The 64,243-nt window shown below is 34.5% G+C and overlaps 1 pseudogene across 1 annotated transcript; it reads right to left on the bottom strand.

Moving 5' to 3' along the window:
• Window positions 1-18,196: 18,196 nt before the first annotated feature.
• On the bottom strand, window positions 18,197-52,072 carry LOC143245261 (flotillin-1-like; annotated as a pseudogene). The gene is made up of 12 exons (XR_013025542.1): window positions 51,729-52,072; window positions 39,815-39,890; window positions 38,688-38,778; window positions 35,600-35,743; window positions 33,072-33,191; window positions 27,702-27,796; window positions 27,008-27,127; window positions 24,942-25,156; window positions 24,218-24,263; window positions 21,330-21,467; window positions 19,576-19,740; window positions 18,197-18,747 (listed from the first exon to the last, which is right to left on the bottom strand). The product of XR_013025542.1 is annotated as a flotillin-1-like (transcript).
• Window positions 52,073-64,243: the final 12,171 nt, after the last annotated feature.

Below are 64,243 nucleotides of genomic sequence, written 5' to 3' on the forward strand. Positions count from 1 at the left end.
GAAAACCACGCCCTAAATTTGAGGTTATCTTATTTTACCATTTGAGAGTATGGCAGGTTTAGAGTAGGCTGTTATCTTCTGCATACAGCGCAATCTCACACGGATGGTAGGTAATACTTTCCGAACAACTTTGATTTGCCAAGTTTTAATGATGGAGTTAACCACTAATTTTGCTAGAAATTAGTCCTCATGGAGCAGTTGCATAACTTATATGTGGCCACTTTTATAATTCTAAATCATAGAATCATGAAGAGATTTCTTGCCATAGTTTAAAAACAATGTCTGAGAAAGCTTATAAAATATGACAATTTTAATCGCTTAACTTTTTATTTAAAACCAAAACGATTGTAATATTCGCGTAACAAAAAAACGAGAAACAAATTTTCAAAATGATTTTATAAATATTGAAATCGTCATAAATTTTAATAACAAAAGGCCAAAACTCTAAAGTTCGACTCGTAATCTGAGGGTCGCGGGTTCGAATCACTGTTACACCAAACATTCCCACCCTTTCAGCCGTGGGAGCGTTATAATGTGACGGTCAATCCCACTATTCATTGGTAAAAGAGTAGCCCAAGAGTTGGCGGTAGGTGGTGATGACTAGCTGCCTTTCATCTAGTCTTACACTGCTAAATTAGGAAGGCTAGCGCAGATAGCCCTCGAGTGGCTTTGCGCGAAATTCAAAACAAATCAACTTTCATCACATGACCTTTAAAAAAACGCCGAAACAAATTGTGTAAAAAAGGGGTGTATCCCCTACCAATATCTGATTTTTAGTTTTTGTTGTTTTGTGAAATTTATAATGCATACTGGAGAGATTTACACATTGTGATAAAACTTTAGAAAAACAACAACAATGAAACCTTTATACTCCACATACGTATAGAATATTTTTATTTTATTTTAATAAACGTTTCGTGTTTGCTTCTTATTTGTTCGTGGTTAGTATGCGCAACTGTCTGATATATAAATACTCGTTAAATTATTTCTCGAGTCTCGAAACGTGCGTTTAACAATGTGTAAAATATTATTTTTTTTCATTATTGTTCTAATGTTTTGGTATAAGCTTGAAGCAAATAAACTAGGTCTTATGTAGTGATGGAATGTAAGCAGTGTTGTTTGGTTCTGATGTATAGAAATTTATACATACATTTATACAGCGATAATAACATTCAATCAAAATATCTGTTTCAATACCCGTGGTGGGCAGAGTACAGATCGCCCATTGTGTAGCTTTGTGCTTAATTCTAAAGAAGCAAACAGCTAAAAAGCGGGTTTCAATACCCGTGGTGGGCAGAGTACAGATGGCCCACTGTGTAGCTTTGTGCTTAATTCTAAAGAAACAAACAGCTAAAAAGCGGGTTTCAATACCCGTGGTGGGCAGAGTACAGATGGCCCATTGTGTAGCTTTGTACTTAATTCTAAAGAAACAAACAGCTAAAAAGCGGGTTTCAATACCCGTGGTGGGCAGAGTACAGATGGCCCATTGTGTAGCTTTGTACTTAATTCTAAAGAAACAAACAGCTAAAAGCGGGTTTCAATACCCGTGGTGGGCAGAGTACAGATGGCCCATTGTGTAGCTTTGTACTTAATTCTAAAGAAACAAACAGCTAAAAAGCGGGTTTCAATACCCGTGGTGGGCAGAGTACAGATGGCCCATTGTGTAGCTTTGTACTTAATTCTAAAGAAACAAACAGCTAAAAAGCGGGTTTCAATACCCGTGGTGGGCAGAGTACAGATGGCCCATTGTGTAGCTTTGTACTTAATTCTAAAGAAACAAAGAGCTAAAAAGCGGGTTTCAATACCCTTGGTTGGCAGAGTACAGATGGCCTACTGTGTAGCTTTGTACTTAATTCTAAAGAAACAAACAGCTAAAAAGCGGGTTTCAATACCCGTGGTGGGCAGAGTACAGATGGCCTACTGTGTAGCTTTGTACTTAATTCTAAAGAAACAAACAGCTAAAAAGCGGGTTTCAATACCCGTGGTGGGCAGAGTACAGATGGCCCATTGTGTAGCTTTGTACTTAATTCTAAAGAAACAAACAGCTAAAAAGCGGGTTTCAATACCCGTGGTGGGCAGAGTACAGATGACCCATTGTGTAGCTTTGTACTTAATTCTAAAGAAACAAAGAGCTAAAAAGCGGGTTTCAATACCCTTGGTTGGCAGAGTACAGATGGCCCACTGTGTAGCTTTGTACTTAATTCTAAAGAAACAAACAGCTAAAAGCGGGTTTCAATACCCGTGGTGGGCAGAGTACAGATGGCCTACTGTGTAGCTTTGTACTTAATTCTAAAGAAACAAACAGCTAAAAAGCGGGTTTCAATACCCGTGGTGGGCAGAGTACAGATGGCCCATTGTGTAGCTTTGTACTTAATTCTAAAGAAGCAAACAGCTAAAAAGCGGGTTTCAATACCCGTGGTGGGCAGAGTACAGATGGCCCACTGTGTAGCTTTGTGCTTAATTCTAAAGAAACAAACAGCTAAAAGCGGGTTTCAATACCCGTGGTGGGCAGAGTACAGATGGCCCATTGTGTAGCTTTGTACTTAATTCTAAAGAAACAAACAGCTAAAAGCGGGTTTCAATACCCGTGGTGGGCAGAGTACAGATGGCCCATTGTGTAGCTTTGTACTTAATTCTAAAGAAACAAACAGCTAAAAGCGGGTTTCAATACCCGTGGTGGGCAGAGTACAGATGGCCCATTGTGTAGCTTTGTACTTAATTCTAAAGAAACAAACAGCTAAAAAAGCGGGTTTCAATACCCGTGGTGGGCAGAGTACAGATGGCCCATTGTGTAGCTTTGTACTTAATTCTAAAGAAACAAAGAGCTAAAAGCGGGTTTCAATACCCGTGGTGGGCAGAGTACAGATGGCCCATTGTGTAGCTTTGTACTTAATTCTAAAGAAACAAACAGCTAAAAAGCGGGTTTCAATACCCGTGGTGGGCAGAGTACAGATGGCCCATTGTGTAGCTTTGTACTTAATTCTAAAGAAACAAACAGCTAAAAGCGGGTTTCAATACCCGTGGTGGGCAGAGTACAGATGGCCCATTGTGTAGCTTTGTACTTAATTCTAAAGAAACAAACAGCTAAAAAGCGGGTTTCAATACCCGTGGTGGGCAGAGTACAGATGGCCCATTGTGTAGCTTTGTACTTAATTCTAAAGAAACAAAGAGCTAAAAGCGGGTTTCAATACCCTTGGTTGGCAGAGTACAGATGGCCTACTGTGTAGCTTTGTACTTAATTCTAAAGAAACAAACAGCTAAAAAAGCGGGTTTCAATACCCGTGGTGGGCAGAGTACAGATGGCCTACTGTGTAGCTTTGTACTTAATTCTAAAGAAACAAACAGCTAAAAGCGGGTTTCAATACCCGTGGTGGGCAGAGTACAGATGGCCCATTGTGTAGCTTTGTACTTAATTCTAAAGAAACAAACAGCTAAAAAAGCGGGTTTCAATACCCGTGGTGGGCAGAGTACAGATGACCCATTGTGTAGCTTTGTACTTAATTCTAAAGAAACAAAGAGCTAAAAGCGGGTTTCAATACCCTTGGTTGGCAGAGTACAGATGGCCCACTGTGTAGCTTTGTACTTAATTCTAAAGAAACAAACAGCTAAAAGCGGGTTTCAATACCCGTGGTGGGCAGAGTACAGATGGCCTACTGTGTGGCTTTGTACTTAATTCTAAAGAAACAAACAGCTAAAAGCGGGTTTCAATACCCGTGGTGGGCAGAGTACAGATGGCCCATTGTGTAGCTTTGTACTTAATTCTAAAGAAACAAACAGCTAAAAGCGGGTTTCAATACCCGTGGTGGGCAGAGTACAGATGGCCCACTGTGTAGCTTTGTAGCTTAATTCTAAAGAAACAAACAGCTAAAAGCGGGTTTCAATACCCGTGGTGGGCAGAGTACAGATGGCCCATTGTGTAGCTTTGTGCTTAATTCTAAAGAAACAAACAGCTAAAAGCGGGTTTCAATACCCGTGGTGGGCAGAGTACAGATGGCCCATTGTGTAGCTTTTGTACTTAATTCTAAAGAAACAAACAGCTAAAAGCGGGTTTCAATACCCGTGGTGGGCAGAGTACAGATGGCCCATTGTGTAGCTTTGTACTTAATTCTAAAGAAACAAACAGCTAAAAGCGGGTTTCAATACCCGTGGTGGGCAGAGTACAGATGGCCCATTGTGTAGCTTTGTACTTAATTCTAAAGAAACAAAGAGCTAAAAAGCGGGTTTCAATACCCGTGGTGGGCAGAGTACAGATGGCCCATTGTGTAGCTTTGTACTTAATTCTAAAGAAACAAAGAGCTAAAAGCGGGTTTCAATACCCTTGGTTGGCAGAGTACAGATGGCCCACTGTGTAGCTTTGTACTTAATTCTAAAGAAACAAACAGCTAAAAAGCGGGTTTCAATACCCGTGGTGGGCAGAGTACAGATGGCCTACTGTGTAGCTTTGTACTTAATTCTAAAGAAACAAACAGCTAAAAAGCGGGTTTCAATACCCGTGGTGGGCAGAGTACAGATGGCCCATTATGTAGCTTTGTACTTAATTCTAAAGAAACAAACAGCTAAAAAGCGGGTTTCAATACCCGTGGTGGGCAGAGTACAGATGGCCCATTGTGTAGCTTTGTACTTAATTCTAAAGAAACAAACAGCTAAAAAGCGGGTTTCAATACCCGTGGTGGGCAGAGTACAGATGGCCCATCGTGTAGCTTTGTACTTAATTCTAAAGAAACAAACAGCTAAAAATCGGGTTTCAATACCCGTGGTGGGCAGAGTACAGATGGCCCATTGTGTAGCTTTGTGCTTAATTCTAAAGAAGCAAACCTTTAATAACGAACCACAACTTGTTAAGGAAAAATAAACTGCTGAAAATAATTCAGTATACTGTGCTATGGACGTGAGTATCAGGTGACATTTTCTGTCGTTACACAAGAGCCAGAAGACGGTTTCTTTACTGATGTTCGTAGTGGCAATCTGGTTCTATACTCTTCCTCGCCTCTCATTTTTTGGTTTTATTAGCTATAGATCATTTTCCATCAGCCTCGTTCCTTCTGAATGTTCAAAGAGAGGTAGTTGCTGCTCTCACAGGAGGTTGATAGTATATCATTACAGCTACGTATATTGAATTTGATAAAGGAACTTTTTTGTGAGCTTATCACATTCAGCATATGATGGTTTTACTATACAGTTGCTTTGCTTTATGCGACCAACTGCTTTGAGTTTTAGGCATTACTGTTCATGAGTCATTCGCAGATATTATGTTAGTAACATTGTCTACATATTGTCTGTTACTTTTAAAAATCCGATCTTGCTTTGTGTGGTTTTCAACCACATCCTTGTGGGAGGATGTAATGCTCCACCAGCTTTGTGTAGAATATTATTTTTAGACAAAACTATGAATCTCCAACTAATTCTCTTGATAACTATGGTGTAGCAACAAGCTGTTGCTATGATGAGAGGTAACTGTCCATCACGAGTTTTAAAATAGGTGCTGACAGGATTCTTTCTGCTTTATATTTTGCCCAATCTCTATATTTTGTTGTTTAAGCTGCCTTATACAGGTTTTATTGACGTCAGATATTTATTACACGTGGGTACATCTGAGGTCTGGTGGAGATGAATTATCCTACTCATGACTGTACAGCACCAATCCACTCATGAGGTGCCTTTTATATAATCTGCTTGGCTGACAACTGGATCGTTGTAGACCTGAAATATCTCAATTAATGGAATGCATGATATTTACCCTCCAAAAATTTGTGGACAATTTTTGCTATTCACGTTTTTGAGGGCTTTGGTTGAGGTACTTCTCGTGACCAGTCTTAAACAAGTATCTCTTCAACCTTATCTCGTTTTGCAACATTTGTATTGAGCACTGACGTTCATTATCCAGGAGTTTGTGGAAAATAGTTTGTAGATCATAAGCAGGTTGTTTTCTTCAGCTATTGTTTCATGATACAACTTTCAATGCATTAATCCTTTGGTATTTCAGATTATTATGGTGTCAATGTAAGTGACGAAATTCATTTGCTTGTCAAAGTCTACCCAAATACTTCAATGTTTCTTACAGAAGGATAGTTGTGTTTGCAAAGGATTGTGATGGTTTGTTGTCATCAGCATGTCGATTGTTGAGTGTGGAAAGCTTAATTGTGGCTTAGACAGGAATGACTATCACTTCTATTTCATTGAACTAATTGCTTACTCTGCGAATAGTTGATTGCATCTTCTTTCAGCTTCAACTTTTCTATACACCAGAATGTCATCAGCAAATATTAGCACTAGACATCTGGTTGAACTTACAAGACAATCTAAGTCCATGTTGAAGATGGCTGACAAGAAAAATAATCCTTCAGACAGACCAATTTTTGTGGTGGTTCAGTTTGATTGACAGCGTTCGTGCTTCATAGTGCATTTTATGGTAGTTATTACAGTTATAACCTATGCTAAGCAGATGTCTATTTCTAAGATATTTTTATCAGCAAGAATGGGCAGATGGATTACATTGTAGGATATCTTCTAGATCTAAAATTACTGCTAAGGCATTCTGACCAGCTTCAAAGCCTTACCATGTATCAGCTGCCAACTTAGCAATGCTCATCAAGATTTTCCTTTCATTAATCACCTGATGATGGTGTTAATACTGGTTCAATGTGATGGTGTTAATACTGGTTTAATGTGATGCTGTTAGTACTGGTTCAATGTGATGGTGTTAATACTGGTTCAATGTGATGGTGTTAATACTGGTTCAATGTGATGCTGTTAATACTGGTTCAATGTGATGCTGTTAATACTGGTTCAATGTGATGGTGTTAATACTGGTTCAATGTGATGCTGTTAGTACTGGTTCAATGTGATGGTGTTAATACTGGTTCAATGTGATGCTGTTAGTACTGGTTCAATGTGATGGTGTTAATACTGGTTTAATATGATGGTGTTAATACTGGTTCAATGTGATAGAAAAGCCTTCAAGCTACAACACTCTCTGAGATCTTGCAAATGATAATTTGTAGGATGATGATTCGATGGTCTTTGAAGAAAGAAAAAGATCTTTCATGGATTTCTATAAGGGTTTCATAAAATTACAAGTCCATATTTCTAGTACTTGCTTCCAGTTGTCCATCTACATTGATATTCCAACACTGTTTTCATCAGCTTGGCTTTATATGATTCATTAAGACATAGATTCATACACCATTCAGACCTGGAGCACCATCTACAGATATATCTATGGAACTGTGTATTTTGTAAAATATTCTTCCATATCCATAATTTATATAACGATTTATGTAACTTGAGTCTCTTCTGTTTTGATCTGGTGTATGGAGTGGAATGCCATCATTATTGTGATAGCCTTACTATTCGGTTTGTTTCGTGATTTGGAGTCTGACTGCCTCTGCAATCTCTTATTTCATCTACACAGGCTGCCTCATGCTATGATGGCACAAATTTAGCTTGAAGTTGACTTCATGCTTTCAAGGCTTTATCAGTATCACAGTTACATTAGTATTGGATAAACTGTTGTACAAATTGTTTTACTTTGTTGGTGGAGAGATGCTAAAGAGTGCAAACATTGCCAAGAAAGTTTAACATGAAGTGACCACTGCAGGGATTATGCCCCTTATGATCAGTAGAGACGACACTCAGGGTAGAGTTAGCAAAAGTAAGGTCTACACAGCAGCTGCTGGTATCTTGATATTAAGTAATTTTTTATGGTTCACTCAAGTCTAGTAGTATATGAAATTGATGGCTGTACTGTGGAGAGCAAAACGTTTTCACCAGCATCCGAGGAGGTGGTGACTGGTATTGAAGTTACCTACGACATAAGGCTGTTGTCAGATAGGAACCCACAATCTTCAGTATGTTATGCTGTGTAATCTTTCACAAAGATGCTTGCTATTTGAACTTTTTTTGAGTAACTTTAGTTGGGCCATCTGTATGATTTGTGATCTGCGGTGTTAAATTTACCACTAAGAACTGCTATAATGCTCTTAATAGATCTATACGTTATGCATTAAATATTATATTATTATTGTAACGTTACCTTTTGTACATGAATACAAAAATTAAGTATGTCCATTGCATAAAATAACTATGATACATTAGAGTTAGAAGCACAAAACGTAATCACAGTGCAAGGCTCCATTAGATGTTTGTTTGTTTTTGAATTTTCGCGCATAGCTACTCTAAGGCTCCATCTGGGCTAGCTGTCCCTAATTTAACAGTGTAAGACTAGAAGGAAAGCAGCTGGTCATCACCACTCACCGCCAACTCTTGGGCTACTCTTTTACCAACGAATAGTGGGATTGACTGTCACATTATAACGTCTCCACGGCTGAAAGGGCATGTTCTGTGTGACGAGTCGAGCGCCCTAACCACATTAGACCAAACTGTATTTACAGTTATGATAAGCCTAGAAACCTAAAACCATGAAATGTCTTCCAGATATTGCAAATTACCTATTCCACATTTAAGTGATAAATAAAATATTTCTTTGGGATTTCGCACAAAGCTACCAGAGGGCTATCGACTGTAGTCACCTCTACTTTAAAGACGATAGAATAGAGGAAAAGCAAATAGTCAACACTATTAACTTATTAAGAACTCTGAAAGGGAATAATTAAAATAGATACCAATGAACATTTTTATATTTAATTTTCTTATATAACAACTGTTGTATTTTTGATTTCCAGGATTTATGTTATTGGCCCGGCATGGTCAGGTGGGTTAAGACATTCGACTCTTAATCTGAGGGTCGCGGGTTCGAATCCCCGTCCCACCAAACATGCTCGCCCTTTCAGTCGTGGGGGCGTTATAATGTTACGGTCAATCCCACTATTCGTTGATGGGTGGTGTTGACTAGCTGCCTTCCCCCTGGTCTTACACTGCTAAAGTAGGGACGGCTAGCGCAGATAGCCCTTATGTAGCTTTCCGCGAAATTCAAAAAAGAAACAAACTTATATTATTATCTCCGTGTAGAGTTTTGACTTTGTGGAAATCAAAGGAATTTTTGGTTTTATACATATGTTCATATGCGTGAGAATGAGTGTTAACTATTTTTCCAAACAAATGCCTTTTAATTTCTCCAGTATACGAGTTTTTATAATATGCATATTCAGTTTCATGCATAGTTTTTGAGTGCGTGTCTTTTTCTTATAGCAGAGCTACCTTGGTCTATCCCCTCTGTCCACTGAGGTTAATCAAACCACCGATGCTATCATTGTCAGTCCGAAGACTTACTATCTATCATTGTTGCTATAATATGTTCAGAGAGGATCTGGCGTAATCATTTTACTGGTTAGAAATGTTAAATAGACATGCCAGGTCGATGTTTAACATCTGTTTTTAAATCAGATGCAAGAAGCCCGGGAAACTTTAAGTACAATAATAATATATTTTTCGGTTATCTTCAAATCTAGACTGATATTAATGTAATATACAATTTTATTTTAAATTCAAGCTTCAACATTGAGACTCTGGTCCAGTTGAAATGCTGTTTAGAAGCTTCACGTTATTGTGAATTGTCTTATCACTTACATTTCACTTTTTGGACAGGCCTCCATGTTAGGCCTAATAGGTGAATGCACTGAACTTTTAACTTGTAGGTTTTAGTCTCAGAATTATTTGTTTTAATAATATTTTTAAAATTCAGACTGAGCATATTTTGCGTATAATTCACACACATGAACTTGTATTACACTTAATTCGTTCCAGGCTTACAGGGTTAACATTTAACTATTAACATACTACCTGTTTTGGGGCGGGGAACATGAATACTAGAGTAAGGAATGTTAGAATACCATAAGATGTTATTTATTCATTTTATAATTAGCACTGGCAAGGATAAATAGACCTTTACGGAGAATACATAGATTATCTTATACACGTATTAATACATGTTCTGGCGAACAGGATAAGCCTAGTTCTATTCCCCCCATCAACCTTCATCCTTCCTCAAATATTAACATTCGAAAGGTAAATGTCTGTATACTGTTATGTTGAATTTGCTTTAATGTAAGTTTAATATATTCTTTTTTATGAATATGGTACTGTGTTCACGTTATGATATTGATGTATGAAACATACCGTAAACACAAAGCAATATTGTACTTTATAATGTTGCAAAAGAAAAAAAAAATCCACTTCCACGAAATAAACCACACCAGGAAAAAAAAACCACAAAAACTGTACAATAAAATACATTCGCTGACTTGACTTTAACGTCATTTTACACAATAAGTATTATAATACAAGGCTTACTGTTTTTACGTAGTCTATTTGATGGTAGACACCATAATTTTATTTTATAATTTAGACCTAGTGTTTGCTTTTTCACACGCGTTCCAATTCTGCGTACATTTCTTTTGAGTGTGAGGTTTAATATATTATGTATTAGTAGATGTATTGTTAATGACCTATGATTAAATAGGCCTATAATGCTGTTTCTTTTAAATAAATGTTAACTCAAACTTACCAAAAATGTCGTGTCTCTTTAGTATTTATTCATTTAATATATATGTTAACGATAAAATTACCGGTTCTACTAGCAGACGATAGACGCTTATATCAACAAAAAAACTGTCGTTTTGCGCACTTTCACGAGTTGGGGAGTGTAATTTGCACAGTTAACGTGGCAAACAGACAAGTAAGCAAACGGAGATTTTGACATATATGTATCATTAAACATGCTATGATAGGTAATTCACAACAACACATGGAGATTGAAACAGATGAGTTTTAGCTATTTTGGTCTTGTAGTCAAGACGCTCGACTTGCAATCTCCAGGTTTTGGATTATAATTTTCTTCAGGAAATATACTCAACATTTTAGCCCTGGGTAATTGGTTAAAAAAAGAGCTGTTTCATATTCGAACCCAATAAAACAGTTATTTCAGATCCTTTTTATACGTTATACCAACAATGTTAAATCCGAAACTGTGCATGCAAATGAATGCACAGATAGTAAAAGTTCATATATTGGAAAAAGAATAGATTTTATTAGTTTTCAAAAATATTTTGAACCGTCTTACCATGACATGAACAACCGTAACAATGCAAAAATTTATTTGATTTCTGAAAGTTAAAATTCTAAGCAGAGATATTAATATAAAACATAAAAGTCTGGCGATCAAAAATTGTTTGTTTGTTTTTGAATTTCGCACAAAGCTACTAGAGGGCTATCTGTGCTAGCCGTCCCTAATTTAGCAGTGTCAGACTAGAGGGAAGGCAGCTAGTCATCACCACCCACCGCCAACTCTTGGGCTACTCTTTTACCAACGAATAGTGGGATTTACCGTAACATTATAACGCCCATACGGCTGAAAGGGCGAGCATGTTTGGCGCGACGGGGATGCGAACCCGCGACCCTCAGATTACGAGTCGCACGCCTTAACACGCTTGGCCACGCCGGGCCCACGCGATCAAAAATATACCAGATGTCTAAAATAAAGTTGATCAATAGTGGTACGTTTTCATTATTCTCCTCTGGACGTCTTTATGAATCATTTCACACCTACTTGTACTTCTGGCCAGGTAATTAAGGCACTCAACTCAACATGCTCGCCCTTTCAGCCGTTGGGGTGTTATAATATGATGGTTGGTAAAAAAAGTAGCCCAAGAGTTGGCTGTGAGTGGTGATGACTAGCTGTAGCCTTAAAGTGTTAAATTCGGGACGACTCGTGGAGATAGCCCGCGTGAAGCTTTGCGCGAAATTCAAAAACAATCAAGCTTGCACCACTGCACGTTTCTTACGTTTTATGTAGTTCATTAGTGACTTCATTATATATTATTAAAATTCTTATTTATTCACGTATATTTAAAAATACTTCAAAATACGTTGTACCATTGAAACATTTTATTTAAATACTGTCGTTTGTTAGAATTAATAAACCAACTCTAATTCTCATTTTCAGTTATGTGAAAAAGTTAGGACACCCTATGTACTTTTGTAACATTTTTGGATATATAGATATTTACTCTCAATTTCAACAATACTGAGAGATTATAGGAATATAACTAAACAATTAAAACTGAAGAAAAGACTTTTCAAGATCTTCTGTAAATGTAATTCTACAAAAATGCATATTCTCACCGAGGAAAAAGTTAGGACACCCTTCCCCCTAATAGCTAGTGTTACCCCTTTTGCTGAAATAACTTCAGTAAGACGCTTCTTGTAGCCATCTACCAGTCTCTGACATCGGTCTGAAGAAAGTTTGCCCCACTCCTCAATGCAGAATTCTTTCAGATGTGAGATGTTTGAGGGGTTTCTTGCATGTACAGCCCGTTTCAAGTCACCCCACAGAATCTCAATGGGATTAGATCTGGGTTTTGACTCGGCCATTCCTAGACTCTCCATTTCTTAGTTCTCAGCCAGGCCTTCGTGGATTTACTGGTATGTTTTGAGTCATTGTCGTGTTGCAGGGTCCAGTTCCGCTTTAACTTTAATTTTCATACAGATGGATTCACATGATCCTCAATCACCATCTGATACACACTAGAATTCATGGTAGATTCTATGATTGTGAGCTGTCCAGGTCCTGCTGCAGCAAAGCAGCCCCAAACCATGACACTTCCACCTCCATGCTTCACAGTTGGTATGAGGTTCTTTTCCTGGAATGCTGTATTTGGTTTATGCCAAACACGTCCTCTGTTCTTGTGTCCAAATAATTCAATTTTGGACTCCTCTGCCCAAAGAACATTATTCCAGAAGTCCTGGTCTTTGTCTACATTCTCTGTGGCAAATTTCAGTCTGGACTTGGTGTTTCTCTTAGAGAGGAAATGTTTCCTCCTTGCACGCCTCCCATGCAAGTTAAACTTGTGCAGTCTCTTTCTGATTGTAGAGGCATGCACTTTCACATCATCAGTAACCAGAGTCTGCTGTAGTCCTGTGATGACATGTTAGGGTATTTGGAGACCTCTTTTAGCATCTTGTAGTCTGGTCTCGGGGTGAACTTGCTTGGACAACCAAATCTGGGCATGTTGGCAGTTGTTTTGAAAGCCCTTCACTTGTTGACTATTTTCCGGGCAGTGAAATGGCTGATTTCAAAATCTTTTGAGATCTTTTTAAATCCCTTACCAGACTCATAAGCTGCTACAATTTTCTTTCTGAAGGCCTCAGACAGCTCTTTTGCTCTCACCATGGTGCTCACTCTCACTTCAACAGTCAGGAGCACACCAAACTAAATGTCTGAGGTTTAAATATGGCAAGCCTCATTCAAAATACTGAGTAACAATCTAATCATGTGCACCTGGTGTGATACACCTGTGTGAGAGTTGAGCCATTTTAAGTGGGAATAAATGTGGGGTGTCCTAACTTTTTCCTCAGTTAGAATATGCATTTTTGTAGAATTACATTTACAGAAGATCTTGAAAAGTCTTTTCTTCAGTTTTAATTGTTTAGTTATATTCCTATAATCTCTCAATATTGTTAAAATTGAGATTAAATATCTATATATTCAAAAATGTTACAAAAATGCACAGGCTTTCATAGGGTGTCCTAACTTTTTCATTACTGTAATTCTCTTCACTTCAAATTATGCTATGTAAATGAACTGATGGTACCCGATTAACCTGGTAAAAACCTTGTGAAGTGAAAACAAACATTTATTATCTTAAGTCCACAAAAAGTATTGATTATTTATTGTTTGTTTGTTTGTTTTGGAATTTCGCACAAAGCTACTCGAGGGCTATCTGTGCTAGCCGTCCCTAATTTAGCAGTGTAAGAATAGAGGGAAGGCAGCTAGTCATCACCACCCACCGCCAACTCTTGGGCTACTCTTTTACTAACGAATAGTGGGATTAACTGTCACATTATACGCCCCCACGGCTGGGAGGGCAAGCATGTTTAGCGCGACGTGGACGCGAACCCGCGACCCTCGGATTACGAGTCGCACGCCTTACGCGTTTTGCCATGCCAGGCCTTGATTATTTACAACAGAGCTCTGTATCTTTTAATTCAAATGACTAAAATAAGGAACAGAACAACAAATGGAACCTGCATATAGTTACAAAGAACAAACAAAACAGAAAACCAATTATTGAACTTGAGTAGCAGGGACACTATGTAAAACTATAAACAGCAGATCAACAAACTGCATGTGAAACTTAATATAAAGAACAACCAAAGAAGAAAGATAAATGAATCAACTTATGACAACCATATGCAGTATACAAAAAAAGTGTACAACGTTAAATACACTAGAACAATCAGCCAATATTTAGTCTAACAATCAAGGTATGTTCAGAAGTACAGAATTCTGATAATTTAATTTGCACAGTACAAATGTAAACAACCTATTAACAAGATACTCCATTAGTTTGTAGGTAATGAAGGTATCTACATCCTCCATCTGCTCTAACAGTGACTAGAAGCTCACCAGGATAAGTCTCCAACTTGTCTGCTTCTTTTTGGGGTTTTCTGAACTCCATTCTTTGGACAACTAGGATACATTTTTATACATCACATCAGAAGTTATACATCTATTTATGTTACCATAGCATTCAAGAGGGGAAGCCTGTTAAATGATTTTATTTCAATAGTGAATAGATTGAACTGGTACTAATTATTTTGAAAACGTAGAATGAAGCCCATTCACGTTATTCTAATTTTAGTGGGTTTTCTCAGGGATCTCCCATTTCTCTCCACAGCAAATTCTCCAATACTCCTTAATTTTCTGCCCTCCTCCATGGGACTAATCCTTACCACTAGGCGACCCTGTTTATAGTGTTTATATGAGATATGTCTTGTCAAATGTTGTAGTCTTGGTTCTCCTCATCAATGTCATTAGTCTGTTTTCTCTGGATTCACAGATGTCTGTAAAACCTTCATACCAGCCAACTATGAAGTTTCTTTTAACTCCAAGATCACAGCAACATTCTCTCTACTGAGAGAGGATGAGAAGCGATATCAGTATCTCTGAACACCCAAGTTTGGGAAAGTTTTATCTCTCTTTTAAAAACTGAAAGCTTACTACAGTCTTTTGTTGTGGTTAAACAGAGTGTGTATTTTATGAGCAGACCATAAAGGTGTCAACTTACTCGAAATGGCTGTGGTTTAAGTGGAACATTTTGCCAAGTGTTATCTATAGGGATAATTCCAATGTTACACAATATGTTTGTACAGGGACACTTACAAATGGTAGCTGTTTCCAAGTAATACACTAAATAAAGAAAGAAAATTTACAAAGAATGAAGTGCAAGAAAACACCTATAACCCTACAGTCATCCATTCCTACTGGAAGGGCCTTTACAAGAACCTGCATATATGAGATTAATAGTCTTCAAAAATTAAACAGGTGCTCACAAAACATGACGAATCTCAACACTGGAAACCCATCAGACATCAGCAAATGTAGATATGATATATTATAAAGAAAATACACAGTGAATTAAAGTAAGGACTGAAGAACATCAGACAACATTCCCAGCCAAAGATAACTATTAAATACAATCAATATGTATCAAAATAACATGCCCCAAATATAAACATAAGAAAAAAAGTTAAACAGGAGTTTTGCATCTATCAAATACAAATGCTAAAAGATCCTAAAGGAGGTAGCACCACAGCTGGAACAAATAAATAGACAATATCAATCTGACTAAGTAGGTAACAGCTCAGTGCAGTGGATAGTGCCATCAAATTCAGATTTCAAGGGGTTCTCAGTTTCAGTTCCAAAGAACAGTGCTTCTAAGAATTGCATATCTCAGGAAAGCTGCAAATCAGAAGCAAAAACACACCAATAATGCTTTAACATAATTATCTAATGTAAAGCTATCATCACAGTAGAAAGGTACAACTAGGACTAATCTTTTCAATCATAAATATCTTTTAATAGTACACGACAAGATACACAACCACACTTGTGCTGGTATTTCAACGTGGCTATCACATCTTTATTAAATAACAAAAGTTTTTTTGTTTGTTGATAAAAATGTTATTTTGAAAGCACGGCGATTGAAAAGTAACAAGCTGTGATGTACTTTATTTATTACAGTCAAGATAAAATACAAACAGTTATTCCAAATACAGTAAAACCTAAAAGTAAATAAAATAATTTCAAAAACTCACAGAACGAACAATAACAACCTTGCACAAGTCTGATACATTAAATCAACACTTAACAAAGAACTACAGAAAATAAAGATCTATAGTAAATATTCATAACATCAATATATAAGTATTGTGAACTCTTTAAAATCAAGGTAATTGAATTGGTTGAGTAAAAAATCTGTTACATACATCAAAATCACAACAGTTAGATAAATAATAAGAGTGACAATCATCAAAGAGAAAAAGGGCTCCCATTAAGTTCAATTTCATAAATAATCACCACATATCTTTATATATGATATGATAAATGTAATTCAGGTAGCAGAAAATTGGGTCTTAAAACTCACCGGACTTCTACAGCACAGCACAAGGACAGTCTGAAACACTTACTATTTATAATTTCAAGCAAATCCTGAGAGGAAAGTAAAATTTATCATGAAACAAAAAACTTATTACAGATAAAAGATGTTTAAATGAGGCGGGCATATGGCAAGACAGAAAAAAATAGTGAATTTTTTGCATAAAAAAGTCTTATGGTATTTATAAAAAAACTTCAGAACTTTAATTTTTATTACTACAACTTTGTAAATTTGTGCAGGAAGAAAATAGCTTTTATAAATATTCATCAACTCTATATTTTCTAATGTTAAAAAGTTTTAATTATCTTTGGTCCTCAGATGTTTTTCAGTGGTCTAATTTAAATATTTTTATCAACACCAATCCAACATTTCTATGTTTAAAGAAGTAACCAATAGACACACAGCTAATGACCTATCTTGTAATTTACAACCACTGTTACTCCTATTACAAATAAAGTCCACTAAGGTAGCTGTGTATAGAGATATCCTATATAACACAAAAATAATATTTTTCTCTGAAAACAAATTCAAAACTTAATACTGAAGACTAGATGTAAGCTTCTGTATAACAATAAGTATATGCACAGTGTCTATATTGTCATTTCTCATTATGATCTGGTGTAATGAAACGTAGACATTGCATAATTATACTTTAAATACACACACAAAACAATGAAACTTAATTATGCACACACAAAATCTACAAAGAAATTACGATAAAATAATAATAACTTCCACTGTGCTAAAAAGAAATGGTATTGCATCAGAGCTCTACCATTATCATAATAAAACTTAAAAGCAAATTAATGTTTCATTATTTTCACCATTTAGCAGTGATGTGAATACTAAAATGCTTACCAACCTACTGCTGCTGGTGTCAGAAAAACACATGGAAATTAGTACTATATTTCTCTTACTAATTACTGACCAACTTCAACTGAGGCAGAATGGTATGTGTGTTGTGGTACATTACATTTAAAAACAGATTGTAAAACAGTTAGTTGTAATCAAAGTGCACTTTTCTTACTTATTTTTACTCAACTTTTAATTTCAGTAATCTTAAGGTGTTTCTGCTCATTAGTACTTTACGTAACAGAATAAGATGTCCATTAGCCGTATTCGACATACTTTACCCTGAAACTACAGTAAACCAGCACACTTCTGTTTCTTTCATATTTCTTGAAGTAAAGTATTGAAAAACACAACATAAAAACCACTTCAATGGCTTACAACCTTGTTCAGTATGTGTAGAATGAAATAACTATTTATTAAATTTGTACTTCACAAATGTTTATGACTCTTGGTACATATCTGGTTAAAAACAAAAGTTTATAAAATAGCACATACAGTCAAACTAGAAAGACAAGAAAATTTATTATAGTAAATTTTTAGTTTTATCAACTGCTATTAAGATAAAGGTCACAGAAGTTACCTTTATCAACTGCTATTAAGATAGAGGTCACAGAAGTTTCCTTTATCAACTGCTATTAAGATAAAGGTCACAGAAGTTTCCTTTATCAACTGCTATTAAGATAAAGGTCACAGAAGTTTCCTTTATCAACTGCTATTAAGATAAAGGTCACAGAAGTTTCCTTTATCAACTGCTATTAAGATAAAGGTCACAGAAGTTTCCTTTATCAACTGCTATTAAGATAAAGGTCACAGAAGTTTCCTTTATCAACTGCTATTAAGATAAAGGTCACAGAAGTTTCCTTTATCAACTGCTATTAAGATAAAGGTCACAGAAGTTTCCTTTATCAACTGCTATTAAGATAAAGGTCACAGAAGTTTCCTTTATCAACTGCTATTAAGATAAAGGTCACAGAAGTTTCCTTTACTATTATGAAACGATTACTTAATTTAGCAGAACATTTACATACAAAATATAAATGATGTTTAGCAGTAAAAGAAGAGTACATTTATGGAACTGTAAATAGTTAACTTTGTCAAGTTCAACTTAAACTTCCAAAAACAAAATAAGTAAATAGCTATCTACCAAGTTATTACAGTGAAATTTACAAAGCTTAAAGTATTTGAACATGCTCATATAAGCACCAACAGTTCTTTGATAAAAAATTAATAAAAAGGGTTATTGTGTTTTAGTGATGTACAAACTAAAATTTATCTAACACAAGAAACCCTCTGCACAAACACATTGCTTAGTACATTTGATACAAAGAATATACTCTCATTGGACAATATGTTTTCCAGACGAAATACACGAAAAGTATCCATATTTCAGATCAAATGTGATGCAAAGACAAAATTAGCCATCAACATTCATTATATTTTGTTTTTCAGGCAATCCTGTATCCTGTTCATTTCATACTGTGGCTTGTGCCATCCTCAGAGACTATACAGAACAAAATAGACAGAAAATGATTTATTGGAGAGTAAATTACAATGCAGTAAATATTTAGGTAATCTATCTAATTAAAAATATTCATTGTATGAAGTCACAATAAAAAAAGCAAAGAACAAGATATAATTACAGATATTATTAATAAAGTCCTTTTATGGACAACTAAAATTGTCTGTCTCCTGTTTTAACATGTATAGTTTCAATGGCTGGATAGCACGTCAGCTATTCTATTGTATTCATGTATAAGTAATCTCTTCTATTATTATTTTTCACTAATATAAAACACTAACATTTTCCCAATTTATTCACTGTACATCTCTCTTAAAGAAAGACAAAAACATATTGGAAATGACAGTTGAACAATGTAATAGGTTTGCACAAAATCTTAAATATAATCTCCATGTTTTGAGTCTTACAAGTGCTGTAACACCCAAGTTATATATAACACAAAGCTGTATGGAAAATCAATAATGTAAACATGTTTTGATTAGGGAAAGTAATAACACTTTTCTAGTTCAGATGAAATACAAATGAGCAGTTCTAATGACTTGTTTGGAACAAACATTCTCCAGTACTTTTATTGACACAAAGTTTTATTCATAAATATGTCCAGTTTAAATTTATTTCAGAAAATTATATACCACAGGTAGTATTAATTTGTCCTCATGAAAAACTTCATAAAGAGCTAAACAAAAAAAAACCCAACAAAACAAATAATTTGAAGCCATATTGCAAAATTCTTAGAAACATTTTATTAAAATCATTAGAATATTTATTGTTTTTAGTCAAAGCCTTACTTTCAAACTATCAACAACTTACATCAGCAATATTGACACCAGTGAGTCTGGTCACAGCTTCAGGAACTCTGTTAATTATGTCCAACACTTCCCCGGTCAGTTTGCTGGCACCAACATCTCCTTTACCTCCAGACACCATGACGACTCGTTTGCACTGAGACAGCGGGGCTGCAACCTCAGCAGCTACCTAAACATTCACAAAACACTACTTAAACAGTAAGATCTAACATCAATATGTAGTTCACTGTGTACAAGAAATAAGATTTCTTGTGAGATGTAAGGTACTTCATTAAAGTGAGAAACTCTTAGCCAATCATATACTATAATAATAATGGTAATTCATAACCAACTATACTTGTTCCTACCACACTTATTACCAGATTATATTTACAAAATTAATCTGCTCAGTGCCATAGACGAAATAACTCGTCCAAGCCGATCGGTAACACAGTGCCACGGACGAGCTAATTCGTTCTCAATAATACCTAACTTCAATGCTAGATGCCAGCACCATACATGCATTTGACCTACTTACAAATTGTTTCACTTTCGATCCAATGTTTTAAAAATTACTCAATTGTGCTGAAAAAAACCTGGCATAGGAACTGCCGTAGCAGCTGAAACACTTGGCAATCAACAGGTTAAACTAACCTATACGAGATTATAAAATACCCTGGCAAGAAAACTCTGAGCTTATTGTACATTGTAATAAATAATAACCAAATGTTCTTTTCTTATCATACTAATATTGTTCTTGTATTTATAAGTTCAGACCAATATAGGCTCATAGAATATCTTGGCAAAGTAAGAAAGATTTAAGTCTATTACGTATTATAATAATAATTATTTGCAACCAACTTCAATTGTTACTTATCACATAAAACATGGATTTCTGTTTATAGGTTTACTCCAGTCTAATCATATCTAGAAACAGAAAAATTAGAATTAGAAATTCACCAACTCTGCATAACGATAAACTTTGTTGGTATAACAAAATGAAAACCAACAATGTTTTGATTATAGCAAACATAGTTAAGCCATGTTTTATAAGGAGCTTACACAAGAAAATGAAAGAACCATCTCATAATGATGTACTGAAACTAAAAGAAAACAAGTTTTTATTATACATTAATATTAGCAATTCAGTTTTATTGTAAATAAATTCAAAATCTGTCAACTTTTTTCCCCTTTAAAGAAACAGCATCAACTCACACATAACTTGATAATTAAGCCTTCTTTCATAGCCAAATAGTTTCAAATTTATCCTAAAATAATGTGAAACAATTTTAAAAATGTCAAATTTATGATAAGCTGAATAAAAATCAAATAAAACAGAATTAACTAGCAGTATTTTAAGCCTAACGAACAGCAGTAAATGAGTCCGAGTGTAATTCTGAAGGCTTTAACACAGATAGATATCATGTTTAAGGACAATAGCTGGAATTCATTAGTTGGGCCTAACTTTGTTATCGGTTTAAAATAGTAACTGACAGCTATAATTTAAAATTAATGTAAGTATGACTTTAAGAACTAAAAACTTCTTTTAGCATTCCAAAGTAAAATGCACAATTTTTTTATGAAATATTTATTTAGAGCCTCAACCACAGTATTAGTAATATTACAAAATTAGTTTTATAATATTCAAGATCAGGTGAGAAATAACTCCATCCTTCAAAATTAGTTTTATAATATTCAAGATCAGGTGAGAAATAACTCCATCCTTCAAAATTAGTTTTATAATATTCAAGATCAAGTGACAAATAACTCCATCCTTACCTTTGGTAAGGTTTCCAACATCATGTCAATCATAGCAGCTTTGTTGTATTCCTTAAAAGCATCTGCCTTCTTAGCCATTTGTTCAGCTTCAGCCTTGGCTTTGGCTTCAATGGAGAAAGCCTCGGCTTCTCCCTTTAGCTATTGAGTAGAACAAGACGTTTTACAAAATTGCTTCGTCTTTAGAAGTGAAAGTTATCATTATAATTTTGTGAACCATTTCAAGTGTGTTTACAAATTTCAATGGGTACTGAATATTTTGTGTGAAACTGATCACTGTTCTTTAAGTAAACACAAGTTGGAATGACATCACATAACAAGATTATGAAATGCCCCACTTCAGCAGTATCCAAATACTAAACCTTTTTAACAAAAAATAATAGCAATTAAATTATCATAATTACACACAAAATCTCCAAAGAACCAGATCTTTAAAATGTTTAGAAAAATATAAAAGTTATATACTTATCACAGTACTGGGTCACTGTTAGGCAGGTAGTGGGTTATAAATTCACCATAACTTTAATATTTAACATGTTACTTTAGTTGACAAATTGAACATTGTTTCAGATATACCTTTTTTTTGTAACACTTAATAAACATGGAAATATCTTTATAACTTCTTTCCCTCTCTTCAGAGAAGCTTTCCCAGTTATTACACAAAACATATAGTAATGTGATGTAGTGTGGCTCAAATACTGGGTCATTTTTCAAGTTCATTGTATCACAATAAAAAGCTTTGCAAAGTCCCAAAACTACCTCAAGTTTGGAAGTCTTAGTTAAGCAGTCTCTTCTTCACCAATAGCAAAACTATTTGGAAAAATTCCTTGTTGCAGAGCAAGGCCATATTAGTCTATCTGCTTTGTTCACCACATGAACTTTAGCATTGTGAGTCCGTAAAATTACTGCTGTTCCTCTCGAAGGCAGGGTAAAAAATTATTAATTTATGTACAATTTTATCAGTTAAAGCTTCCTTTAATAAATTTTGAATTCTACTTACATCCACTTAACAAATTCTTGTATCTCTACACTTCAAAAGTTTAGCAGTTTATCCGCTAGTGAATTTTTAGTTTTGTAGCTTTTAAAAACACATTGACACAAATTACAAAAAAATTACTCAGTATTATTAATGACCTTAGACCGTATGACACCAAAAATAGTGATGCAACACGTTCAAGATATAAAATAATTAATGTTACATTTTTTGTCAATCAACTTCAGATATACACAGAATATATCACTTAGATGTAAGAAAATAACCTAATGCAATTTATATGTAAAAAGCCAAAAGACTGACAAATTAAGAGGGAAATGAACTACAACAATAAGGTTTTATTTACAAAATAGATCATATTAACAAATACTTCACTAAAATAAGAGCAAAAAAAGTTATTTCTGTTATAATAATAGGTAATCCAAAATGTTAACATTTTTTTCTATGGCTTGTATTTAAATAAAATACCTCTATTTTGACTAACAGTACTATTCTTATCATTATAATGTACTTTCTTGGAAATGTTCAGTGATACAAATGTTTTTCAGCAGCTCAAACAACTGTAATATCTATTAAATATCTACTTTATCTATTAGACTGAAATCAAAATGAGCAAGGAAAAGCAAAACAAAAATGGTACATACACACTTATATCAAACAGCACAGACAAGACATTACTGGTGACCTAGATCACACAAAAATATTACTCTGACACTAAACAACATACTAATACTTCACTCTGACATTAAACAACATACTAATACTTACTCTGACATTAAACAACATACTAATACTTTACTCTGGCATTAAACAACATACTAATACTTACTCTGGCATTAAACAACATACTAATACTTTACTCTGACACTAAACAACATACTAATACTTTACTCTGACACTAAACAACATACTAATACTTCACTCTGACATTAAACAACATACTAATACTTACTCTGGCATTAAACAACATACTAATACTTACTCTGACATTAAACAACATACTAATACTTTACTCTGACACTAAACAACATACTAATACTTACTCTGACATTAAACAACATACTAATACTTACTCTAACATTACACAACATACTAATACTTTACTCTGACATTAAACAACGTACTAATACTTACTCTGACACTAAACAACATACTAATACTTTACTCTGACACTAAACAACATACTAATACTTTACTCTGACACTAAACAACATACTAATACTTCACTCTGACACTAAACAACATACTAATACTTCACTCTGACACTAAACAACATACTAATACTTCACTCTGACGCTAAACAACATACTAATACTTCATCTGACACTAAACAAACATACTAATGCTTACCCTGGACGTTACACAACATACTAATGCTTACTCTGACGTTAAACAACATACTAATGCTTACTCTGACGTTAAACAACATACTAATACTTACTCTGACATTAAACAACATACTAATACTTACTCTAACATTACACAACATACTAATACTTTACTCTGACATTAAACAACATACTAATACTTACTCTGACACTAAACAACATACTAATACTTTACTCTGACACTAAACAACATACTAATACTTACTCTGACACTAAACAACATACTAATACTTCACTCTGACATTAAACAACATACTAATACTTTACTCTGACACTAAACAACATACTAATACTTTACTCTGACACTAAACAACATACTAATACTTTACTCTGACACTAAACAACATACTAATACTTACTCTGACACTAAACAACATACTAATACTTACTCTGACATTAAACAACATACTAATACTTACTCTGACATTAAACAACATACTAATACTTACTCTGACATTAAACAACAAACTAATACTTACTCTGACATTAAACAACATACTAATACTTACTCTAACCGCTTCAGATTCTGCTTCTGCCTCCATTACGACACGGTTTCTAAAAAAAATTCATTACCTAATTAAAACAATGTTAAAAATGACATGGAGATACACACACACGTGATTTTTTTTTTTCAAACAGAGTCGAGGTTTTTTTTAATCTCATAATATCCAATGTGGTCTAGCTGAAGAGTTCATGGTTTGTTTCTGAAAACAAGTTTTTGATAGATCAACACGTTTGATTTGAGGTGCATAGTAACAGTCTATGTAACAGAAGAATGTTTTGAATGTCAACTAATTAACATATTTCTCAACAAAACTTTCTCGTTATAAGTACCAAATAGTGTTCACTGCATAAGAATCATAATAAACACAAATATTCCAATAACTATTCAGGCAATTGATAGCATTTAAAACCTTAAAGATAAAAAATAAAATGCTGGCAGTTATGTTTAAACCAAACCTTAAGCTAAAAACACTGATTACTCCAAAAGCTTCACAACAATACATACATTTGTACTTTAAATTATTATAACTACATATGTAATAAATCACTATAAACATTGTGGATCGGGTTTTTCTCATTGTTAATCACAAAGCTACACAGCATGCTATCTTGGTTCTGCCCATCACAGATACTGAAACATAATTTTTATAATCATTAACAATGAAATTTACCCCTAAGCCACCAGACAGAACACTGAGAATAATACACATGTTACAAAAACAAACGTACTTGTTAGCCTCGGCAAGCTTCTCTAGTCTGTACTTTTCAGCCTCGGCAGGACGCCGCACTACAGCATCAAGCTCCTTCTCCTTGCGGAGGATTTCTTGCTCCTGTACTTGGATCTGCTGGGTTCGCTCCACCACCATCACTTGCATCTGTTCCTCTTTGATAAGCTGACGAGTCTTAGCTGCTTGCAGACTATAGGCCATATCTGACTCTGCTTTCTATATGACAAACCAGTTAGAAAAAAATTTAATATTTGTGATGTTGGTCACTTTATTTTACTAAAGTTAAAAATGTTTTTGTTTCATACTAATAATGACTCCACATAACATACTTAAAAACATTACCAGCACTTAGAATGTGTATAAATAAATATATGACAGGTTAAAACAAGTTTCTCAGTACATATTACAGTTGTGTTGTTAAATCATGTTGAAAAGACACATAACCAAGCTGCAATTGAACACATCAGATTATATAAAGTGACTATGGTATTGAGTGGGTAAACTCCAGTCAAAAAACAGGAAGAATCGAGTATTTGTCTTTTTGGTCTGATAAGAGAGGATGGTCCAAATAATCTTCATCTCAAAAGCAGAAAGCAGATAGAGAAAAACAACTTCAGTTTCAATAACTCAGTTAAGGCAGTTGTGCAGATCCAGTATAAAACCAACACCAGTCCACCAAGGAACCCAACATCTGAGTAATGTTAAAAGGGGGAGAAAGCAAATGTGGTGGGTGAACAACAGTTAAAAACCAGGCAGTGTCAAGAATTTTTTCATTTGTTCTGCAGCAAAAGAAAACATCTCACCAACCACATGTAAGAGGACTTGTGTTAGTTGTCCCATGTTAATCCAACACCATACTACCAACATCCAGGCATCAGGTACATCTTCCAGTCCATGGTAGCAAGAAAACTTGTTACCATAAACAGAACTTCACCACTCTACTTTTGACTGAGTAAAACTGGTCACACTCAGGATGAAGCTGCCCCTCACTTCACCACTCTACTTTTGATTGAGTAAAACTGGTCACACTCAGGATGAAGCTGCCCCTCACTTCACCACTCTACTTTTGACTGAGTAAAACTGGTCACACTCAGGATGAAGCTGCCCCTCACTCAAACAACTAGAAACCAGTGATGGGCAAGGACTCCCATATTGTACTGGGAGAGGGAAGTAACAGTATAGTGGGAGAAACCCAGCAGCATAAAACAGTACACTAAGTAACAAAAAAAACCTTATTTTCAAAAGCAGGCTGGTTCTGGTTTATTCAATTAGGACTAGAAAAATAAGCAGTGATCCAGAGACTGATTTACCCAAGAACAGATCCTCCAGGGAGATCTAACAGCACCTCAGAATATGTTGCAGGTTGCATGTAACAATGCAGCAAAGACTTCCGACATCTAAAGCGTGGAGCCCAAAGCCACAATAGTGGTTCAGAATCCATACCAGAAGCCATAGTTGTCGCATGAAATTGAGAATTCATCACGTAGAAAAAAAACAAACAAACTTGCACAGGAAAATTTAAAATATAAATTATAACAGACACAAGTTTGTCAAAAAAGTTAAAGTGAAAACAAAAATGCACTCATGATCATCAAACACAGATGTGATGAGAGTGGGCAGTTATTGCATGCTACAGAACAACTTTATCACTTAAATACATGAATGAAGGTTCGAAAATCGAGGCTAGTGCAAAGCAAAAATTGCACATATAAAGAGAAGTACAAATTAATGTAAATTATTATGTGAGATGAGGTATCACATCAGAAGTCACACAAGTTTACTTTATATTGTTTACTGATTAAAGATAATTTTTTGTACTGATTAGCTATTTGTTGAAAGACTCAACTTTGATTCTTTTTTTTCAGGGGAAGTAAGTATTAGTAGAACCTAACGCAAACTCATGAATTTGTTATTAGGAGGAAACATGTTTAAACCACAAGATAAAGAGACAAAGAAATTCCCTACCAAAACTAGGAAATTTAATTTAAACTTGACTTTGCAAAGAACAGTGAACTACTATTGTTAAGTAACTGTTCTGTTTCAATCAGTTAAACCTCTGAATCATACCTTTGTGTTAACTTCCATATCATACGCTGCTTTCTTCAATTCAAAATCTCGCTGAGCTTTAGCTATTTCAGTATCGTTATGGTAACGGGCAGCCATTCGTTCTTCTTCTGCGATAGCTTCCTGTTGTCAAGAAAATCATTTAAATACAGACACACACACAAAGGAAATGTGTAAAATAATGTAGTCTAAAGAATATTTTGAGGGCTGGCTATCCAATTGCCTACAGTCTCAACAACTATTAAAAACAACCCAAAAAAACGAAAATGCACTACACTATTGAAATAGCATTAAGTTCAAGATAAATTTAAATAGCTTGTGAAATGCATTTAGATTTGTTTTTTTAAAAATGGGTCATAACCAAAGTACTATTTCCCAATATTATATGTACACGTTTTGCACTTAGCTACTAATGTGGACTAATCGTTTACTCATTTTAAGAAACTCTTATAAGAGTATTTTGAACTACCTACTACAAGGTTTACGCATTTTTTGACACGTCATACGTTACTCATAATACAGATTTAAAAAAACAACAAATCGCAGTAAGAAAATCTGTTCTGTACATTTTACTCATCTCTCATTATTATTATATTATCCAACCATTTACTTTCTCAATAAACCTTGAAACTATTTCTTCACAGAAATTAATGTTAGGTTGTTAACTTAAAAACACTGTAATCTTAGTTTCACCTACTTTGATTTGCGAGTCTTTTCTGGCTTCTGCCTCACCTATCTGACGCCTCGTTTCACCTCAGCTGTGCGTGCCATTCCCAGTGCCTTAAGGTATCCCTGCAAGAAGTAAATATATTTCAGAAATATGTTAGTTTCCTAAAAGTACTTCCATTACTTACTCAGTGTATGCACACCTTACTTGCTTTAACTGGATGTTTATTTCTTACAAAAGTCCTTACCATCAAAATAATATTATATTTAGATATTTCTACACTTGGATATCTATACATATGATGTGCTTTTTTCAGTTCTAAACCTAACTTAGTTTACTGAAAAACAATATCAATATGAAATACTGTGCAAAAATCGAAATGTCTAGGTTCAAAAGTTTGAACTACATTCATGCTAGCATAAAAGATTCATCAAAATCTTGGAAGATTTTCACAGTACTTCACTTATCTAAGGATTATTTTCTCAGAAATATCCAATCAGTCTTTTTAAAAAGACATTCTATATTTATATATTTCTGAAAAGAACAAGATAAATGGTTTCTTATAACCTATATAAAAATTACCCATTAATTCTCGAACTAGAAGGTCAGTCAAGTTGTCTGAGTTTCTACTTACTAGTTCCATCTTATAACTTTTTTATATGGTGCATCTATATTCAAAAAATTCTGGAAAAACCGGCAAGGATCTCCGACTTCGGAATGTTCTTCAAGTCCCTCTCAACAATAACTCTTCTTGAGAAATTCAGGGTCACATGGGGAGTAACCTCAGAGGGTATATTCCCCATGCTCTTCAAATTCAGGAAGAGTTTGTTTGGTTGTGATGTTTCCACCAATATGTCTCCTGAATGTAGCTTCCTTACTGATTTGGGGCAGCCAGCAAGCCCCACTAATTTCTTTTGAGACAAGAAATACAGAATGAGAAATCAAGGTGTTCAGTTCGACTTTGAAGGTGATCTGTATAACAGTCATCCATTTTAATTTTTTTGTTCATGAATGAGGACCCATAATAAAATACGAACATTTCAGTACCCATTCTCCCCACCTACCACAAGGGTTGCACTGAAATGCCAAACAAGAACACTGCAGAGTTTTGTGAGCACTATACCCAAACACCAGTATTAGACACAACGTCCAAAACACCTATTGAGAATGTCCAATACTCGTAGTTGTCGCAAGTGGACCAAGTGATTGACATGGAGAGGAGGGGGGCAACCCAAAGCCACCTGTCTACAGTTATTCAAGGCCAAAGTAGTGTGTTAAGGTTGTACCCCTCAACCACAGGTCACCACACATGGTAAACATGTGGGTGGACGTTCAGATTCTAGAGGAAATACACTACAATATACTATTTCATAAATAAAAACACTGACTTTCTATTGGTTATAAATATTATAGTATTGAAAGGCAGAAAAGAAAAACTGGAAATTTCTGAAGGAAGGAATGTAATAGACAGATGAATGAGCAATCATAGTATTATAATAAGTAATTTACATTAAGTTTTGTACCTCTTCAAGAGGTAGTAAACACATCAGAGAGCAGGTGATGCCAGGAAAGAGAAAAATGTCACAGTTCTTACACAAGGGGGAAATTCAAGAGTTTTTAAATACTGCTTTATAAAATTAATATCTTACAAACTTAGCTTTATGATAGATTTATTGATATACCATGAAAAAAAGAACTTTAAATTTTGAACGTAACTCACTAAAACAACCTCATGATATGTGCACAAAAGAATGCTCATAGCAAAAGGGTTAAAAACTTATCTTCCAAATTAAACTACAAATAATATGAAAATGTTGTCATTAAAATAGTTTTTAACAAGGTTTAGTTAAATGAAAAATCATGACACTTTTATCATCAGAATACTTGCAAGATTAACAAGATGGTTGGACTAAATATAGTCCTTCCACAATAAATCAAGAATCCTTTTGTTCTAAAGCCACAAAAACAAACCACAGATTTAATTCAACTCCACTTGTGTACTGTACATTAAAGCATTTTATAACTGTCTAAAACAAGTAAAACAAAACTGTTGAAAAAGTGAAAAATTGTTTATATAGTACTTCCATGTTGTTACTTTATTACAAGCATATTTGTTATTAAGCACAGAGCTATACAATGTGCTATCTGTGCTCTGCCCACCACAGATATCAAAATCTTTATGATCATTCTGACTTGCTGTTGAGCCACCAGAAAGCTACTCCAAATGTAAATAGAAAATAAAAACATAAAAAGGTTAAGCGAAAATCACCTTTTTTTAAAAAAAAATTAAATTCAAAATTATACATTAAGACCAGATAACATTTTAGGCAAAAGCTATTTATCTAGATATAATTTTTGGTATTGTTTGGGAAATCACAATACAGTGTGAACGAGTAATGTTTAATGTGATCCTTAAGTGTGAAACAATCAACGTTAAATAACATGTTAGGCTTAAGAATTCCTTCCGTCAGTTACAATTTGATTATATGAATGATGAAAAATATTTATCTTGTAAAGGCAAATATTTTATGTTTCTACACCATAAATTTTAAAGGTGAAGCAGCTTTTAAACTAGAAGAGAGGTGAAAAATTACCTTGTCCTACTATGTGATGAGAGAATTACAACATCTTTTAACTAAGCATCTATTCAGGTGAGCACACAAATCTGTAATGTAGTCATGGAAACGGTTCCTTTTTTAGAATACAATACTTTCTACAGTTTCTATAGTTTTTTTTCTCTGTCTCTAGTTACAGTTTCTTATTAACCAAGATTCTATCAAGACATCAAATGTAACCTGTTTAACCCTCACGAGGTTTTTAATGACTTGTATTCAAAAACTTAAACTAATTTTTGTTTTTCCATTTTTACACTTTAAGCCATGGGGCAATATAATGTGATGGTCAATCCCACTATTCGTTGGTAAAAGAGTAGCCCAAGAGTTGGCAGTGAGTGGTGATGGCTAGCTGCCTTCCATCTAGTCTTACACTGCTAAATTAAGTACAGCTAGTGCAAATAGCCCTCAAGTAGCTTTGTGCAAAATTAAAAAACAAAAAAATAAACAACTATTATAATAAAAGTAACTAAAATGTGAAAATAGGAATTTCTTTAGGTTAGTTAAAGTCGGATTAGGTAAAATAAATAATATCTTAATTAAAATGTTCAACAAGACATGTATGCGAGCATCTCAAGTAGCTCATGAGTACTGTAATTCGACAGCATAGCAACTTACAACTTATAATTGCAGGAATAGTAGTCTGACACAATTCTAAGGACAATAAAAAACAACATTTACATTGAAAACAGATTTATGCTGCTACAAGTTTAAAGCTGCTTAGGATAAAAATGTAGTGCCATGTTACAATTAGAAGTCATTCTAGAGAGAAAATAGGAGAATTAAAGTTTCTATCAATTCTTCAATTAGCAGTAGAGTTAAGGTTGAGAAAATAACAGGTAACATATAATGTTATTGAAACCAAATATATGGACGTTTTACAGTTATGCAATTGAAATTTGAGATTTCCGAGATGAAGAAAAATTTTAATCTGAACTTGAAAATCACTATGTTCAAACAAGAAAGAAAAAACTTGACATATTTACAGATAAATTAAAAATACATCAATAGAAAAAATTGATTTTATGTTTATGAAAACTTGTAATGTTTAATGAAAGTCAGGAAAGTTTTATGAAGATATACGTACTATAGTAAGAGTTGGTAGTGCCAAAACCGTTACATCTTTAGACGAATACATAAAGGCCACATAACTGGTCAATTCAACCAAGCTTGTGTTGAGAGTTAGGTTGACATGGGTAAAAATAATAAGTGAAATCCATCCAACTTGTAGTAGCAATGAAGGTAATTATACTATGATTCTTGATAATGTACATACATGTTTACAGCATCTTTCAAATTACTGGTAAACATTACAAATTTCTGTACACAAAATATCAGGTTTTTGAATTAAGTGTTAAGATATTTTAATTAAAGATTTGCTTGTAATTTCTTTTCTTTCAGAATGCTGATTATCCAACATGCACAATAATTTTCAGTTTAAGATTAAAAATACTTTTGTATATCAGAAAATTTCCAAATTGCACATGTGAAATCTTTATAACTTGCAAATAGGTATTAAATACTTTGTCTGTTACTTCCAATAATGTATCTCTGTACATGTTTAATAGATGTGACTGATCTTGTAACCACCATAAAAAATTAGGAAATAAATATAAATTATGTTTTTCTTTCTAGAATGGCTACAGATTATAACTTGAAAACAAAAACATTTAATTTAACAGTTTAAAGGTCATATATATATATTATATATACATATATATTACTTTTATTATATTGACCTTTCAGCCCTTGCTGGCTAATTTTATAGACATTACGACACAGCACATATGCACTCGTGATACCATTTCCAAGAATATAAAACTGACTTTCACAAAGTAATTTGTCTTTGCTGTTATTTTGTAAAACACAGTCACACTTCAGTTATAATACATTTAAATTTATTTTTCTTAATGAACAGAACAGTAAATAAAGAAGTAAAGCAAACAATTATTCTTCTAGTCGTGACCTTTGTACTTTGTTGCTGCTTGTCGTAGATTGCTAAGCCTTAAGAAATTTCACACATGAAGGATGTGAAACCAGATCATTTTTTTAGGTTTCTTATACATACATGTGCATAACCAAAAATTCATAAATTAATATATCAATATCATACAATTCCATTATAATTCAAATTTAGTAACTGAGGGGTATTTGGGTATAAAAAAAATTAAATTTCAAACAAGCTAAAAAGTAACTTATAAAAGTCTGTCTCATTCGAAAATGGCTGAGAAAACCACTTGTTGGATATTAACATGTCATATATAGAATTAACTGTATATTAGGAACCATTTCAAAAATTGAAGGAGGTGAGCAGAACCACTGGGTTTGATTCTGCACAGTAGCAACATCTCAGGACACAGATAAAACTGGAGATTTTTAATTTATATTCTACTTTTTAAATATCAGTACCTTGAGTTCCTAATTCGAACAAAACTACACACATTGTATTTTTACATCACAAACCTCTAATTTCAACTAATGCTTCATTCAACACCCCATGCAACACACACAAAAATCAACATTTAGGTGTGATTTTTAAATATTTACTTTAAATTAATACATAATGTATAATATAAAAATTTTAATTATAATCTAGTTTGATACTAAACTTACTGAGATGGCCTTTGACCTATGATCCATCGCAATAGGGTTAATCTAATACCCTAAATACTTGTGTTATCTATATTATAATACAAGGCGTCACAAAACTGTATGTAATCTTTAATAATGCTTTATTTTAGTAACAAGAAAAAACAACAGCTCTTCTGCAAAGTAATTAGTAGATTACCTGATCATCACTGATGTCCTTGATAGTGTATGATACAACAGTAATACCCATATTAATCAGATCTGATGATGCAACTTCAAAAACTTGCTTGGAAAACTTCTTTCGATCTTTATATATTTCCTGAAAAACAATCCTAAATTACAAACTTTCTTCATGGATAGAAAAATAAAGTACATAGTTTCTAGAACTTTAAAGAAATGCACAATACAATAAACTACAATTCTCAGCATGTGTTCATAGACCCCTAAAAGTCATTTAACCTTATAGAGGAGATCCATGATGGTGAAGATGAAGTTTTTACATCATAGCTTTTAAAAATAGTATATAATCCTTTATACTGGTGTGTCTAATCTGTAGATTGGCTGTTCATATGACATTACATTAAGTCTCATGACTTTTACAGACCCTACAGGGGTTTCCTACAATTGTACCTTGACTGTACATCTTGTGTGCCACAAAACAGTACTAACAGACCACTTTCTTGCAACACCATATCTCATCATGCCGTGCACGTTTTAAAAAGAAAGCAATACTTGTTTTTGTTTGTGGTTATGCTAAAACCTACATGATGGGATATCTGTGTTGTACTCACCATGAGTATCAAAAATCAGCATTTACCACTAAGTTCACAGACTTACTGTTGTGCCACTCAGTAACAACAAAAATACTCTAACACATAACAAGTACAGATAACTATATATAATTATCTTCCTGTTGCTAACTAGGCAAAAAAGTTTATAATAGTGAGTTTTAAGATAATCCTACATAACTGTGGTAATGACACTATTCTTTGATTTTAAACATGAAACAAGCCACATTTTTTTCTCGGCCATACACATATTTGTGACCTAAACCATTATTAAACCTTCTTTAAACTTACAGTGTTCTCAAAACTCAAAGATGTTCAACAGGAAGTTCCACTTTTACATCTTCCTAAACTATAACAAGTCACCCATAGCATGAAATCTCAAAATTATTGTAATCCAACTACCAAAAATAAGCAACAAAGCACTGCCTTCATTTTACATATAAAGGTCATAAATATACGACTACTAATAGCTTTAACAATTAAAGGCTTTCTTAAATAAATACACCAGAGTGTAACAATGCAGCATTCTCAATTTTGGATAATAAATCTTGATTTAGACAAACAGGTCAAAAGATAATAAAAATAAAATGCCAAAAAGGATAATGAATAATTAAAGAATTCTGTTTCAAGAGCTCACATAAACTAAACTTTAACCAACAAATGGCAAACTAATAACTGTTTCATGCTATTCAACTAGTCACTGTTCTTAACACTTACAAACATATGTAAGGACAATAAAAGACCTGTTGGTCCATCTCGACTGACCAATACTCCAAGCCAAACTAAAACTATTATATTAATAATTTTTTAAATCCTTCATATATCCACCAAACTTTCATTTCAACTCACTCAAATTTACTGTCTCCACAACATCCAAAGCCAACCTATTCCATAGGCCAACCACCCTATTTAAAAAAAATACACTTGTTTTAGCTATATACAGCTTCTACTTTACCTAATTCTATACATGTCCCACAGTTCTATAATTATCACTGTTAAATATGAAAAATATTGATGTACCACTTTCACAAACTTAAACACTTCAACGAGATCTCTTCCAACTCTTTTTTTTTTCAAGAATAAACAATTTCAAGGATCTTAATCCTCTTATGACAACCCTTCCTCTGAATGCTTTACTGCAATTCAATGTCTTTCCTCAGGCCCCAAGATAGAACACAGTACTCCAAATGTGGACTATTCAGCACACACTTTTCACATACACATTAAACACTGAAGAAATTAAATACGATTTGTACCTACCTGAAGATTAAAACTAGTTTTAATCTTGAGTACTTGACTTCTTTTGACTTATTTTCAAACTTGCAATGACATGCACAGGAGAATTACGAGTGGGTGAGCCCCTGTCCTTATGCCTCAAAAGTGCTATTTTTCTCAGTCACTAAAACCGTCAACAACTAATAAAAGATGTGCCTGATTTCACACATTGTTTTCTGTCAGTTATTGGGTATTAGAAAAAAAATCTCAACTTTAAAATAAATGGAAGTCTTTGGAGGTCTTTAAAGTAAAACAAATAACTGCAAAATACTATCCAGTGTTGATACGTAAGCAGTTAGTGTTTAGGTTTAAAAGGATCTACATGACTAAAAGAAAAGACCAGTTTGGTTTTCAACATTTTTTACTTACCTTATTGCATCAACCTAACTGACACTTCACACCCTAAAGACTCATTTATCATGCTTGAAAAGTTTTTTTTTTTATTTTTCAGTGAGCCTCTGTCCTTTTAATGTTTTCTGTATGTTGGTGGAAACTTGTATAATTACATCATGTATCTCCCAAACATGTACCTACATAACTTATGAAAACTCAACAGGACACATGTATTTTGAGAAAAACTGCACACTTGAATTTCACAAAAATACTCTGTGTACGTAAATAACATTACAGTTTTTTAAATATGCAAAAAAATGTCTGATCCCACCTCAACACTCATTTGACCCATGATAGCTCTCTGATGACCCTCTAATGTCTCCAAGGCAATATGATTGATTTCTGATTCACTTTTCCCCAAAAACTGCTGACAAGCTGCTCTCAACATTTCCATGCTTTGACCTTGAACTTTAACCTGTAATCAAACAAAGAACTTATTATTTAATAAACAAATTAGTTTCAAGTATGTAAGGTGTGTTAAAATGTTATAGACCAAGGTTTCACCAACATCTAAATAAAACATTTTATACTAAATATATCAAGGCCCTACATGGCCAGGTGGTTAAGTAACTCGACTCGTAATCTGAGGGTAGCAGGTTCAAATCCCCATCGCACCAAACATGCTCGTCCTTTCAGCCATGGGGGGGGGTGTTATAATGTAACAGTCAATCCCACTATTCATTGGTAAAAGAGAAGCCCAAATGTCTTACACTGCTAAATTAGGGGTGGGTAGTGCAGATAGCCCTTGTGTAGCTTTGCAGGAAATTCAAAAACACACAAACAAAATACGTATATCACAAGAAATTATATCCTTATCACTAACAGATGAATAATGTTTTTCCTTATAAATTATTTTATGATATAAATGAACAACAGATCATTTGTCAATAAGTTCCTTTCCATCTGTCATACTTGGAATAATTACAAGTAAAGAACTTAATATATAATACATCCCAGAAGCAACTGTAACAGTTCATCTGGAGTAGAAAGTGTCAAACCCATTTCAGAGTTAGAAATTTGTTATATAATGAACACGTTTTGCAATTAGAACACTACATGTTGCAAGTAAAGTGAGACACTAAACTATACCGCATGCAAGTATGTCCTGTGGCCAAATAGTTTATTTTACTAAAATGATTAATATATAACCGCTAAGTCAAAACTGGCTGCTATTTGTTGTTTACGTCAATGGCATTTATACAATTAAACTGACATACTGTGCTTAAACAGAAAGGAATATTTCTAAATGTTATGCGCTGGTTAAGATTTAAACACTAAATGATTTATAACTCACTTTGTTACTACATGACACAACTCGGATCAAAATTAGTCACGTTTGTTGACTCAGCATTTTATGAATGTATGCCAATAAGTTATGGTATCAAAGTACAGGTTATAATTCAGAGTTTGGTATTATTCAATAGCTAATTTCTTAATTTAAAAGTAAGTATTAAGAAACACACCTATCTAGTGATGTTTTTGTGTGTTGCATACTATGTTACATATAAAACTGGTACAAATTAGATGTTAAGTCTATAGTTGTATTTTTATGGATCACATATTCAAATTACTGATATTGACAAGCTAGGATGTAAAGTAAGAACCTCCCATCTTTTCTATTTTCTGAGATATTAATACATTTATTGAATTAATCAAGGTGGCTCCACACACTTTTTTAATTTGTTAAAATACCATAGCAACTTCACCCACGTGTATAACCAATCAAAAACTCAGAATGTCCCTCTAGTGGTTTACGCAATCTTTACAAAGTATTTGCATGGCAAACTCTTCATGCAAGATTCCAAGAAGTAAGTCATTAGTGGGCTTGAAATTTCATATTTTGTTTTAGATCCAAATACAGGTTACTAAACTTGATAAATCATAGTGGAAGTTTAGTGAAATTGGCCCAACCTGCACTTAGATACAGTAGTGAAAATAACAGATAAAGTTTTTTCTAACAAACACTTGATAATTGTATGAATGTTAAAGATTTTATATATGGAATTTGAAACCTTTCTGATTCACAAAAGTATTTTTAATCTTAAAATCAAAAGTATTTTGCACATTGGATAGTCAACATTCAAAAAGAAAAAAAGACTTGAAAAGCATTATTTAATAAATCTTAAAAACATAACATGCAGAATTTTGTGAAAACATGCTTCCTAATTTAAAAGTTAACATTAAAACTATGAAATGAAGAAAGTGATTAAAAGGTTGGAACCTGGGACCAAGCCTGCTGAAGTATACACACTATAAATTAAGCTAATTCACACTGTAGCTAATGGCATTAGAATAACAGTATATTAAAAACACTTAGTTAAAAGTTGTTGCATTCAGTGAATAATACATAAAACTTATCTTAATTTTAAAACTGTGAGTACACAGAAAGTAATGTTCTGTGTAAACATACTGAGTGAATTAATCGGTAAAACTCTAAACTTCATATATAATGCTATTTTTCACTTTGTTTTGTAAATTTCAAGAAATAAAATTACTAAGGGTGCACGATATTTTTCATGCGACACATGACAGGAATTTGTTATTCTTTATTTGCTGAAGAACATACTAATTGCTGAATAGCTTGCTCATTGAGTAATGTTTGTCAGAATTCTCTAGGCATGAAATAACAAAAGTCTAACAACCTAAAACACAACAAGTTATTAATCTTCTTTTACAACCTAGTTATCAAACAGGTCTATCCATACTAAATAAACGACATACTAGTATGTTTGTCTTGCATGTTACCATTACTCATTGAAACTGTAAAGGCCCAGTATGGCCAAGTGTGTTGAGCCATTCGACTCGTAATCCAAGGGTCGCAGCTTCAAATCCTGGTTGCACCAAACATGCTCACCCTTTCAGCCGTGAGGGCATTATAATATTACAGTCAATCCCACTATTCGTTGGTAGTAAAAGAGTAGCCCAAACGTTAGTAGTGGATGGTGATGACTAGCTGCTTTCCCTCTAGTCTTACACTGCTAAATTACAGACAGCTAGCTGAGATAGCCCTCGAGTAGCTTTGCGCAAACTTCAAAAAACAAAAAACAAATTGTAAAACATACAAGACATAATATAAATAAATACTACCATCTGATCTTTTAGCAGAGCAACAAATGGACTGTAGTATATACATCACCACGCGTACGCACGCGCACACACACACACACACACATTATATATATTTATCACTTACATTTACCTATAGCTCAGAGAAGAAATATACGCATCACATAAAAACTTTCTACAAGTTATTGTCATGTATACAACACAGAATCAAAAGACATTTTCAATTAACTACAAAGAGATTTTCAAAACAAGATGACAACTTCATTTGAAAGTGTCAATTTCATTTGTCTTACCTGAGCAATCCCAGTAACAGAGATAGGAACACCTTGTTGTGTATAAACTTTGGGACTTTCAATGGTTAAAGTGATTGTGTTCAAAGAGATCCTGAAAATGAACAAACAGTACTTTAGAAAATATTTTTTTGTTCCTATAAATCACATTCTTCTGTTCAAATATTCATCACTCTTAAAAAATGCTTAATATGTTGGGACAAATCATATCATTAACACACCAAAATATAACCTATTTCAGAGATCTTTCACTTTGCTCAGATGTTTGGTAAAATATATCTTTCTTCTTAGTACGTTGTCACAAACACATGTGGATACAGCAACAGTATCACCATCACTGAAAACCATCAATTCAATTTCTTTTAGCCCACATCTACCTCATCTAAAACAGCCTAACTGAAGCTATAAACCATCAAATCTGTTTCATTCTAACCTGGACTAATAAAAGCTACTAGCAACTCAATCAACTTATCCAAGATGGTGAAATTGAAACATTTTATCCAACACACTTTACTAAAATCATGCTGTCTAACAGTGATAATAAAATTAAGTGGGTATTGATTACGTGTATTTTACTCTCTTCAATACAACCCGGAGAGTTCATTTGAGTAAAGTTGTTTGGTTCAACTGAAATTGCTTATTTGATTTTTTTTGTTTCTTGATGTTTGGTTCTATATTTAAAATTAAATTCATTTTAATAAATACATTACGTTTTTCTACTTGCAATTATGGTAAATGAGAAAATGTTTTTATTACACATTTTATGAATCTGTTCTGGTTTCTTTTATATAAAATTCATGGTAGTTACTACATGTTAATTCAGACAAAATGCTGGTAAAGTATGATTCTACAACATTTAGTACAAGTGCTAATAAAACATATACAGTTTATGGTATATTTAAACCAAGTACTAAAGTTTAACATATTATCTATGTTCACATTTACCTTTTTTGTCCCATTAACAAAATATTATACTACCAACCTTAATGTTAAATGATCATTTTAACAGATATAAGTAAAACTTGTGTAATCGTTTTCACGATCACTTGAGCCCTACTGTATAAAAGAATGATACTTTGCAAGAAATATTAAAATATGAATACTATCCTCAGTAACACTGATGAATATACCTTTGAACTTGCTGGATCACAGGCCAAACAAACACCCTGCCACCAGGTACAATTAGTGGACTTCCATGGCAGCAACCTAAAATTGGAAAAAAATTGTTAAGTTACCAAAAGATCACTATATTAATGATGTTTTATGAAAAACATTATTTATTTCCTTTTCCATAACTGTGTATAAAAAAATATGAAAACTTGCAAATTAAAATGTCTATTAATATGAGAAGTTACAATTTTCCTATACTGAAAATATATTTCCAAAGCACTTACCTCCTTTCTCTTATAGATACATATAAACATTGTGGCTATTCTCATTCAGTGCTATCTTCTATATGCAAAAATGTTTTTCACATGCCACAAGCCTTACATTCTCATAAGCATATCAACATGCAATACCTCTCCACCAATAGAAGTGTAATACACCCTCCTGATGTATGCAATTCCCTCGATTCAATTGATCAGCTTTGGCACAAAAGAAAACACCAGTTTTCAGTGGAAAGTGCAGGTGGTGAGCTGTATAGGAAAATTATACCATCTAATACATTACCAATGCTCACATATATAACTAGAATCCCACATTGAAGAGGGACAAAACGAGGCATCCTTAAGTGCATCTGAAGAACACATTATTTTGAAGATCCTGAGAATCACACATAGAAGACCACACCACTTCTGTACCACATATACTCTCTACCCAGTATGCAAAGTGTTGCAGAAACTTGCATTAGAAATACAGAAGTACAACCAGAAGGGAGAGAAAATTGTTGGATTGAAAACCAAACCAAATTACTCCATAATCTTAATTCTGTTAAAGATGAGCTACAGAAGAATCTTCTACAGATAATAATGTGGAAACAAGTAAAACTGGATGGACCATACACAACAAGTCAACCCCAGTCCAAAACCAAGCAGAAGTGGAAATATATAATAGCAGAAAGACAGTCCACACCATCTTCACCTCGCGTTCAGAAGAAGAAAAGTATACTCTTTGTAAAACAAACTATGAAAAGGGAACACATGCAATCCACAACTAACCGGACATCAAAAAACCTGACATCTGAATGACAGCAGTAAGAAATGCACCCTACAAGCAATCACAACATACTCAAACTCAGTCCGATAGGCACAGAGGCAATTTCAGAGCCCCTTGCATGGCAAGCAATGATACAAACCCAAAAGAAATAAGCACAAAATTGGAGATCTAATGTGTAAAACCAAAGTCCTAGAACAATTATCCCTTCTGGTGGTTAATATATAAAATAGCTTTGGGATTGTCAGACTGGATTGTGGCCAATCAATTCACGAAAAGAGGGAAGAAATAAAAAATAGCCAACAGATAACAAGGATGCTGATTTGCAGTAAGCGATCCAGTACCCGCATGCTCAAAATCAAAGAGGCATTCACAGACACATACATCACCTGTTCAACATCTGCAAAAAGATGGATATGCAGTCAAGAAAGAGCAAGAAAGCAACAACTGTGGTATTGGCATGGACAAACCAAAGACAAATTCTCATAAATATGAACAACAGATTCTGAGAGATTCCAGTGGTCCTATAGTTTCAACTGTAAAATACGTGTGGCTTGCATGAACGAGTGTTACAAGGGAAACCATAATTCTCAAAAGCAAGATAATAAAGTGTGCAGTGATCCAAAGAAAAACGAACCCTGGTGACAAGATACTACATCATTCATAAGCAATGTGATGAAGGTTGAGGTGAAATATAAAGAACACACTAAGATGTACAAAACATAGAGTGATCAAGAGAAAATACATGAAAGACTTGATAAAACTAGCCAGGCTGACCAACCTTCTGCAGAAGAATGTAGGTATGAGAAGACTTCTTTCAAGAGAGAACAAGAAGAAAATAATCAACAATGTAATAATGTAACCACAGACATAAACTACAAACAAGGTAGGCAAATACCCCTGTAACTTGTAAAGAAACATACAGAAAAGACACAATATCAACAGGAAAACCACAGGAAATAAATGACACACTCCCAATGGACAAAACAGAGTAAACACCTCAGTGATGTCGAGAAACCCACTTGTTGAGAAATTTATATGCAAAAACAGCTCGTTTGGATTGAGAAAATATTTTACATAGTAAACACCTGGAAGATGGGGCAGTCTAGATTCTCTACAGTCTGGCTAAAAAGAAAAACTGGATACAAGAAACTTGTCAAAAAACAGCACATCAATAATCCATCTCCTTGGACACCACAAAACAACGAGTGTCATAATTAGAAGTTAACATGTTCTAGATGGTATTCTTGGCCAAAAGATTTGAGACCACATCCTTGAAGTACTGAACATAAAGGAAAACAGATGGAGAAAGAAACAAAAAACAGGATGAGAGACAGGCTATGGTTGAGAAAACCTGAAAAACTATCCATTGGAAAAATGAAAACCAAAAGCTGGGAGAAGAGAGACAGACAAGACATCACAAGACTAGACTTGACAAAGTAGTCACCAACGAGACAAACAACAATCCCGACATTGAGAAATGGGAGGAAGGAGTAGAAGAAGGCCAGGAAGATGGAATGAGATAGAGAGGCATAGACTTATGATGATCTAAGAATAAAACAGAATTGCAAGGTTGTAAAAGACAAGAAACTGTGGAAAATAAGGACTAATGCAGGACCATCCCAGTCCAGATATTCAGAATCAGGAACACTTCCAAAAACCTTTGGGCAAAGAAATGGAGCTCAGCTATGATTGTAGAGAGATTGGTTGATTTAGTGTTTTATAGCACAAAGCAGCTAGGGTATCTTTACCAAACGTCCAGTAAAAAGGTAAAAATAAAGTAAATGTTGAAAATTCATAAAAAGAGATAAAGGTAAAACAAAACAGCATTTAAAAACATAAATAGCATAAAACCAATGTTGACATCTAGTCTACAATGTTAAGAAAGAAACCACAGCATGAGAAGTTGTAAAGGACTTTCTGTAGCATAATGGTGATTATCATAACCCACCAGGAAGACTAACAGGTAAGTACAAGAACCATTGTCAGTCACCTGAAGTTGGCCTTTCCAGTCCTGATTCCAGGTTATGCATCATTACAGCCATTATCAAAAAGTAAAGTAATAAAAGTTTTAAAAGGCATGAAGCAAAATTGTAATAATAACTCACCAGGATGAAAAATGGATAGTTCAAACAGCAGCGTCAGTCACCTGAAGTTGACTACCAGCTGGTACAGAGGTGAGCCTTGAATACAGGACCATAGTTCATGTATAGAATAGGCACAGAGGCGATAGTGCCAGAGCAAATAAATTTAGCTGCCGTATCTGCAAGCTCATTCCTGCGAATACCAACATGGCCTGGTATCCAGAAAAAATGGATAGAAGTAGATGTCAATGAGAAATGGGCCAGTCGGTTTTGAATATCAGTGAGAACAGGGTGTGAACCAACACGAAGTGATTCCAGAGCCAGTAGAGATCTAAGCGAGTCAGTATAAATAGTGCAGTTGGAGTGCTGCTTAGCTTCAATATGATCAGCACTGGCGTACAGTTCAGCAGTAAACACAGAAGCTGTAGAGGGGATTCTGTGCGCAACCACTGAAATGTAACAAACAAAGGCAGAGCCCACAGATTCACCTGATTTGGAACCATCCATATAAATTGTAATGGAAAGATTATTCAGTAAATAAAAGATGGTATTTCCAATCTGGAGTATCTGCTCTTCAAGATGACTTAAAAAAGGTCACATTTGGGGACTGTAAGAAACCACGGTGGGATGGGCTGACCAGTGGATACTGCAATGTTATCCAAGGACAGACCAAATTCATCCAACTGCGCCTGGATGTGAAGGCCAAAAGGAGCAATGGCAGATCGTCTGTTCTGAAAAGGTATGGCCCATCGAGGAAGGAAAACACAACTCCAGGTTGGGATGTTTTGGTAAGGAATGAAGTTTTGAAAAATATAGTAAAGACAGTTACAGACAGCAAAGGTACAAAGAAGGTTTATGAGACTACGTATAAGCTCTGAACCGGGGAGGTGCAGAAAGCCCCAGTGCAGAGCCGAAGTCCTTGATGATGAATGGGATCAGCATCTTTAAGGTCGGTCTGGCAGAGCCATAGACCAGTGATCAATAGTCGAGTTTTGATCAAATAGGAGCACGATATATCTTTAGCATAGAGCATCGATCCATTCCCCAACTGGTGGTAGAGAGGACACGGATGATGTTCAGTGCTCTTGTACATTTTACCCATACCTGCTCAATGTATGGTATAAAGGTCAGCTTAAGGTCAAAGAAAAGCCCCAAGAACTTGGGCTCAAGAACCCCAGGCAGTGAAACTTCACCAATACGGAGTTCAGGATCAGGGTGAATGCCCCCGTTGGTGGCAAAAGTTCATGCAAATGGTTTTAGAGAGAGAAATTAAAGCTGTTTGCCATGGTCCACTTCAATACACGATCAAAAGCAGTTTATAGTTGCCGCTTATGAGATATGTCATGTTCGACGACTGACATGAGATGTGAAAGTCGTCGACATAGAGCCTGTTTGCAACAGTGAGAGGGAGTTGTTCAGTGATGGCATTAATCTTTATACTGAAAAGTGTGACACTAAAAACACAGCCCTGAGGGACCCCAAGTTTCTGTAAAAAAAGAACAAGAAAGTATTGAACCCATACGAACTTGGAATCTCCTGTCCATTAAAAATTTTTTTATAAAAATGGGTAAATGGCCACGTAACCCATATATATGGAGGTCTCACAAAATGCCATACCTCCATGTTGTGTCATAAGCCTTTTCAATGTCAAAGAATATTGATACAAGATGTTGTCATTTGAGAAAGGCTTCACTGATTGACGTTTCAAGTCGAATCAAGTTGTCCATGGTAGAGTGCTGTCACTGGAACCAACACAGGGTGGACGAGAGGAGGTTGTTTGATTCAAAAAAATCAAACAAGATGAGCATTAACTATCATCTCTAAGGTCTTATGGAAGTACAGCTCATCAAAGCAATTGGATGGTAGTTTAAAGGAATCTTGGGATCTTTCCCAGACTTAGAGAAAGGTAAGATAATAGCCTAGTGCTAGGCATTAGGAAAAACAATTAGAAGAATATCAAGAGAAGCAGGAGAGAGATAGCGCAGCATGTCATAGTGTACATCATCTGGTCCAACAGATGTACTGCCAGACCAATGAAGGGCCAGTTTCAGTTCCACCATTGTAAAGGGACAATTACAGTAATAGAGACAATCAGTTCGAAAGGAAAGAGGTGAACGCTCTGCCTGAGTCTTGATGGCCAAGAAGATGAAGGAACAAGCAGAAGTTCTAAATACCCGGCCAAAGCTTTCACCATCGGTGATGCTCCAGATATCAGCTACTTCTCGGCCATCAGAGAGTAAGATGGAGAGGGGGACAGAAGTGTAGTGCCCACTGACCTTTCAAATCTTGTCCCATATGATTTTGGAACTGGTGGTAGAAGATATGCCAGTTGTGAACTTAATCCAAGATTCCTTCTGGCTTTGACGTCTTACCCACCTAGCATGTGCACGTGCACGTGCCTGCTGGAAAGCAATGCAGTTTGAAAGTGTGGGATATCTACGGAAAGTATCCCAGACCCGTTTTTGAGCCTTCCATGCCATGTGGCAGGCAGGATTCCACCACGGACAAGGATATAGTGAAAAATGTGTCAAGATTTTAGGAATACATTTACTGCTGCCACACAGTCGTCTGACAGATGATGGCAGGATCAAGTTCCTCGAGAGCAGTGAAAGTGGACCAGTCTGCCTGAACCAAAGGATGAGGATCTTGGGGTTTGTTGAAATGTATGGGAAGAAAAGAGATGGGTGTATAAGTTGATTCATCAACTTTTTTAACCATAAAGGTCAAAAGGCTTTTCATTTGTTATGAGAACGATTCTCTTGGAGGCACAGAGAGATCTGTCTGCACACCCACTGTAGTTGTGGAACAAAGTGCAGCAACATATTTCCAAGATGTAGTGGAGGACAATTTCCGAGCCTCAGGATAATTAATGTTATGAGTTGTTCTCAAATGCTGCACCTCTTTTTTTCTCAACCATTTATGGAAAGAGCAAAAGTAGGAAGGGTGAGAACCATTGCAATTGACATAATGTGGTTCAGTTTCACACTCATAAGCATCGTGGTCCTTGCAACCACAACGAGCACGTCAGGGAACCACAACATGATGTCTTTGAGTGACCAAACCTTTGACACTGGAAACGTCAGAGAGGGTTTGGAATGTACGGCTGTACCCTGCAATTAAGATAGCCTGCCTTGATGGTGACAGGTGCACGTGGTGATGTAAATGTCAAAATGAGGATATTTGTCAACAGTGCAACTCCATCTTTGCGAGTGGAGATGCTCCTCACTGCAGAAACTCGAGTGAAGAAACCAGCGAGAATCTCTGACTCGAGGATGTCCTTCAAATCCCTCTCAACAATAATTCCTTGTGATGATTTCAAAGTAGCATGAGGTGTAACCTCAATAGGTATATCCCCAATTGCCTTTGAATTCCAGAGGAGTTCACTGTGTTGGGATGTGGATGTTTCAACCAATACATCTCCAGATTGAAACTTCTTTACTGACTTTGGAGAGCCAACAAGTCCCTCCAATCCCTTCTGAAATAAAAAAGGGGGACATTTGCCCTAACGGTTTCTCTGAAAGAGAATGTAGGATGAGAAAATGAGGTACAACTAGTGGTACAGATGTTGAAGATTGCTGATCAGGGTCTTCAAGACGTGGTCGTTTACCTATTGACTGTTTTTTTCACTATTTTATTTAAATTTTTTGTAGGAGGATCCATAGGAAAAAAGGAAAATTTTGGTGCCCACTGACCCCACCCACCATGGAGCCCTATGAGGGGACGCACTACAATGTCAAGTAAGGACACTGCAGCAATGCCAGGGTTTTGTGAGCACTATACCTAAACACCAGCATCAGACACAATGTCCTCAACACCCATTGAGAACTTCCAACACTGGTACTTGGTTGACTCTAGCCCAAGTAGACCAGCTGATTGGCCCAAGGGGGGCCACCCAAAGGCTGCCCGTCTAAAGGAATTCAAGGCCAAAGTGGTGTGTTAGGGTTGGACCCCTCAACCACCAGGATCCTCTCCTCCCCTTCACGGGTTGCCACGCATGGCAAACACGTGGGTGGATGTTTAGATCCCAGAAGAGGTAACCTGAAAGAACAGAACCTTCCCTAGGAGGTCCTCTTGCCACGTACAGGAATCCACACAGAGGGTTTGTAGAGAGAAGTGTGATTAAGATGTGCATTAGCTAGAATATCCTAACAGCAGAAGAACCAATCAAGACAGGGCAAAAAATCTACTGCCAATGTGGTGAAAAGAAGAGAACAAATCTACCCTGAAAACCTCTTTAGAGCATGATGAAATGTCTCAGACAGAATGTGAAGTAATGAGAGAATGCAGGAGGACGGTAAGAAAGACACAAAGGTTAAAAAAAATTAAGCATCAGAAAAGAAAAGTTAAGAAGTCTTCTCCCAAACAAGTAAAAAAAATTCTGAAGATTAGGAATTGACAACTAGCTACAAATCAGAACCTGAGAAATCAGTCAATGATGAGAATGAGGTACATTAATATCATTGTACAGGTGTTTGGGATATGAGCCTGTATGGACCTATATGTCAGGTGAAGGAAGAAAAATCTGGGTTTCATTTAGTAAGCGTCAAAAGGTACTGAAAGACAAAGGGGAAAATGGAAAGAAAAGAGCATACGTGTGACGTTACACCAAAGAAGAGATAAAAGGAGTGAGGACTTTCCTCCACAGACAAAGCTGTCACTTGAATAAACCATATAGAGGAAGTCAGCCTGGTCACATCCAAACTGGGGAGACAGAATGTCAGCTTGCATGGACAGGAGAAAGAGGCCAGTTTGCTTGAAAAAACCTATGACACAGTGAACAATGGTTGTCATATCCTCTACAGACAATGACCTATCCAAGAGCCACAACAGACACAGGTCCCACATTAGAAATATATTCAATCTCACATACATACATACACACACATTTATTTATTATGTTTTGTTTTTCTCACAGTTATAAATTAAACCAGTGAAATTTCAGTTTAATGAGCTACGATAAATCTCATGAAATTTATTAATAATTTTAAATCATACTCATTCTGTACAATACCAAGGAAACAGATGAAGTTATTTCAAGCACAAGTTCTTAACGCACAAGGAGGTTGTGGTACCCTCCTACTAGTGGAGGGTTATCACCACATGATGTTATCAATATACACTGGTGCAGTTCACATTAAACAATTTTTAGATGGGTGTTCGATCAAGGCTAGTGACATTCAAGTCTCGTTGTCACATGCAAAAGAGATCAAGCTATTCTGTTGAAAAGGTATCATCACAGAATATCCATGTTTTACAAGGCCATTCTTCACCCTAAGTACCTGAAGAAGCCAAGTTATAGTTATGTGAAAGTTAAAAAAACAAATGATAGTAAACTCCATGAAAAACTTTTATTCAGAAACTAAAATAGTAGCTAAGGCCTTCAGCTAGCATCTAAAGTAGACACGAGTCCACACCAAGGGCACAAACCAAAACTTGTGCTTTGTAAAAAATAGTTTCAAATGGAGTTTGTTCATACTTTTTAAAAACATGCATATGCAGAACTCATGTTTCTTGTTAAAGATTCTCAGTGAAACTATTTCTTAAAGAGTGATCTTTTGACTCACAAAACTTGAAGAAGAAAGAAAAACAAGTGCCACTGTTTCAACTTATTTTCAATACTTTGATACAGAAAACCATTTTATGTTGAAAAGAATAAAAAAGTATACATTATTTCTATTACATTGTAAATTATCAAGATAAACTTCCATGTGTATTCAAGCTTTGCACCTGTATATATAACAAGAGAAAATATGAATTAAAAATTCTTTGCAGTGCTAACAGGTTTTAGATGGAACATCAAAATCCCTGCATCTGTATAGTCTTTTACTCTGTCAAAAATAAGTAAAACAATGACACTTAACATATATTATTACAAGTAAGATTATATTAAATATATTAATATTTGATATGAAGCAAGTACAGTGAATTATTAGTTATCTAAGAATAGAAAAGAATCACAATTCCTTTACTTATTAAACAAAAAAGGTAAGGTTTAGTATAAGCTGGAATTGAATGTAGAGATATGGATTTAATAGGCCTAGCAATAGAAATAGAATTGAAAGGTTGTGAAAGACAAGAAACCATGGTAAACAAGAAGGAACACCCCCTCTGTCCTTATGTATGGAAGTAAGCTTTTATTATATTAATTAAAAACATCATACATAATAACGATTTTGTTGTTGTTTTTACTACATACACTTGTAAATATAAGTTTGAAGGTAGAGTTGGCATTTGCTGAATTATTAATCACAACATTAAAATGGAAATGAAATTTTAAGAATTTCAATTTTTTTTCTCAACAGAATGTAAACAAATAATAATACAGAGGGCCTAGTAGTATGTTATATCGAAAATGGTTTAGAATACGGAAATCAACAAGTTACGTGACAATCAACACTGATATAAAATCACAGTGAAATCCCATGTATCGGAATTATATTTTGACACTGAAAATTCATACCTTTTGGGAAAAGAATGCATTAGCTTTTATAAACACAAAATTAGCCAGGTGGTTAAGGTGCTCGACTCGTAATTCGAGGGTCGCTAGTTCGAATCCCCGTCACACCAAACATGCTTGCCCTTTCAGCTGTGGGGGTATTATAATGTGGTGGTTAATCCCATTATTCATTGGTAAAAGAATGGCCCAAGAGTTGGCAGTGGGTGGTGATGACTAGCTGCCTTCTCACTAGTCTTATACTGCTAAATTAGAAACAGCTAGCGCAGGTAGCCCTTAAACAGCTTTACAAGAAATTCAAAACAAACACAAAATATTCATATTTTTATATTGTAAAGATGTGTTCAATTTGGTGATTCAAAATTTATGGATGGAGCTATCCCTTAAACTTAATGGTACTGTTAACAAAGGCAGCAGAATAAACCTATAGCAGCATAACAATCTACAAAGAAACTTGTAGCAAGTCAAATCCCAGCAATAGTAAGCAAAGTATGGTGTCTTGTAAAAGGTTAAAACCCATGAACCAAAGTTCAAAGTCAAAGCCATACATATACCCTAAACAACAGTATGCAACATAATCAAAAAGTATGTCTGTACTAAGTACAACACAGAACAGATTCATTAAGAAAAGGCTTCCAGCCATAATCTCCATTTAACTATTACGTATCTCAAGCAGATAAAAAAATTAAATGCATGTTCAGGTAAAAAATATAATTGTTTGTTTGGTGTTGATTGCCGAGTCACAAAAAATGGCCTGGCCTGAAATTTGTTTTAACAAGTTGACCCCACATTTTTTTATCTACCTGGTCATTTCACAATGTAGCTTTTTTTTTTATTCTGTAAAGTATTTTGTTTTCTCAATGCCACTTATCATTTTTAAAGTATTTATAAATGGAAAATTATTTTCCACAAAACACACTGGCTACTTTTGCAATTGTTTATGTACATCAGCAATAGACTTTTAGTAAACATAACCACATGGATCATTCATGGCACACAGAGTAATGGCACTGATACTAAAATTCCTGCACAATCATTTAAGTTTCTAGATTGCACCATTTATGTCTTCTTTATTAAAAAAAGTTCAGAGTACCTGTCTTTAGACTTCCCCTGAAGGAGAAGGGAATAACCTACCTCCACATACCTCAGAGGAATGAATAGGCAATTTCAAAAACAGTTTTTAAGGGAATAACCTACCTCCACATACCTCAGAGGAATGAATAGATAATTTCAAAAACAGTTTTTAAGTTTGAACTCATTTTCCCATAAGAAGACATAACGGTTAAGATATCAAATTCACCAACTGGGGATTTCTTTGCACTCAGTAGAGTTTAGCAATAATTTGACTAATCATTTTTCTAGAAGCATCAATCATATTAATTGGTGTCAGGTAAAATAATCTATTAATCAAAATTATGACTATCATTTGATGTCATGCAAATAATAATCTAAATTAAATTAGCATTTTAGATTATTCCAATAATCTAAATCACTGAAAATTCCCCAACAAAATTTCTCATTATTATTTTTGATTAATTCAAGGTTATTCAGCTTAATTGGCAACCATCACAACCCATGAAAATAATTAACTAATTGACATTAGTATTTTCCAATTATTGCTACTTTCAATTATTCCAACTATCCAGTTCCAAATCTCATATAGGAATAACCAATTAATTAATTCTAACTGATCCATCATCAAATTCCACCAATAAATTACAGTGATCAGGCAGTTAAAGCAGGTGCTGAGAAACTATCACCCTCAAAAGTTCTAAAATCCTAAATTTGTTTTTAATATATACTTCTTCACAATAAAAGCTATAACTTGTAACAACAAAAGTTAACACATCAGTGATCTGAACCGTAAAACTAAATGCAATACCTTGTAATTAAAGTGTTTATACACAGTAAGTAAACTAAAAATAAAACACTTAAATGTCAGATAAATCCTCTAACTAATAATTAAGGTTACGTAGCTCGTACTTTCTGACTACTAAGACGAATACATCACCAGTAGCATCGAACGGTAGGAGAGATTTATGTTATGATCATGATTACGACATAGCACTTGAGTAAGGAAGCATATTATGCTAATATAATAATATGTAATCAAGCAATGATCTAAAGATATACGTAAAGAGTTTTACTGATGATGAAACGTATTTCACATTTAAAAAGAACGTTGGTCATAACTGAAAACAGACCACATTCTGTTGAAACTTAGTTACCTAGCCTAATTAGGCCTAGAGCTGTGGCTAAGCGCTATTATTAACATCTTATTAGTACTAATAAAATATTATATAATATACACATCTTTACACATTAAAGAATTGTAGTGTATCATTAACTTACCTGAGACAACCAAAGCCTCGTTTGGTCCGCATGTTTCAAATCCTGGCATATTTCTATTTCAAAACTAGCAACGATTTTATTACACAAGTAACACCAATAACCTACCAACGCCTAACGCTACTACGCCTTCTTATCCAAAACTTCAATAGGGTATAGTAATTCACTAATTGGTACACAAATCAATTACACTTAACAGACATAGAAATATGATATATAATAGATAAATTTGGAAAACGGAAAATTTAAATAAGATTTTAATATGCCGCAAAAATAACAGTAATACTAAAATTAATATAAAATATAATTTACACAGGGGGATGCATTAAAGCATTTCGATTGTCGTTGAGCGCTAATCTGTCTTTGTACAGGATTTTTATATTTCAAGTTTTATACAATTAAAAATAGTCCGAACTCTATGGAGCTACTATTCGAGGTTCGATTCCCCAATATCACCAGAGCGCAAATAGACCATTGTGTAGCCTTGCTCTAAAAATAATAATAAATAAATGAATAATAAAATATGTATATAAAACTTCATGTTAACAACTAGTTACAACCACCATACAAGAAAGAAGGTTCTTAATTATTAGGATTGGAATCTATACAAGAGTATTTCCCCAAACTGTATTTTTCCGTTCGTGATAAAGTATAAGTCTTAATTCAGTAAAAAAATAGGTTAGACCCCAAATAAGTCTCCAATGTTATTTATTTTGGTAAAAATAAACTTTTAACATAGAAAAAAGTACTGTGTGTGTGTTCTTTTTATAGCAAAGCCACATCGGGCTATCTGTGGAGTCCACCGAAGGGAACTGAACCGCTTATGTTACCGCTCTAGACTAGAGGGAAGGTAGCTAGTCATCACAATCCACTGCCAACTCTTGGGCTACTCTTTTACCAACGAATAGTGAGATTGACTGTACATTATAATGCTCCCATGGCTGAAAGGACGAGCATATTTGGTGCGACGGGTATTCGAACCCGCGACCCTTAGATTACGAATCGAACACCTTAACCCACTTGGCCATGCCGGGCCTGACAAAAAGGAGACAATTATTTAAAGCATTGGATGTAATTGTGATAATTGTATTGTATTATAACAACAGGGATATAGAAGAATCATTAATCTTGTTAATTAGGTTCTAAAGCAATGGAACTAACTTGTGTAGACTTTTACACAAAAAATGGAATTATTCAAAGCTCTGGATACAACTATGGTAACCCATGAGGTAAAAAAGTGAATTTGTTACTTATTATATTGTGATAATACACGAAAGAAGAAATATTTCGTCTTGTTAATTGGGTTTTAAAGTAAATTAATCAACTTATATGGATTTTTGAAGAAAAAGAGAATTATTTATTAATATTGTAGATTCAACTGTGGCAAACAATAGTGCAAAGAATTGTTGTACATACGTTTGATTTGTTTGGAATATATATTATTTTAAAATAAGTGGATTGTGTGATGTTCATTTATTGTTGAAACGTGTCGCCAACATGTCACAGGCACATGATGTGTTTGTTGTCCCAGTCACTGGCTAATGGCCTGGCATGGCGAAGCGCGTAAGGCGTGCGACTCGTAATCCGAGGGTCGCGGGTTCGCGCCCGCGTCGCGCTAAACATGCTCGCCCTCCCAGCCGTGGGGGCGTTATAATGTTTCGGTCAATCCCACTATTCGTTGGTAAAAGAGTAGCCCAAGAGTTGGCGGTGGGTGGTGATGACTAGCTGCCTTCCCTCTAGTCTTACACTGCTAAATTAGGGACGGCTAGCACAGATAGCCCTCGAGTAGCTTTGTGCGAAATTCCAAAACAAACAAACACTGGCTGATACATTCATCACGGGTTGCAACAATATTAATTTGGACTTTGACAAGCTCACTGACTATTTTGGACAATCATGTCCTTCACAGTATCATGTTTTCGGTCTTTCAAGAACGTCTGTTTAAACTTTGGGGCTAAGAAAGACGAAATATTGATTTGCTTCTCAGAAGCTTTAATAGCATTGTTGTATCTGGAAAGTAGATCTTCTTTAAGGAAAGTTTCATCTGTAACATCAAGAGACGATATTTTCTTTGGTATAAAATATATTTTTCAAGAATGTATTAACTGCTGGCCAAAATATTAAGGCCAATGAACACAAAGAAAAAATATGCATTTTGCGTTGCTAGACTAAACCACTTATTTGAGTAGAGCTTCGAAAGATTAAAATAAAAAAGGTAAAACAAAAATAAAAACATTTTTATAATTTTATAAGAAAAATGCGAACACTATGAAATTATCCTAAATACTAGCTGGTCAAAAGTTTAAGACCATATTGAAACGAAGCGTTAGTCGGTAAAAAAGTAACAAAATTTAGTCATTTGTTTTCAATCATTAGCGTTGTTAACATCTCCTTGTTATATTGGGTAAAAACATGCCAAAAGCTAAAAAAGTTGAAAGAGTTGGAATTTGGCAGAATTGTGGAGCTGCAAAAGCAAGGTCTCTCTCAACGTGCCATCTCTGGTGAGATTGGGCGTAGTAAAACTGCTGTTGCAAATTTCTTAAAAGACCCTGAGGGATACAGAACAAGAATTTCATATGGTCGGCCCAAGAAAATTTCGCCACCGTTGAGCAGGAGGATTCGACGGGTTGTCCGGCAAGACACCAGCCGATCGTCGAACCAGATTAAGACCCTTACGGACGCAGAATGCAGCTCAAGAACAATAAGACGGCATATACGAGAGAAAGGTTTTATAAACCGCAAACGTCGTTAAAGGCCACGCCTCCTTCCACACCAGGAAACAGCTCGGTTTACTTTGCTGAGAAGCACCAAACATGGGAAGTAGAAAAGTGGACGAAGGTTTTGTTCTCTGATGAGAAAAACTTAAACTGGATGGTCCAGATTGCTTCCAACGTTACTGGCGCGATAAGGATATCCCACCGAAACAATTTTCTACACGACACAGGGGAGGAGGTCCCATCATGGTCTGGGGTACTTTCTCCTTCCATGGAACAATGAAGCTTCAGGTTATACAGGGGCGTCAAACAGCAGCTGGCTACACTGGCATGTTAGAGAGAGCATTTTTATTGACTGAAGGCCCTCGCTTGTGTGGAAATGGCTGGATCTTTCAGCAGGACAACACTGCAATCCACAATGCCCGCAGGACAAAGGACTTTTTCATGGCGAATAACGTGATTCTTTTGGACCATCCAGCGCGTTCGCCCGAAGTGAACCCCATTGAAAATGTTTGGGGTGGATGGCAAGGGAAGTCTATAGAAATGTACGTCATTTCCAAACAGTGCATGATCTTCGTGAAGCCATCTTCACCACTTCGAATAACATTCCAGCCAGCCTTCTGCAAACGCTTATATCGACCATGCCAAAGCGAATGTTTGCAGTTATTCGGAATGACGGCCGTACTACTGAGACCTCTTGTTGGGCATTTCCTACCCTGTTTAGAACTTCTTTTTGGTATGGTTTTAAACTTTTGACCAGCTAGTATTTAGGCTAATTTCATAGTGTTCACATTTTCCATATTTAATGCTAAAAATGCTTTTTAATTTTATTTTCCATTTTCTTATTTTCAACTTTCGAAGCTCTACTCAAATAAGTGGTTGAGTCTAACAACGCAAAATGCATATTTTTTCTTTATGTTCATTGGTCTTAAGATTTTGGCCGGCAGTGTGTAGAATTGGTCTGCTTAGTGAAACTTTAACATGAAAATCTCTTTGCAGAGAGTCTGTAAAGCTGTGAATTCACTCCAAAACTATAGCGGCATATTTCACGATAGTAAAAGTGTCTTGGTTTGGTGATAAGTTTAATTATCCTCTGTTACACATATTAGCTTTTCCCTTTCTAAAGATTGTGATATTCTGTCATAGCTGTAACTCAACTGATGCTGTTTTAACAACAATACCATGTTTCTACTACGGTTTCTGCCTCACTGCTGTTAATGACTTTGTTCACAGCAAGGTTTGAGTTATCAGGAAGGAACTCAATCTTTGAATCTTCAAAATGGAGTCAAATGCTTTGGCATAACTTGATCTATTATCTCCTGTAAAAACTTTCTTAAAGTCAAGCGACGAGACTGTTTGTGCCTATATCTTCAAGAGCTTCACAGATACTTTCTGTCCTTGGTCATCAGGAAGAGGATCTGTTTCTATACAATCACATTGAAGATTATAGTCTTCACCAATAGAATCGATCAGTTAAGATCTTTTGATTTCCTTTCTTTGTGATCCATAAATACGAGCTAGTATTGTCTCAATGACGTCGGTGTGACCTGAAAGGGAATCTCTTGGTTTATCTTTTCAAGAAACAAAAAATTCGAATTTGGTTTCACCGATGTATAAATAGATATTATAATATTCGTAATAAATGCAGCCAGTACATTATTAACCCTAGCCTGTTTGGAAGAAAACTCATTTTTTAACTTCTTCCTAAACTATCAAATATTCTTATTTGGTTCCTACAATGTTAATGAAGATTTGTCTTTTTTGTTTGAAATTCCAAGTAAATTCCTAATAAAGTTAGAAATATCGCTAGGACGAATTCTAATCATATTAATTTTAAACCTTAATATTAAACACATTTCAATAATTAACATATTGAAATCAACGTTGCCTCTAAGTTTTTTTTCAATAGCAGCTCTTGCCGACCCAATTAATTAATGCATTAGAAATTCCTCTAACATTAATCTTATTACAAGAAAGACACATCATTCAAAATATATTGAACTCCTAAGCACAGGGGCAAACAAAAATATATAAACAGTATTGGTAACTATATATGTAGAAATTAAGCCTAAAGTTTGTCCGACTTTGAGGCCTACGGCTAACCTTGCAGTCTTTTCCAGAGGGTTGTTACCATGGAAATTATAGCAGCGAGAAACAATGGCCACCACAATGAACACCATCTACAAGAAAGGAAATAGTTCTTGTAGATGCACCGTACATGTAAAATAGTTCTCAGTATATCTACAGTAGATAAAACTGGAAAATTGTATCTCTACTCTTGATAAAACTGAAAACCTGTATATCTGCAGCAGATAAAACTGTAAATCTGTATATCTACAGTATATAAAACTAAAAACCTGTATTAAACTAGATAAAACTGGAAACCTCTATATCTACACTAGATAAAACTAAAAATCTGTGTAATTACACTAGATAAAATTGAAAACCTGTATATCTACACTGGATAAAACTGTAAACCTGTATATCTACACTAGATAAAGCTGAAAACCTGTATATCTACACCAGGTAAAACTAAAAACCTGTATATATACACTCGATAAAACTGTAAACCTGTATATCTACACTAGATAAAACTCAAAACCTGTATATCTACACTAGATAAAACTGAAAACCTGTATATGTACACTAGATAAAGCTGAAAACCTGTATATCTACACTAGATAAAACTGGAAACCTGTATATCTACACTAGATAAAACTGAAAACCTGTATATCGACACTAGATAAAACTGAAAACCTGTATATCAACACTAGATAAAACTGAAAACCTGTATATCTACACCAGATAAAACTGAAAACCTGTATATCTACACTAGATAAAGCTGAATACCTGTATATCTACACTGGATAAAACAGAAAACCTATATATCTACACTAGATAAAACTGAAAACTGGTATATCTACACTAGATAAAACTGGAAACCTGCATATCTACACTAGATAAAGCTGAAAACCTGCATATCTACACTGGATAAAACTGAAAACCTGTATATCAACACTAGATAAAGCTGAAAACCTGTATATCTACACTAAATAAAACTGTAAACCTGTATATCTACACTAGATAAAACTGAAAACCTGTATTAAACTAGATAAAACTGAAAACCTATATATCTACACTATATAAAGCTGAAAACCTGTATATCTACACTAGATAAAACTGAAAACCTGTATATCTACACTAGATAAAACAGAAAACCTGTATATCGACACTAAATAAAACTGAAAACCTGTATTAAACTTGATAATACTGAAAACCTGTATTAAACTAGATAAAACTGAAAACCTGTATATCTACATTAGATAAAGCTGAATACCTGTATATCTACACTAGATAAAGCTGAAAACCTGTATATCTACACTAGATAAAACTGAAAATCTCTATATCTGCACTAGATAAAGCTGAAAATCTGTATATCTACACTAGATAAAGCTGAAAACCTGTATATCTACACTAGATAAAACTAAAAACCTGTATATCTACACTGGATAAAACTGAAAACCTGTATATCTACACTAGATGAAGCTGAAAACCTGTATATCTACTCCAGATAAAGGTGAAAACCTGTATATCTACACTAGATAAAACTGAAAACCTGAATATCTACACTGGATAAAACTGAAAACCTGTATATCTACACTAGATAAAGCTGAAAACGTGTATATCTACATTAGATAAAGCTGAAAACCTGTATATCTACACTAGATGAAGCTGAAAACCTGTATATCTACACTAGATAAAGCTGAAAACCTGTATTAAACTAGATAAAACTGAAAACCTGTATATCTACACTAGATAAAGCTGAAAACCTGTATATCTACACTAGATAAAACTGAAAACCTGTATATCTGCACTGGATAAAATTGTAAACTTGTATATCTACACTAGATAAAAGTGAAAACCTGTATATCTACACTGGATAAAGCTGAAAACCTGTATATCTACACCAGATAAAGCTGAAAACCTGTATATCTACACCAGGTAAAACTAAAAACCTGTATATATACACTCTATAAAACTGTAAACCTGTATATCTACACTAGATAAAACTCAAAACCTGTATATCTACACTAGATAAAACTGAAAACCTGTATATCTACACTAGATAAAGCTGAAAACCTGTATATCTACACTAGATAAAGCTGAAAACCTGTATATCTACACTGGATAAAACTGAAAACCTGTATATCAACACTAGATAAAACTGGAAACCTGTATATCTACACTAGATAAAACTGAAAACCTGTATATCGACACTAGATAAAACTGAAAACCTGTATATCAACACTAGATAAAACTGAAAACCTGTATATCAACACTAGATAAAACTGAAAACCTGTATATCTACACTAGATAAAACTGAAAACTGGTATATCTACACTAGATAAAACTGAAACCTGCATATCTACACTAGATAAAGCTGAAAACCTGTATATCTACACTGGATAAAACTGAAAACCTGTATATCTACACTAGATAAAGCTGAAAACCTGTATATCTACACTAAATAAAACTGTAAACCTGTATATCTACACTAGATAAAACTGAAAACCTGTATTAAACTAGATAAAACTGAAAACCTATATATCTACACTATATAAAGCTGAAAACCTGTATATCTACACTAGATAAAACTGAAAACCTGTATATCAACACTAGATAAAACTGAAAACCTGTATATCTACACTAGATAAAACTGAAAACTGGTATATCTACACTAGATAAAACTGGAAACCTGCATATCTACACTAGATAAAGCTGAAAACCTGCATATCTACACTGGATAAAACTGAAAACCTGTATATCTACACTAGATAAAGCTGAAAACCTGTATATCTACACTAAATAAAACTGTAAACCTGTATATCTACACTAGATAAAACTGAAAACCTGTATTAAACTAGATAAAACTGAAAACCTATATATCTACACTATATAAAGCTGAAAACCTGTATATCTACACTAGATAAAACTGAAAACCTGTATATCTACACTAGATAAAACAGAAAACCTGTATATCGACACTAAATAAAACTGAAAACCTGTATTAAACTAGATAAAACTGAAAACCTGTATATCTACACTAGATAAAGCTGAAAACCTGTATATCTACACTAGATAAAACTGAAAACCTGTATATCTGCACTGGATAAAATTGTAAACTTGTATATCTACACTAGATAAAAGTGAAAACCTGTATATCTACACTGGATAAAGCTGAAAACCTGTATATCTACACTAGATAAAACTAAAAACCTGTATATCTACACTGGATAAAACTGAAAACCTGTATATCTACACTAGATAAAGCTGAAAACGTGTATATCTACATTAGATAAAGCTGAAAACCTGTATATCTACACTAGATGAAGCTGAAAACCTGTATATCTACTCCAGATAAAGGTGAAAACCTGTATATCTACACTAGATAAAACTGAAAACCTGAATATCTACACTGGATAAAACTGAAAACCTGTATATCTACACTAGATAAAGCTGAAAACGTGTATATCTACATTAGATAAAGCTGAAAACCTGTATATCTACACTAGATGAAGCTGAAAACCTGTATATCTACACTAGATAAAGCTGAAAACCTGTATTAAACTAGATAAAACTGAAAACCTGTATATCTACACTAGATAAAGCTGAAAACCTGTATATCTACACTAGATAAAACTGAAAACCTGTATATCTGCACTGGATAAAATTGTAAACTTGTATATCTACACTAGATAAAAGTGAAAACCTGTATATCTACACTGGATAAAGCTGAAAACCTGTATATCTACACCAGATAAAGCTGAAAACCTGTATATCTACACTAGATGAAGCTGAAAACCTGTATTAAACTAGATAAAACTGAAAACCTGTATATCTACACTAGATAAAGCTGAAAACCTGTATATCTACACTAGATAAAACTGTAAACCTGTATATCTGCACTGGATAAAAGTGAAAACCTGTATATCTACACTCGATAAAACTGTAAACCTGTATATCTACACCAGATTAAACTGAAAACCTGTATATCTACAGTAGATAAAACTGAAAACCTGTATATCTACACTGGATAAAACTGTAAACCTATATATCTACACTAGATAAAACTGTAAACCTGTATATCTACACTGGATAAAACTGTAAACCTATATATCTACACTAGATAAAACTGTAAACCTGTATATCTACACTAAATAAAACTGAAAACCTGAATATCTACACTAGATAAAGCTGAATACCTGTATATCTACACTAGATAAAACTGAAAACTTGTATATCTACCCTAGATAAAACTGAAGACTGGTATTGTAAAACTAAAGAGGCCGTTTATATCACTTCATAGCCAAAAACACCACAAAAATCAATTTGATTGAGAGTTTTGTCCGACATGTCTAGTCGAAGACTCTATTAAATTATATCTGTTTCAATATTAAAGAGACAGTTTTAAGGTATTTTCATATTCCACATCATTAACTCTGTTCTATTAAATTCTATAAATGTGTAAATAACAGTACGAAATATTCTCCTGGAAGAGGTGTTTTCTTCACGGTAACATACTGGAAGAGATGTTTTCTTCATGGTAACATACTGGAAGAGGTGTTTTCTTCATGGTAACATACTGGAAGAGGTGTTTTCTTCACGGTAACATACTGGAAGAGGTGTTTTCTTCATGGTAACATACTGGAAGAGGTGTTTTCTTCATGGTAACATACTGAAAGAGGTGTTTTCTTCATGGTAACATACTGAAAGAGGTGTTTTCTTCATGGTAACATACTGGAAGAGGTGTTTTCTTCATGGTATCATACTGAAAGAGGTGTTTTCTTCACGGTATCATACTGAAAGAGGTGTTTTCTTCATGGTAACATACTGAAAGAGGTGTTTTTTTCATGGTAACATACTGGAAGAGGTGTTTTCTTCATGGTATCATACTGAAAGAGGTGTTTTCTTCACGGTATCATACTGAAAGAGGTGTTTTCTTCATGGTATCATACTGAAAGAGGCGTTTTCTTCATGGTAACATACTGAAAGAGGTGTTTTTTTCATGGTAACATACTGGAAGAGGCGTTTTCTTCATGGTAACATACTGAAAGAGGTGTTTTTTTCATGGTAACATACTGAAAGAGGTGTTTTCTTTATGGTAACATACTGGAAGAGGTGTTTTCTTTATGGTAACATACTGAAAGAGGTGTTTTTTTCATGGTAACATACTGAAAGAGGTGTTTTTTTCATGGTAACATACTGGAAGAGGTGTTTTAAATAAAGACAATGGTTGTTTCGTACCATCAAATGAATGAAAGCTTTGATTTTTTTAAACATTTTTGCCGAGAGTTTTGACACAACCAATGAAATTTTCATAGTTGCTATAAAGATACTGCATTATTTAACCTTCAGTTCCAAGCGAACAGTTGTGTTCTTACAGAGTTGGAAAAGGATTAGTTAAGAAAATAGAGTGAAATGACAGCAGTGATCTGGAATTAAACCTCAGGCACTTTAAGTGTTTTCCTATCATTCAGAGAAAATAAAAGACGTTCGATTGCAAGTAAGATACATTCAGATATTCTTGAGTAAGGTTAGGCCTAGTAGTTATTGTCCCAAGCTAAAATATACTGTTGAAAACCGCCCATAGTTCAGATGTGGGGCATTATAACTGTAAGACTATTCCTCTGTTCTGGCTACGAGTAACCACCTGGACAGTAGACATAGCTAACTGGTTGGCTTTCTTCGCTCTGGTCCATAGTACTAAAAGAAACACCTGACGTGGTTCTTTAGCCTAACTGTCGAACATTTATTTGTCTAAAAGTTGTTTACGTTTTTATATATTTCGAGCTTTATTCGTTGTGAAGAAAGTTTTCAATTAGTTCTTAGGTTAAAATCAAATGTATGTCGCTAGCAAATAATGGCCAGGTAATTCCCATCTGGTGTAGGGAGCTCGTGATGAAAATAAAATTTTATATACATTCGCTGGGCGTATCGTGACTTGGTCGACCTTGTATTAGCACTAACACTGAACTGGTGTATCACATATTGTGTACATTTGTAGCTACGCATATTATTTATGGGCGAATCGTTTATCGCCAAGAACTGTTTCTCTCGCACACTTTTAAAAATATACTTTAATGTTTTGTCGTTAGAATATGCTAATATTTGTTTCATTCAAGGGTACACATTTTGTCTGCTAAAATTGTAAAACATAAGTCAAGTTTAAGCTTGACTAAGAAAGATTTTCATGAAGCACATATTCTGTAATTATCAAAATTGTATCACTTTGTCTTCCAGTAGTTTAATTTCATTTTGTCTTGTGATCTTTAGAGGGGGAAATTTAATCTCTAAGAAATAATTTATATGGATTTGAATAGAACAGAAACAATTTTTTTTTTAAAAAAAAGCCAAAACTCGTTGTAGAAAACTGTCAACTAAGAAACAAACGAAACTTACCATCAGGACGCCGACAGTAAAACCACACACGGAATTGTGTTGTCTTCAAGACACTAGTATTTCCAAATACAGTCTAACTACTTAAAATAATAGTATGGGATACGACAGATAAATAAACTGAAAACAGGGATTTGGAAGTAAAAATCTGAGACTTTGGTAATCCCTATATTCGTTGGTTTGTTTTCGACTTTCGCGCAAAGTTACACGAGAGCCATCTGTGTTAGTCGTCCCTAATTTAGCAGTGTAAGACCAGAGGGAGAGTTCCCCTACTAACGAATAGTGGATTGACCCTAACAGATGAAAGGATGAACATGTTTGGTGTGACAGGGACTCGAAACCGCGACCCTCCGGTTATGAATCGAGCGCCTTAACCATCAGGCCATGCCGGACATCTCACATTCGTAAGAACGAAATCTTTTTTGCCCGGAAAAACAAGCGTTCAACGTAATATTTTTTCCCTAAATTAAATTTCTCCAAGTTTTAGGTTTATTTTCTTTCCGGGTTCTTTTAAATTTAGAAATAGTTGGTTACTTTATTTCTTAGAAACAAATTACAGTGTAGTAATTGTTTCTTTGGGCTTCCAAGTAATATTATGTTAATAATCAACACGTTGTGAAACTCCAAGAAATAGAATACGTTTTTAGTATATCTTTAGTGTAATTAGTGTATTTAGTGTAAATATCTGATGTTTCAAGCAAACAGGAGAAATTAATGAAACAAAACAACAACAAAAAATAAATAATATAAAAAGTACGAACAGATTTCAAGTGCTTTACCATAGTTTAAAGAAATTCACATATTTTGGTGGTGGAAAATAATGATAGTGTGGCTTAATGGGTGGTTTTATTTGTTTAAAATTAAATACAAAACTATACAATGGGTTATCTGTGCTCTGCTCACTACGGCGATCGAATCCCGGTTTCTAGCATTGTAAGTCCACAAACATACTGCTGTACCATAATGACGGATATAATTCTAACTCCTACAGACACAGTCCATAAGACTGATTTTGTTTGTTAGTGTATCGAAATCAGGTTTTTAGTCCATAATCCCTCCAGCTTACAACTGGGAGGAAAAACCAGAAGCTGAAGGTACCCGAGATGTTGAAATGTTTTATTATTCGTTATTTTTGTGCCTACACTTTAAATAACATCTATTAATAACAAAACAATAAGAGGGGATAACCCCTCCAGTGGCACATTAGGAAGTCTACAAACTGTGGTTTGTTTGTTTGTTTGTTTTGAATTTCGCGCAAAGCTACACGAGGGCCATCTGCGCTAGCCGTCCTTAATTTAGCAGTATAAGACTAGAGAGAAGGCAGCTATTCATTACCACCCACTGCGA

This window comes from Tachypleus tridentatus, chromosome 2 (assembly GCF_004210375.1).
Source record: "Tachypleus tridentatus isolate NWPU-2018 chromosome 2, ASM421037v1, whole genome shotgun sequence".
NCBI classification, from domain to species: Eukaryota; Metazoa; Arthropoda; class Merostomata; order Xiphosura; family Limulidae; genus Tachypleus; species Tachypleus tridentatus.